The sequence below is a fragment of the Anolis carolinensis genome, chromosome 6, assembly GCF_035594765.1.
Source record: "Anolis carolinensis isolate JA03-04 chromosome 6, rAnoCar3.1.pri, whole genome shotgun sequence".
NCBI lineage: Eukaryota > Metazoa > Chordata > Lepidosauria > Squamata > Dactyloidae > Anolis > Anolis carolinensis.
The window spans coordinates 81,856,633-81,917,580 of NC_085846.1; the positions used below are offsets into that span (position 1 = coordinate 81,856,633).

Consider the following 60,948-nt stretch of genomic DNA (forward strand, 5'->3'; position numbering starts at 1 on the left):
CTGAGCATGTTCAGGCTCAAGACTCCATTTTGTAATCAGTCTGCCGACCACCTCATTGGAGATGGTACTGGATATGTTTGCTTCACACCTCAGTGGAGGTGGATGTGTCTGCATCACACCTCAGTGGAGGTGGGTGCATGTTGCTGTTTGAACTTCAATAGAGAAGTATGACTTATGGAGTTCAGTGAGTACAACTATACCTAAAGACTATGGACTGCTGATTAAGATGTTACCCTGTGTACTCAACACAGAGAGAACTACATCCTATCTATAACTAAACTATAATAAGAAATGTGCCTGTATTGTGAATTAATACAAGATGGTGGTGAGTAAACAAGATGTGTTATTTTTCAAAGAAGACTTTGTTTTTTTAATTTCTGAGTGAATATTTTAAACTAAGAGGATTTAAGGGAGTGTATATCTTTTGGGCAATCACAACTGCAATTTCAACTTCAAAGAAACAACCATCCTCTGCTAACCAAATATATGTTTGTAGTGGCATATCTTTGTCCCAGGCAGTTCTAAGACATGGTTCCTCAGTTTTAACAGCTGAGTTACCTGTGTGCCATTGCATGAATGCTTATGAATATCACTTGTTCAAAGGGTTGATTTCTAACAAGGTCATGCTCTTCTTGACTAGTGGTTTTCAAAAGCTGGTCAAAATGGAGATGCACATTTGCCAAACGGATGTGACATAATTTTTTCCCCTTTTCAATAAGGTTATGATTGCCATTTATTTCCAAAGGGATATGTGCCCAGAGATTGGGTGCAGTTGTTTCCAATAGGAGATAAGTGTCCTCCTCCCCCTATCCCCACTCAGACCCCCAAGTGGGACTAAGATAGGTATTATGGGTTCCCTCACAGCTCCTTACCTCATCCTTCTTGAATTATTCCCTCATCTCATCCCGTTCTTCTCTGGGCCATCTGGCTCCAACCCCGGAATTAGTAGCAATACTGATGGGAGGGAGGAAGACCCGGCAAGACAGCTTGATTGATGGCCTCCCTGCCTCCAATCCGGATTGTGTCTAATGATAATTTATTTCAAAACAATCGCTGCTGTCTTCTTCTTTTCTCCTTTACAGAGGGAAATCAAGAGCAAACTATCCGAAGATGATGGATAAGGCTCAACTAGACCGAAATCTTCCAGAAAGCTACCCAAAATTCGAGCTACCACTTCTAGAATATTTCGCTTTTGTTTTTTTTTTTAATTCTCTGTCTTTTTTCGCAACCGAAACAACAAAGGGTCGGATGGTACTTTAAAGGCTCACAAGTTTTCTTTGGCGCAAGAAATTGTGGCCTCCAGCCCACAGATAGACTTCAGGCTAAGGTTAAAATGGGTTGCCATTATTATTATTATTATTATTATTAGTAGTAGTAGTAGTAGTAGTAGTTGTTGTTGTTGTTGTTGTACTAGTACAGTACTACTATAATGTTTTTTATATATATATATTTATATATATATATATATATATATATATATATATATATATAGTATCATAGTATATTGTGGTATTATAATAGTATCCAGCCTTGAGGAGAGGTGAGTAAGAAATAATAATAACAATAATAATGATATAATATTGTATAGTATATAGTATGATTACAATAATATCGAGCCTCGAAGAGAGGCAGGTAAGAAATTGTTAATGTTATTATTATTAGTAGTAGTAATAGTAGTAGTATAATGTTATATATTATTATATAGTATTATAATAGTATATAATATATAGTGTTATTATTATAATATCCCCGAGGAGAGGCAGGTAATACACTGTTATTATGATTATATATTATATAGTATTATTATTATTATGTCGAGCCTTGAAGAGAGGCAGCTAAGAAATAATAACAATAATAATTATATAATATTATATAGTATTATTAGAATAATATCTATTATCGAGGAGAGACAGTTAAGAAATTATTATTATATAATATATTTATATAATCTATAATCTATTATATAATATATTATATTATATAGTATTATAATAAAATCGAGCCTTGAAGAGAGGCAGGAAAGAAAAAATAATAACTATAACTATATAGCCTCTCTTCAAAGCTCGATATTATTATAATAATACTAAATTATTATTATTATTATTATTATTATTATTATTATTATTTCTTACCTGCCTCTCTTCAAGGCTCGATATTATTATAATACTATATAATATAATATATTATATAATAGATTATAGATTATATAATAATAATAATAATAATAATAATAATAATAATAATAATATAGTATTATAATAATATCGAGTCTAGGAGAGAGGCAGGTAAGAAATTATTATTATTATTATTATTATTATTATTATTATTATTTAGTATTATTATTATATGGGCCTTGAAAAGAAGCAGGTAATCATAATAATAATAATAATAATAATAATAATAATAATAATAATAATATAACATTACATAGTATATATTATTATTGCAATGATATCGAGCCTCGAGGAGAACCAGGTAAGAAATTGTTGTTGCTGTTGTTGATGTTGTTGATGTTGATGTTGTTGTTGTTGATGTTGATGTTGTTGTTGTTGTTGTTATTGCCCTCCACCAAACGTGCCCAAGGAAACGTGGTAGTTCTTAAAGGCGATCAGGAAATTTTCTTATCTATGTTTGCTAATCTAGCATGTATTAACAGATCTCTTTGCCATGTATAATCTATTTTTAATAGTCTTGCTTTTTTACTGTGCAGGCAGAAACCCCGTTTGTTCACTCACTGTATAGCAGAATATCAAATAACCCTACCTCTAACTGCCCTTTGTAACTCTCGAGGATGTCGGTGGCGTTCAAGCTTCTACTAATAATGTTTCCACTCTGGTAAAAGAATTTATGGGAATGTTTGAGGGATTTGTAGAGGACAAAAAAAAAGCAGTACCACGTAAACCCTAAAGGCAAGTGTAGCTCCCCAATATCCTCCAGGAAAAGGGGTAATAGAGTGAAAGCGGGGATGCTGGGCAGGACAACTAAGCAAGTATGTAAACAAACATATCTAGCATCTGTTTCCAGTACAAAGACCACCCTTTTCGAAGAGAAGCGCTGGATGGAGAGGACTACTGTAAGTAGAATGAATATATTTCCTATGAAGGTTCTGTTGTTGTTACTGCAGAGATGAAATCCAATTTGAGTTCGAAGGCAGAACCCTCACAATCAATGGAACTTACATAATTATTTTTCATATCAGTGGGTTTACTCCAGTAGGGACTAAAATGTGGTTCAGCTAAACCTCTCCAGATATGTTTTCTTCTTTTTCTTAATTTCCTTCCGATCCCCTATCATCTCAGGCGTTAATAGGTGCACCTGATATTTAATATTACTCTGTAAACATTGGGTCAAATGGGCTCTAATGCCCCAACTCTCCTTCTACAATAAACCTGTGCGTATTTCCTATGTTACTTCACTCTTTAGGTGCTTTTGTAGTTTTGCATGCAGTTTGACACCACATAAGCTGCCATGGCATTGGCTATGGAATCTGAAATGTGTAATTTGGTGAGCAGCACGATTTGGAACAGAAGGTGAAAAATCTTGTAGAACTACATGATTCCATCACATTGAGCCATGTCAGTCTAAGTGGTGCCAACCTGCATGAATTCTACAGTGTAGCCACGTAATAAATAATAATAATAATAATAATAATAATAATAATAATAATAATAATAAACACCTACAACAACTTTATTTTTATTCCGCCCTATCTCCCCAGAGGACTCAAGGATCTTGTAGCATCTTAGGCCCCTTCCACACAGCTGAATAAAATCCCACATTATCTGCTTTGAACTAGAATACATGGCAGTGTAGACTCACATAACCCAGTTCAAAACAGATATTGTGGGATTTTCTGCCTTGATATCCTGGATTATATGACTGTGTGGAAAAGCCCATAGAAAACTGAGAGGTTGGTCTCCAAATTGCTACAAGATCCCTTTGGTTGGGTTGCTGTGCATTTGCCGGGCTGTATGGCCATGTTCCAGAAGCATTCTCTCCTGACGTTTCGCCCACATCTATGGCAAGCATCCTCAGAGGTTGTGAGGTTTGTTGGAAACTAGGCAAGTGAGGTTTATATATCTGTAGAAGGTCCAGGGTGGGAGAAAGAACTCTTGTCTGTTGGAGGCAAGTGTGAATGTTGCAATTAATGAACCATGAAAATAAATAAAATCTGGCTACCAGTATTAAATAAACTCTAAAATCCGGACAGTAAATAAAGAACAACACTCTGAAAACAGGAGAATTTCAGACATGAAACAATCAGGGCCAACTAACACCTCCCAAAGAAGGATTTCCCCATGGAGGAATCAGCCAGGCTTTGAAGCTGCAAGGCTTTTCAATGCTAATCAGGGTGATACAGCCCGGAAAACGCACAACAGCCCAGTGATTCCGGCCATGAAAGCCTTCGACAACATATCCCTTTGCTTATTTGATGCTAGGGAACATATAAGCTGCCATTTAAACCAATGATCAACTTTACCCTTGATGTCATGGAAATTTGGACCATCCTAAAAGCCCTCCAAGTGCTATGTTGCATATGCTTACTTATTAACAAATTCAGTGGGGCTTATCTCAGCGTGTGTAGGATTATTGTGGATCTTTGTGGTTAAACACATATTAAAAAAGGGTGTATTTGTGTGTGTGAAAGGTCTGTTTCAATGCCTGCTTTAAGTGGGTTGTGGATGAAGTTGCAATAACAAGCCAGCTTGCAGAATGGCTTTGCCTTCTGCAGACATCTACATTCCAAACACATCCAGGACGAAGGAAATCTCATGCAGATCTGTCGAAATATGTTAATTTTAGGGAGACGTCAGCCTGAATATGGAGAGGAGGAGGAAGGGATAGGATACAACTTTTGTTATGCGAAGAGATGTCGTGATACAGAATCATACCTCTGTGTCGGCGGATCTACTCTTCCTCTAGAACTGATTTCAATGGGTCTCCTCGAAGAGCAACGAAATTTTAGGATGGGTATGGCTTTTGGATGAATGCATATCCTTCGAATTGCAGAGATATTTTTTTAAGGGCCCTTGGTGGCTTGTTAGGCAATTTGCGACAACCCAAAAGCCTTATTTTCCCCTCTATTGATAACTGGCACCACCTGCCTAGCCTTAGGGAGAAGAAAGGAAGGTGAAGAAGAGATAGAATAGTGCCTTTTCTTTTTGACAGCTTTTCCCAGAGATCTAAGGCACCTTTCAGGGCCCTTCCACATAGCCATATATCCCAGAATATCAAGACAGAAAATCCCACAGTATCTGCTTTGAACTGGGTTTTCTGTGTCCACACTGCCATATATTCCAGTACAAAGCAGATAATGTGGGCTTTTATTCAGCTGTGTGGAAGGGTCCTCTGACAGTAGAATAAAATCCCACATTATCTGCTTTGAATTGGAATAGAGCATCATCTCTAGGTGATTCTGTATGGACTCCTCTCTCCTAGGGCCCTTCCACACAGCCATATAACCCAGAATATCAAGGCAGGAAATCCCACAGTATCTGTTTTGAACTGGGTTATCTGAATCCACACTGCTCTATATTCCAGTTCAAAGCAGATAGTGTGAGATTTTATTCAGCTGTGTGGAAGGGGCCTGGGTTATTTCGAAATCACTAGCATGGAACAACAAAAAGGAGATAATAAATAGTGCAGATGGGGGTTCAGAGTCAAAGCTGGGATACATCTACACTGTAAAATTAATGCAGTTTTACTCTGCCTAAGCTCAATGATATAGAATGCTGCGATTTTGAGAGAAGTCTGAAGGCCTTGTAAAATTGCAACTCCCAGGATTCCATAGTATTGAATTATGATGCAGTTTGGAAGTGCATTATATGGTCAGTATAGACCCCCATAATCAGTTAGCTGCAGTTAAACTGCATTGTATGGGTTCCTACACTGATTATATAAATTGCATTATATAGGTTCCTACACTGACCATATAAACTGCACTATATGGGTGCCTACTCTGACCAACTTAAAATGCATGGTAGCCCTGCTTTTATTTCAAAGGCTTTGAGCTACCTGAACTATCTTCTTCAGCTGTGGCATTGATCAAAGGGTGCATCTACAGTGTAGAATTAATGCAGTTTGACACCACTTTTAAGTGCCAGGGCTCCATGTTATGGGGGTTGTAGTTTGTTGAGTCACCAGCACTCAAGGTCTTCGGCCTTCTCTGCCAAAGAGTGCTAGTGCCTCACCAAACTACAACTCCCAGGATTCCATAGCACTGAGCCATAACAGTATAAAGTGGTGTCAAAATGCATTAATTCCACACTGTAGGTACACTGCTGGAGAAGGGAGGAGACCCTAATGACAGGGAAGGTCCTTCTAAGGGCCCTTCCAGACAGGCCTTATATTCCAAGATCTGATCCCAGATTTTCTGCTTGAAACGGGATTATATGAGTCCACACTGCCAGATAATCTGGGATAAACAGAAAACCTGGGATCAGATCCTGGGATATAGGGCCTTTCTGGAAGGGCTCTCAGAGACCAGTCAAGGGCCAAGACAGACAGTACCCTCTCATCCTTAACCAATAAGTGAACAATTTATTCCTGACCCCTGCCAGTTGACATTATAGATAGAGTGAGGTGAAGTGACCTCTTAGCCTTCCCTACCTCTCCTCCCAAAAGCCACCTTGAATGCAGTTTGACACCACTTTAACTGCCAAATCTTAAAGCTAGGGAATCCAGGGAGCTGTAGTTTGGTGAGGCACCAGCACTCTTTGACAGGGAAGGCTAACGTCCTTGTAAAACAACAACTCCTGAGTATTCTATAGCATTGAGCTATGACAGTTGAAGTGGTGTCAAATTGCATTAATCCTAATTTGTAGTTGCATCCTGAGCAAATTTAGGATAAAAAGAGAGAAAATGGTTTGTGGATTTCTGTAGCTCCTCTGTGTAGTCTGACACAGTGATTGTTAGAGTGGTCCAGCATTTTTGTGTTTTCAAATAATATGCTGTGTCCAGGTTGGTTCAGTTTGGGCGCTGCGTTTGAAATCCACAAGCATGTAGACAATTTCAACAGAAAGGAGTAAACCATGAACATGAACAAAATCTGGCTACCAGCACTAAAAAAACCTCTAAAATCAGGACAGTAAATAAAGAACACTCTAAAAGCAGGAGTTTCCAGACAAGAAACAATCAGGGCCAGCTAATACATCCCAACAAAGGATTCCCTCAGGCAGGAAGCAGCCAGGCTTTGAATTTGCAAGGCCATTAAATGCTAATCAAGGTGATCAATTGCAATATTAACACTTGCCTCAAACAGACAAGAGTTCTTTCTCCCAACCTGGACTTTCCACAGATATATAAACCCCACTTTCCTAGTTTCCAACAGACCTCACAACCTCTGAGGATGTCTGCCGTAGATGTGGGCGAAACGTCAGGAGAGAATGCTTCTGGAACATGGCCATATAGCCCGGAAACTCACAGCAACCCAAATGTAATGTAGATTATGCAGAATAGTTTTTATTCTGTATAGTTCCCCAAAGGTAAATTCCAAAGGTTTAATATTAAAATACAACTCTGTGTTTTTCTATATTTAAAGGATACATTTTGAAATGACTTTTTTCCTGAAGTTGTAACTCCCCAAGGACTTTTTTTCCTTAATAAAATATCTTTAAAGAAAACAGAATATACTTGCCTTGTTTTTCCTTGTGGTTGTTGTTTGTAATTCTCTGGATAGCCAAACATGTTGAATAATAATGATTGGTTTTGTTCTGAATCATTTAATTTTCTACCTCTAAATCAATAACTAATTTTCTATTTTTCATGCCCCCTTTCCAAACACAGCCAGTGCAAATATCAAAATTATTAAAGGCAGAATAGGAGCCAAAAAGAAAACAAGCTGAAAAATATGCCTCAAAAATGCTTAGGATTTGCATATTCATCCCAAATGATCAGCAAAGCAAAAAGCCATTTGTTAATCGATGCAATTAAACATAATGACATAATCATTGCTTGATATATTAAGACTATTTTATGATAGTGCCAGAAATGAGATACAGCAATGAAGGAAATAATCAGAATATTTATTTTCCAGTTCTCTACAAAGCATTAAAATGAAGTTGATAGTCTAGGCCTGGGCAAACTTCAGTCCTCCAGGTGTTTTGGACTTCAACTTCCACAATTCCTAACAGCCTACCGGCTGTTAGGAATTGTGAAAGTTGAAGTCCAAAACACCTGGAGGACTGAAGTTTGCCCAGGCCTATGATAGACTATGACCCCTTCTGCATCGCCATATAATCCAGATTATCAAAACTGATAATCCACATTATCTACTTAGAACTGGATTATACAAGCCTGCACTGTCATATAATCCAGTTCAAAGCAGATAATCTGTATTTTATATGACAGTGTAGAAGGGAGTTGAGTCCAAAGAGCCTAACAGTCAAAAAGTATACAGGAGCATCTGTTTTGGCACTTGGTTACATTGAATTAATGCAGTTTGACACTACTTTAACTGCCATGGCACAAGGCTATGGAATCCTTGGAGTTGCATTTTTACAAGGTCTTCAGTTTTCTGTGCCAAAGAGTGCTGGCACCTTCTCAAACTACAACTTCCATGGTTCCAAAGCATTGAGCCATGACAGCTAAAGCGATGCCATGCTGCATTAATTCAACAGTGTAGATGTAACCCAAGTGATAGGTTCACCTTAAGACTGCCATAAATTGGAAACAACTGAATGTCTCACAACAACAAGATGAATTAAAACCATGCAAACTGGCAGCAGGACGAAAGAGCCGGTGAAGAAGTAATAGTGGTTCTGGCGCAAAATGCAAATAAATATTTATTACCACTGTCTGGGAGAAATCAAAGTGTGCATCTTCCAACCACTTTTCCATTGTTAATGAGAGGCTGGATTCCATCTGTCAAGGAGGCTATATTACTCAAATTCCTGCAGCAGAAGCAGACCTTAGAGAAGTTATCTTCAGAGACTGGGTGTGAAGCTACAATGCAGAATTAATACAGTTTGACAGCACTTTCACTGACATGGCTTAATGCTATGGAATCCTGGGAGTTGAAGTTTTACAAGATCTTTCGCTTTCTGTGTCAAAGAGTGCTGGCGCCTCACCAAACTACAAATCCCAGGATTCCACAGCAGTGAGTCATGGCAGCTAAAGTGGTGTCAACTGCATTGATTCAGCCCATGCCAAAGCTTCCTGTCTGCTGTCGCCATCCCCAGCTCCTTCAAGGTCAAGCCAGTCACTTCAAGTGACTGGCTTGTAGTTCTTAGAAGGATGCTTAAATTTGTTTGTCTTCAAATGGACTTTTGGTGGCTCTATCACTGTGTTTGATGGCCAAGGGTTGTTCAGAGGAGGGTTTGTCTTGGCTTTCCTCTGAGGCTGAAAGAGTGTGACTTGCCCAAGGCCAACCATCGGGATTCAAGCACCAGTAGAGCCATAGTCCAAGGCTCACACCACTGCTCCAAGGTGGTTCACTTCAATAAGCCAGGACAAGCCAGGGAGTCCCTTTCTGGACTACATTAGACTCAAAGGGAGGACCGTTGGCCAATAAAGGGTTTCTTGCTTCCTCTTCTTGTTTTTACTGGCACCTTATGTATGTTTAATCTGTTTTCGGTATGAACAAATATTAACCAATGCTGAAATTCTGAACTCTCATAAACGAAGCAGAACTTAACGATCAAGGAGAGGGGATATTAGAAGAAATCCATGTCCATTTACCCATCTATCTATTTGGGCAATGTCTGTAGTCTACTGCTAGCAGGGCTGGGAGTGTTTGTTGCCCTCTACAAGGGATTGGACTGCAACTCCCAGCAGCCCTGACCACCTCTTTTCAAGGGACTCACTCTTCCAACACAGGACATAACCCTATATGTTTCTACTTATCCTTACTGAGTTCAAGTGGACTAGAAGAAGAAATCCATGTCCATTTCCCCATCTATCTATTTGGGCAATGTCTGTAGCCTACTGCTAGCAGGGCTGGGAGTGTTTGTTGCCTTCTACATGGGATTGGACTGCAACTACCAGCAGCCCTGATCACCACTTTTCAAGGAACTCACTCTTCCAACACAGGACATAACCCTATATTTTCCTACTTATTCCTACTGAGTTCAATTGGACTATTCTTATGTGTTTATGTGTGTGTAGTACCTTTGTGTCGCTTGTGGACTTATGGTGACTATGAATTTCATAGGATTTTCTTAGGAAAAGAATACCCACAGATGGCTTTACTAGTTCCTTCCTCTGAAATATAGCCCGCAGCAACTAATGGTCTCCCATTCAAGTACTAACCAGGATTCTTCCTGCTTAGTATCCAAGAGCAAGTGAGATCTGGTGCTTTTGGGCATTTAGGTGTTTTTATTGTGCACTTTCAAGTCATTTCTGACTTATGGCAACACTTCGGCAAAACTATCTTGGGGTTCTCTTGGCAAGATTTTGGGGGATCCCTGTAGCCTTCTTCTGAAGCTGAGAGAATGTGACTTGCCCAAGGCCACCCATTAAGTTTTATATCCAAGTGAGGATCTGCGCCGTAGTCTCCAGTATCCAACTCTCAACCTACTACACCATACTGGCTTTACTAGGTAAGTACCATAGCACATTCTGGGAGCATTTCTCTCCAGATTCTTCACTTTCCTCATCGCTCCCTCCATTTTTCCTCCTTTTACACTCCAACTCAGATGTTTACATTCTGTTTTCTCTATACCTACTGCCACACTAAAGTGGTGATTCAGTGCCTATTGAGGTTCTTGTAAGCAAAAGACCTGAATATCAAAATATTTTACGTCTCTGTCTTATTTATTTTATGACAGTCTAGGCCCCCAAAATGTAACCCCAAGAAGCACTTTCTATCCAATAAAATATGATGGTGAACGTAATTTACCAAGATGGAATCTTTAAAAGACATCTCGTTTATTCCATGGTTGGTGGAAACTATAAAAACAACCTCCATAAATTGCCATGCCGTTCCTGTACATGGATATTTTAATTGCAAGTTATACAACGTCTGCATTGTGTCATATTTTAAGAGGGAGCTGTGTCTCCACTGTTGAAAATAAAGGGTAATTTTCATAGTAGGGAAAGGTGTGAAGACAATGGCTATATAAGATGGACAGAATCATCCCAATTATTTTGACCTCTAGCCTGACCTGCAGCCAAAGCTTAAACTCCCTTTAAACTGATGTGCTTATATTTAATCCATTTTAGTTCCAAAGAGGCCAGTGGAAATATCCAATTGTGTATATATGATTTGACATAAACTGGAGCATGCCATTCATTTTAAACTGTTTGTCCAGTGGGATTCTTAGTCAAGGCATGTTTTTGACACCCTAATAATCTCGAAGGAACAGAAATACAGAGGCTATGTCAACAGGGTGAACTAAACTGAGGAAAAAGCCAATTTCCTATGGTCTTCAGAGGATTGATGGCAGGAATGGTAAACGCAGCCTCTTTGAAGATACAGACCTCAAAACTCAATCCAAAGAAATAATTTAAGGACATTTTTTCTTTAAGTTAAGTGAAACAATCCTCGAATACTGAAAGTTGTTAACAAAGACACCTTTCCCATTGAAGTTTTTTGGAGGGAAGCAATAGAAGAGTTTAGGTGTACAAATGCATGAACATTGGAAATTAGTTTAGGAAAAGGACACCAGCCAGTATGTGTGGTTACAACCTCTGAGTCTGCAGGGTATCTAAGGTCAAATCTCTAGTACCAGCAGGATGGGAGACATGAGATAAGTGTCTGGTATGGATGGCACCAGAAGAGAACCTCACCTTTGATTTGGATGGATTCTGCAATGGGTCTTGTTCCGCCTGATCACAGAAGGCTTTTACAGCTAGTGAAAAACATGTCAAAAGATGTCTCCACAGAAGGGACTCATTACATGTAGTAAAAAAGGAAGAAAAATCATTTAAGAGGGGTAGGTCATACAGCAAAATACAACAACAGTCAAAATCCATAAGTCAGCAATACTTTTATAGGACACTAAAAATGCAGAAACGGCATCATGCTCCACTGACTTCTTCATCACATAATGAAAGGTGTTCTCTGCCCATGAAAGGAGACAGCTATCTTCAACCAGGATAAAAACAAACTGGATTTCAAGGGAAGTTTTTTTTTTGTTTTGTTGCTAATGAAGTTGACATTTTATTGCTTGGATTTTACAACTCTTTGTCTCCAGGTGCTCACATGGTCACAAGAGGGAAATGGCTTTTGTCTGCATTGATGTCCCTCCCAGGCAATCTGGGACACTAACAAAAACAACATATAGACAAAATGTAGGCCTCTGATATCATTGTTTTCCCCCTTCTTCTCTATGATTTTAGCATCTTTTCCTCATGAAGAAGTCAGTGGAGCTTCAAAAGCTTAGATGATTTAGTTTTGGTTGGCATCACGGTTTTGTGAATGTTTGTTCTTGCATCTAAATGGATATACAGTAGAGTCTCGCTTATCCAACGTAAACGGGCTGGCAGAACATTGGATAAGCGAATATGTTGGATAATAAGGAGAGATTAAGGAAAATCCTATTAAACATCAAATTAGGTTATGATTTTACAAATTAAGCACCAAAACATCATGTTGTACAACAAATTTGACAGAAAAAGTAGTTCAATACACAGTAATGCTATGTAGTAATTGCTGTATTTATGAATTTAGCACCAAAATATCATGATGTATTGAAAACATTGACTACAAAAATGCATTGGATAATCCAGAACGTTGGATAAGCGAGTGTTGGATAAGTGAGACTCTACTGTATTAATCTAAATCCTGTTCTTAGTTCTGATAGCTGTTCTTGTTTGTTCTTCCAAATCATTTCTTAACTATGCTGACCCTAAAGTAAATCTATCATGGTTTTTTGGACAAGTTTTAAGGGAGTTTACCATTACCTTCTCTTGAGGCTGAGAGAATGTGACTTGCCCAAGGTCATCCAGCAGGTTTCTATGGCTGAGTGTGAATTGGAACCCTGGTCTCCAGAGCTGTTATGACTGACAGTGAGCATTCAGATTCTTAGTCAGATGAGGGAATGGCTCTACTTGCATTGAAAACCCTCAATACCATATTAATGAACAACATGTAGAATATAGGCTTGTGCCTCTAACATCCTCACCATTTTTCTCCTATATGATTTTTAACATTTTTTGCCTAGTGAAGAAACCAGTGAATGAAGCCCTGAAGCCTTGCAGAATGGTTTGGAACTGGTTCAGAAAAACATATCACTACCTTTGGATTTTATTGCATTTTGCTCTATAACCAACATAACCCAGAATATCAAGGCAGAAAATCCCACAATATCTGGTCTGGACTGGCTTATCTGAGTCCACATTGCCATATATCCCAATTCAAAGCAGAAAATGTAGGATTTTATTCAGCGGTGTGGAAGGGACCCTAGTTTCTATCATGTCAGTGTGACAATGAATGCACTTCTGGTTTTAGTTCAAGTTTTAAAGAACTAGCCAGGGTGCTGAAACTATTGGGAGGAGGACTCAGCATTTTGGTTCCTTTCTTTAAAGTTCATAGCATATTCACTGCTCTACTGAAGCAGCAGCCATCAACTGACACTGTCATAATCATATGTTCATCAGCTTATGTTATTTAGAGACACACCACCTCTGAGACTAGAGCTGAAGACTACACATATATTTATCCATCATGACTGTTACATTTTTTCATGCCTTTCTTTCTTCAAACTGAAAGTGGTGTGCATAGCTCTCCTCCTTTACATTTTATGCTCACAATTAGACTGTGAGGAAGCTCAGGTTGAAATAAACTGATTGCATGGAATTCACCCCATAAGTTTCATGTTTCAAGATTCAGAACCATCTAGTCCCATGTGTCATCCTTTTCAACACCAAGTCAGAGTAATGTAAACCCAAGTTCTAGCAGGATCTCAAAACCAAGGTGACTAAGGTAGCAAAATGTCAAAGATTGCTCAAGATAAGTACCATAATTATAAAGTGATGTACTTTAATATCCCTTGCATGCTGACATATACTTCCTAATATCACACATATGCTGATGGATGTGAACGAAAAGTAACTAATCTTTAAAAAGTTCATGCACTGATGGGGAGTAATAATGTGAGGAAAATATTGACCTAACGCTTTACCAATATGGGATGAATCAAATCCCAACCTAGAGCATATTAGAAAAATAAAGAAAACTTTTAAAAATCATATCACAGTGCCTTTGTAAAAAATCAATAATGCAACCACACGTGGAATACCACCTACCGTTCTAGTCACCAGAGCTCCAAAAGGATATTAAAGACCCAGAGAAGCTCTGAAAGTGGAAAGAAACAAATTGAAAGTCTGTATATCTTCTTGGTAGTTAAAGGGTACTGTGTGTATGTGTGTGTGTCTGTATAGTGGGGTAGCTAGAGAGACATTTTGGAGGTGTATAAAATGATACATGTTGTATAAACAGTAGATTTGTATTGCTTTATTATTTCTTTACACTACCTTTCAACTAATGAAGGTTGAAGCAGCTTACAGAGTTCATCTCTTCCCACATTAGTGTGTGCGAAAAAGACCTTGGAGTCGTCGTGGACAACAAGTTAAACATGAGCCAACAATGTGATGCGGCAGCTAAAAAAGCCAATGGGATTCTGGCCTGCATCAATAGGGGTATAGCGTCTAGATCCAGGGAAGTCATGCTCCCCCTCTATTCTGCCTTGGTCAGACCACACCTGCAATACTGTGTCCAATTTTGGGCACCGCAGTTGAAGGGAGATGTTGACAAGCTGGAAGATGTTGACAAGCTGGAAGGTGTTCAAAGGCAGGCGACTAAAATGATCAAGGGTCTGGAGAACAAGCCCTATGAGGAGCTGCTTAAAGAGCTGGGTATTTTTAGCCTGCAGAAGAGAAGGCTGAAAGGAGACATGATAGCCATGTATAAATATGTGAGGGAAAGCCATAGGGAGGAGGGAGCAAGCTTGTTTTCTGCTGCCCTGGGGACTAGGACTTGGAATAATGGCATTAAACTACAGGAAAGGAGATTCCACCTGAGCATCAGGAAGAATTTCCTCACTGTGAGAGCTGTTCGGCAGTGGAACTCTCTCCCCCGGCCCCGTGGTGGAGGCTCCTTCTTTGGAGGCTTTTAAGCAGAGGCTGGATGGCCATCTGTTGGGGGTGCTTTGAATGCAATTTTCCTGCTTTTTGGCAGGGGGTTGGACTGGATGGCCCATGAGGTCTCTTCCAACTCTATGATTCTAAATGAAATACTTCTTAATCTTTTCCTCTCTCTTTTCCTCTCTTTTCCCTTCCTCAAAGTGGAGAATATCAACTCTGCTGAACTGCAATTTTGCTTTACAGAAAACGCTCGTTTGGGTAGTCAGGGCTTAGGCAATGTGTATGTCTTTTCTGGAGCCCCCGATGGCACAGCGGATTAAACCACTGAGCTGCTGAACTTCCTGACTGAAAGGTCAGCGGTTCAAATCCAGGGAGTGGAGTGAGCTCCTGCTGTTAGCCCCAGCTTCTGCCAACCTAGCAGTTTGAAAACATGCAAATGTGAGTAGATCAATAGGTACTGCACTGGTGGGAAGGTAACAGTGCTCCATGCAGTCATGCCAGCCACATGACCTTGGAGGTGTCTATGGACAACACCGGCTTTTCGGCTTAGAAATGGATCTGAGCACCAACTCGCAGAGTTGAACACGACTAGACTTAATCTCAGGGGAAAACCTTTACATTTACCTATGTGTCTTTTGCCTTGACTTTTCATTGCAATCAGTAAAAGGTTTTAGTCAAGTAATTTGCATACTACCTACCAAAACTAGTTAATGAGAGAAACAAGGAACTCCACATTTTAGGTGTAAACTCTGTTTTTTTAAATTGTGTCAGAAGCGATTTGAGAATATACTCTGATGTGAGAGAATCAGCCGTCTACAGAGACGTTGTCCAGGGTATGCGCCAGGATGTGTTACCATCCTGTGGGAGTCTTCTCTCACATCCCCACATGGAAGCTGGGGCTGCAGATGGAAGCTAACCCTTCTTGTGGATTTGAACCACTGACCTTCAGATCTTCAGGTCAGCAGTTTAGCCGGCACAAGGATTACACCTATTGCAGCACTGCGGCTCCTATAAACTCTGGTAAAGGAGACTGAGACTTAATTAAAGCAGTCTTCATATTTTGCAGAAAAGGGACTAACACTCCAGGAACCCACCCGCCCCTAAGCCAACAAGCTTCTATCTGCCTTGTGCCCTCCTGCCAAGTTAAGACTACAATTTCCAGCATTCCTGATAATTAGCCCTGTGGTCTGGAGCTATGGAAAGTTGAATTTCAAAACATCTGGATGGTTCAGATTCAGGTTGGCTGTCTCAGATACTGGAGGAGTTTATGAGCCGTGGCTCCCCAAAGTGAAATCCTAGAATCTGTTTTGAAATCTAAAACATTTGAAGCAGCGACTTCTCAAAAAATGAGTGATTCGCCAATAAATAGCTCCTGTCCACCCACACACGCTTGAGATTATAAAGCAGGGCACTGAGGTGAAGACAATGAATGTGAATTACAAGTAGGCATGAATGACAGAGAGAAGAAGAAATGGAAAGAAAGGATAAGGGGATGTGTAAACCAAGTTATTTTACATAGGCAGTTGACAGTTCTTCTTTATCCATTCAGCTTTAACAAAGTCCAGAGAGCCTTTGAAAACTGGCATATAATTTGCTACTGCAAGAATATCATTATCCTTTGTGTTGGCTTACTTGAATACATAGGATACAATTTCCATTAAGTTTTATTCTTACCTATTAGGGAATCTCTACCAATTGCTGGTATTCAGTTGTTCTTATGCACCTAAGATATTGCCAGAGTCAGGTTGTTGCTATATTTTCTAAGATTTAGCAGCTAGATTAAGAACAAAGTAAATGCAGTGAGAAACCAGAGCTCTGGCTGTGTTAATAAAATGTGCTCAGCAAAGCGTTTATTTTTCCCTCTCTGCCTCATTATTCAGCCCACCAGTTGCCTCTTCTCCAGCTGGAGTCAACATTCTAATAAACTGTGGCACTCAGCCAAGCATTGCTACCAAAATAATGTGGCTTTTCAGAAACTCCAAAGAACACCCCTTCAAAACATGCAATCCTTCTCAGCGGATGGCCTGCAATTTTAAGGATGTTTGCCATGGGGAAAACTTAAATTGGGCTGTAATGAACATTTCAAACCTACAGGGCCAAAAGATATGGGGAAAAAACAACAGGGAGGAATGGAAAAAGGCTTTCTCCCTGCAAAATAAAAATTCCCCACCCACCCATAATCCCTTAGGAAATGAGTTTTCTCCCATGACTTTTTTTTTGTATTTCCCCCCAAGAGAATAGGCTACCCTTCTGTAGACCAGAACCACAGTTTGGAAAAGTTTATACAAATGCAAAAAAACCTAGTGCTCCTTACTGGGTGGATGGGCGTGCCCTTAGTGAGAAACAAACTGCACACTATCTCTGCAACAAGAATGCCTCTTTCACTTGGGCTCCTTCTCCTGCCATATAAAATCCTGATTATCTGCTTTGAACTGGATTATATGGCAGTGTAGACTCATATAATCCAGTTCAAAGCAGATAATTTGGATTATCTGATTTGATAACCTGAATTATATGACAATGTAGAAGAGGCCTCAGCTGCTCACCAGTTATCAGAGTTCAGAAAAGTTACTTTCCTGGAATAGAACTTCCAGCTTCTACCCCCTGCAGTCACCTGTGAAATGTTCTGGCAGGTATAGTCCAAAAATAAGGTTTCCAAGTTTTTCCCCAAAGGTACATTCCTTTATGGAGCCTCTGATGGCTCAGTGTGTTAAAGCACTGAGCTGCTGAACTTGCAGACCAAAAGGTCCCAGGTTCAAACCCGGGGAGCGGAGTGAGTGCCCGCTGTTAGCTCCAGCTTCTGCCAACCTAGCAGTTCGAAAACATGCAAATGTGAGATTAATAGGTACCGCTCTGGCGGGAAGGTAACGATGGTCCATGCAGTCATGCCGGCCACATGACCTTGAAGGTGTCTATGGACAACGCCGGCTCTTCGGCTTAGAAATGGAGATGAGCACCAACCCCGAGAGTCAGACACGACTGGATTTAATGTCAGGGGAAACCTTTACCTTTACCTTACATTCCTTTATATTCTGCGCTATGTTACCAATATCCATAAATGGAAGGAACAGCATCATATCATCACATACAAAATCGTCTTAAAGTTAACCAAAAAGAGTTGTTTACAAACTTTGTAACTTCAGTGTGGAACACATTTGACTTTTCACTTTAATCTATCACTTAATGACATACTATACACCTTCAATTGAATGCTATATTGGAAAAGTTGACAGATTGAATATTAAAACTGGAAATTGATCCTATTCTAGTAATGTTTGTGTAGAAGATGGAGGCATCTTCAGTTGACCGATAACTTGAGGGCACATATTTACTTACTTAGACGATCCCTCATTGTCCGAGTATGATGGTTCTTCAAGTGTAGTGTCTTGGTGGTGGGTATGTAGGTGACTGTGGGGTCCTATTATTGATCCGCATGTTCGTCCACGGTGAGGCCATCTGTTTCCAGGTGGAAGGCAGTCTCAGTTGGCACGACGCACCTTCCTCTTGGCACATTTCTCCCTTTCACCCTCTATGTGTGCCTCTTCGAATTCCACAGCACTGCTGGTTACAGCTGACCTCCAGTTAGAGTGCTAAAGGGCCAGGGCTTCCCAGTTCTCAGTGTCTGTGCCACAGTTTTTGAGGTTAGCTTTAAGCCCATATTTAAATCTCTTTTCCTGTCCACTCTCATTCAGTTTTTCATTCTTGCGTTGGGAGTACAGTAACTGCTTTGGGAGATGGTGATCGGGCATTCGGACAATGTGGCCAGTCCAGCGGAGTTGATGGCATAGGAGCATCACTTCAATGCTGGTGGTCGTTGCTTCTTCCAGGACACTGACATTTGTCTGCCTGCCTTCCCAAGAGATTTGCCAGTTTTTTCGCCGGCAACAATGATGGACATGCACATTATTTGTTGGTAGCAAATAATGCCTGCTGAAATTTCCTTTTCTAATCAACCTTTAAAGGGACAGGAGCTCTCTCCATATTTCAGTCTGGCAACTCAATGGACATTTTCTATGAACTACTTCCATTTATTTGGGAAATTGCCTAGTATCCTGCATATTAATATTACCATGCATGAACACAGAATGCCATTTTTTTATTTTTGGGGTAAGGAATGCATATCCTGCCTTTTCTTTCCAAAAAGGAGTCACACTACATAGAAAGGAGGAAAATAAACACTAAGATAAAAATAGCAGCAATCCGTCATTAGAACACAAACACTTGACTTAAAATAGCAAGAAGAGCACTAATACAAGCTCACACTCACAAAAAGCCAACACTAACTAGAAATAAGCTAAATTAAGCAATGTCAAAGTGCTTGCTTAAAAATGAAAGTTCCCAGTCTCCATAGAAACTAAGGAAGTTAACCATTTGGAGCAAGTCTGCAAAAAATAATAATTAGCTTCTTTGGTTGCACACAAAATACTGCAAAGCATTTCTCAGAAGGCTATTAATGGCAACCAATTTTAGGGAAGTTTCAACTTGACTACTGATCTTCTTTCTGAAAAAAATCTATTAAGTTTATGAGAGTTGCTAAGGTTCCATGGGAGACAACTTGGATAATTCTTGGAAAATTACTGCTGTCTTCAAGTTGGATCCCACATGCCATTTAGAGGTTTAATAAAAATCAGTGAAAATACTATGGAACAAGTAGTGAATTGACTTTAAATATAGAATAATTAGAATAATTATATTGAGACAACAAGCTAATGAAAACAAAAAAATACATGTAACACTTCAATGAAGATCTGTAATCAAGACTAAAATGAGCAAACAATATCAACAAAAGCGAACTAGGTGGGATCAGTACAATACCATGCAGCAGTTCATTTGCACATAAAAGTACATAAAAGAAAAAATCTAATAAAAGCTGAAATGCATTATGATATTATGCACTGTATAGCTTTGTGTTCCAGTTTTCCACAGAAAATTGCTTACAATTAAAGCTGCAGTGAAGGCAAGATGACTCAGTGCTGGTGTTGGGAAGCTGTCATCAGTGGTCTCAGATTTTATTGGTCCACCATCAGTCAGTATTTCATCTGTTTAAACATCAAAGCAAAAGGAATTTATTTATCTATTTGCTTACTTATAATTCTGCCTTTCACCCTTTGGCAAATAAGACTTCAGCCAGCTTGCAAGCTTTAAAAATAGGTTAAAATAAAAACATGGTAAATTACAATGTAGGTTACATTTCAGAGGAAGGAACGAGCAATACCACCTCTGCATGTTCCGTGTTCTATAAACTGTGTGACCCAATTGTTGATTGGGTTTGCTGATGACTAGGACATCTAGGGATTGCAGTTTCCTTCATTTCCTTTTTCCATGGTGAATTGGATGCTTAGGTGGATGCTGTTGATGTGGTCCAGGAACTTGTATAGTTCTTCTTCTTCATGGCTCCAAATGGTGAAGGTGTCATCCACATATCTGAACCATATAGTGGGCTTTTTATTGCTGTTACCAGGGCTTGTTTCTCAAAGTGTTCCACGAAGATATTTGCTATGACCTGGCTGAGAGGGCTCCCCATGGCTACCCCATTTTTCTGTTCATAGAATTCATTGTCCCACTGGAAGTAGCTTGTGGTGAGTAAATCGTGAAACAGGGCTGTGATGTCTTCTGGGAAATTCAGGTTGATTAGTGCAATGGTGTCTGCTACTGGAACCTTGGTAAATAGACACACCACATTGAAGCTGATCAGTATGTCATTGGTGCTGAACTTGAGGTTGCTGATTTTTTTTTCTATTAAGTGGGCTGAGTCCTTGATGTAGTATGTAATAATATTCAAGATTGATCTGATAGGATGGTTTCTCACGGTCTTTTCTAAAATGCTCTCATGTGTTTGAGATACATGTGTGGGAACATGATAATATAGACTCATGGACCGAAGCATGGAGCCCCCAGTGGAGCAATGGGTTAAACCCTTGTGCTGGCAGGACTGCTGACCAAAAGGTTGGTGTTTCAAATCTGGGGAATGGGGTGAGCTCCCATCTGTCGGCTCTAGCTCCCCATGCAGGGTCATGAGAAAAGCCTCCCACAGGATGATAAAACATCATCCCCTGGACAACGTCCTTGCAAACAGCCAATTCTCTCACACCAGAAGCAACTTTTAGTTTCTCAAGTCGCTCCTGACACAAAAAAAATGGACAGAAGTCACTTGGTAAGTTCTACTAAAGCTATAATAAACTTTCAGCTATATACCCATCAATGTGAGGCAAAAGTAGTCTGCAAAAAAAACAGTCTTTTGATATCCCATAAAAGGTGTATACAATGCACTTTATATCAAAGCCCTATTGACTAGTACTGTCATGCTTTCAGCTTTTCTTGACACTTCCATATTACAAAATCCATTATCCAAAGCAAGCGTACAAGAAGGATGGCTTTCCCACTATATATAGGCACACAGTGACAGTTTTAGGTCTTCAATTAGTAGTTGTCTGCTATCAAATCAACTTTGACTTATAGTGATTCAATGAATGGGAATCCTATTATCAAAAGTCTTGCTTAAGTCTTGTAGGCTCACAGTCTCCTTCTACTTTTTCCCACTAGTGAGTCATTAGTTAAGAAGTTTAGAATCTCCTGCAACAAACTGAGGCATAGAGATGTAATAAATGCTGCTTTAACACATTTTGAAGTAAAGTAACACCCATTACCCTCTCAACCAGTATATGGACACAGTATATTATTTGAGAACACGAAATGCTGGACCACTTTAACAACCACCATGTCAGACTCCACAGAGAAGACTTTGAAATCCACAAGCATGTAGACAATTTTAATAGAAAGGAGGAAACCATGAAAATGAACAAAAACCCTCTAAAATCAGGACAGTAAATAAAGAACAACACTCAGAAAACAGGGGAATTCCAGACATGAAACAATCAGGACCAGTTAACACCTCCCAACAAAGGATTCCCCCCAAGCAGGAAGCAGTCAGGCCTTGAAGCTGCAAGCCTGTTCAATGCTAATCAAGGCAATTAATTGCAACATTTGCTCTTGCCTCCAACAGACAAGAGTTCTTTCTCCCACCCTGGACCTTCCACAGACATATAAACCTCTTTTGCCAAGTTTCCAATATACCCCACATCCTCTAAGAATGCATGCCATAGATGCATACCAGGAGAAAATGATTCTGGAGCATGACCATACACCCCTGGAAAACTCAGAGAAACCCAGTGATTCCGGCCATGAAAGCCTTCGACAACACATATTTGGCTATAGTTTTTCAATGACAATCTCAACCAATTCAACAGGGGGGCAGTGATGGCCACAGGTGCATTTGGGGATGGGGTCAAGGGATGGGCGGGGCTTCTTCCCAAGTGACAGAGACAGGGCTGAGCCCCTGAGGCACCTGTTAGAACACGGGGCGGAGCTAGAGGAGTGGGCGTGGCTTCTTCCCAAGAACCCAAGACAGGGCTGAGAATCTATACCTCTCCTGAGGCACTTGTTGGGACACAGAGGGTGGAGCTAGGGAAGGGGGCGGGGCCTCCTTCCAAGAGCCCGAGACAGGACTTTTAGGACTAAAGGGCGGGGCTAGGGGCGGGGCCTCTTCCCAAGAGCCTCTGTATACCTCCCCTGAGGCGCTTGTTAGAACACGGGGGCGGGGTATAGAGGCTCAGCCCCCTCAGGCACTTGGGAAGACACCCGCCCCCTCCTGTGTCCTGGCAGGTGCTGCAGGACGGGGATAGAAGCTCAGCCCTGCCTCAGAGATCGTAACTCCGCCCATCCCAGTCCTGGGCACTCTGGATGATGCAATCAGTATGCAATACAAACCAAGACACAAATTGCATTTAAACACTATCAATAAACAAATCCCACATTAACAATATTAACATTTGTAAGGCTTGCTAAACAGGCTTGTTTTACTTTTCTTGTGGAGTACAGCTGAAGCATTTTCTGCAGAGTCCACTGTAAGTAAGTATTGCATGTTGCTAACAGATTGGTGTAAACCAGTGGTTCTCAACCTGGCGTCCCTAGATGGCCTTCAACTCCCAGAAATCCTAACGGCTGATAAACTGGATGGAATTTCTGAGAGATGTAGGCCAAAAATATTTGGGGACTCCAGGTTGGGAACCACTGATGTAAACGGATCCCCTTTCAGAAACTGTTTGCTGTTGCCATTTTTTTTCTTTGCCCTATCATTCAGCTTAGAGGGACCCCGTTTGCGTTGGGGACTCACACTTTAAGAAGCGGTGAGTGAGCAGATCTAAGCATCCAGGGCGCTGCCCCTCCCTTCCCCTTGCCCGCTCCTCCCTTCCTTCCTTTCCTCCCTCCCTCCCCACCCTTTTCATCTCTGTGATCCCACATCCGCCTCCTCCTCCTCCCTTTACTCACGAAGCCTACTCCAAACTGCTGTCTTCTTGCGCCCCCCACTGCCGGCGAACCGCAGAGATCAAAAGGGCCCACCGAGCCGGGAAGAAGACGTCTCGCTCGCTTTGGCCACCCCGGTCTCGCTTTGCCTTCCTTCTCTGGCTTCCTGAGGGTCTCTCTGAACCCCACCACCTCCTTGCAGCCCTGTCGAAGAAAGAGAAGACCTTCTTCCCCTCTCCTCAAGAAAAAGGCTGCGGGAGCCCAGAAAAGACAGCACCTTTCCAACCTGCCCATCAGAAGAGCCCCGTTTCCCCAGGTGGGGGCGATTGGGGGGGGGATCCCAGGGAAGGGGCTGCTATTTAGGACAAACCCTTGGAACCTTGAAAAAGTTTTCTCGGAAGGAAAGTGATGTGTTTTTTTTTATTACTTAGGTGTTGTTCCAATGCCATTACTCGGAGAAATAAGAGCGAGAGAAAGGCAATATCTATGACTTCTGTACTGTATTCCAAAATATTATCTTTATATGTCAAATATTAGCTCTCTCTCCTAACCTAACCGACTTTAGCAGGAAGGCACAGACTCTATGGAACCCAAGTAGACCTGAAGATCCCCGGAGATTTGCAGAAAATCCGAGGTAGAGCATCTACTATCATCCTTCACTCCGTATCCTCTTTTCTGCCTTCCTTCACTCCGAATTGGTAAAATTGATGTTGTTGATTCCGTTTTCATTTGCTTTATAATGTATGCTTCTTGTGACCTTAAAGGGAATCTTGCTTAAGTACAGAGCATGCTGTAAGATCACATTCTTAGAAGAAAGATCCATTAAACTCAGGGGAATTAATCTTGAATTCAGAGACACAGGGGCCTTCCACACAGCCATATAACCCAGAATATCCACAATATCTGCTTTGAACTGCGTTATCTGAGTCAAAACTGCCATATAATCCAGTTCAATGTGGATTTTATACAGCTACGTGGAAGGGGCCATAGCTATGCTAGTCTGGAATATCAGTATGCGAAGAGATCTTGAAACAGAGGTTGAGGCCTCTTCCACACAGCTGAATAAAATCCCACATCATCTGCTTTGAACTGGAATATATGGCTGTGTGGACTCAACCCAACTCAAAGCGGATATTGTGGGATTTTCTGCCTTGATATTCTGGGTTATATGGCTCTGTGGAAGGGCCCTGAGAGAAGGAATTCGGTAGCATATTATTTCATAGACTATTTCCTCAGTTTTATGAAGAGTTTAGGAACACACATTTATAGGCAGACACTATGCCTGAATGTTTTATGGTTCAATGCCGTGGAATCGTGGAATTTGCAGTTTTACAAAGTCTTCGCCTTCTCTGCCAAAGAGTGCTGGCAGTCTCGGTTTCATACTTCAACTAATATGATTCCATAGGATTGAGACATGGAACTTAAAGTGGGGTCTAACTGCATTAATTCTACAGTGTAGATGAAACCTAACACAATTTGTATATCCTCCAAGAATTTGTGAGGCTAACTTGTCTTTGTGTTATCACAGTATGTAAAAAAAATGGGGGGGGGGGAATCTGTTCTTGGTTTGAAAGTCTTATTTCCTGTTTAACTGTAGATGCTTACTTTAAAAGTACAGTAGAGTCTCACTTATCCAAGCTTCACTTTCCAAGGTTCTGTATTATCCAAGGCAGTCTGCCTTTTAGTAGTCATTGTTTTTGTAGTAAATGTTGCAATGTTTTGGTGCTAAATTCGTAAATACAGTAATTACTACATAACATAACTGCTTTTCTGTCAATTTCTGGTAAAACATGTTTTGGTGCTAATTTTTAAAATCATAATGTAATTTTATGTTTAATAGGCTTTTTTCTTAATCCTTCCTTATTATCCAAGATTATCGCTTATCCAGTGTTCTGCCGGCCCGTTTATCTTGGATAAGTGAGACTCTACTGTAGTAGTTATACTTCAGAAACTTTGTTTCTGTGGCTGCCGCAAACTATGTTGAATTGGTTGAGACTGTTCATAGAAAAATCAAAGTAAACTGTGCTTCAGGGTGTCCCACAAAACAAAGTTTTTGCATTGTGTTGTTAAAGGCGTTCATGGCCGGAATGACTGGATTCCTGTGAGTTTTCCGGGCTGTATGGCCATGTTCCAGAAGCATTCTCCCCTGACGTTTCGCCTGCATCTATAGCAGGCATCCTCAAAGATTGTGAGGTCTAGACAAGAATTCTTTCTCCCACCCTGGATTTTACTCAAATATATAAACCCCTCTTGCCTGGTTTCCAACAGACCTCACAACCTCTGAGGATGCCTGCCATAGATGCGGGTGAAACGTCAGGAGAGAATGCTTCCGTACAGCCTGGAAAACTCATAGCAACTCCAAGTTTTTGCAGTTTAATAAACTTTTCCCATGTTTTTTTTTATCATAGACCCAATTAGGAAATGACATTTATAACCCAGGAACCAAAAATGGTGTTACATAGTGTTGTTCTTTCTAGTCTTGTTCTCCAGCTATATCCTCAAAATAGAAAAGTTGAGCCTTGTGCTTTAACCATCGGCATCCTTTGGGAAGCATGATGGATACTGAACTGAGAAGACAACTCGGATTCACATTGAGTCTTAACCTCCTTTGGACCCTTCGAAGCAAATCTGTCTTTGCATGTATCTTTTTCTCACTGCCTTCCCTTGATAGGAATATTAACCATATAGGGTTCCAATGTAAGAGTGTTGTGAACTTTCGAAAGGAGAAGAAATAAGAGTCAACTGACACAAGTGGGACTTTGAGGAGTTTAACGTCGTCTCGGTCGCCCTTTCAAGCACTGTTTGAACCGCAGCTCACCGATTCAGATGGGACCTTGCTTCCAAAGCAGAAAATGTTTTCACTACTTTTCCCGAATATTGGCTCCTATTGTAACGCCGTGGAAAGGAAAGTGACCTTTCAACCATTTGATTTTTTAAAATGCCTTTTATAATGTGTGTGTGTGTGTGTGTTTGTGAGTGCGTGCGTTTCCTCCTTCAAAGCCTCCTGGCCAATTTTAATCATTCTTTTATTGCTTTATTGTTGGCACTTAGGGTAATTTATTAAAGCAAACAAGCCTGGAAACTAGTGCTCTCGGTTTGGCTTGATGGGGGTGTTTGATGCCAGCCTAGCTCATTCCTACCTCTTTAGGCGGCTTCTGTTTTGAAATCACGACGAAATCGGAACTGAAACCGGAGTAAGGCTTCCCCTAGAAACGCTGGTTAATTAGGAAGTTATTTAAAATGATTCTAAGTTGATTTAAAATGGTTCTAGTTGAGGTTAAAAGAATCCCTCCATCCTAAAATGGAATCAAACTGAGCTTGATGGTGGGGGAAAATATCTGTTCAGTGGTAAAATTCATTGCATCTGATGGGGTTCATACTTAAGAAATCGGCATTCTTAGGTCCAAGTTTTCCTCTAAAGACCCCTTCCACACGGCTGAATAAAATCCCACATTATCTGCTTTGAATTGGAATATATGGCAGTTCAAAGCAGATATTGTGGGATTTTCTGCCTTGATATTCTGGGTTATATGACTGTGTGGAAGGGTCCTAACATATAATAGTGTTGTCTTCCGAGGAAAATTAAGTACGAATCGTATTGGATTGGGACTTTTGTTTTTCGATATATATCTTTCCATCAACAAGGACTCACACAATTGCGGCAGAGCTGAAGCAAGGCATCCATCCATTTCTGATCGCCTCGAGTTGCCTTTCTGGATCGGGATCAATTTGTTTTCCCAGATTGTGGATTCTCCTGAGCCTGTTACGGGTTTGGAACTACAAGAAACCCAAAGTATTTTAAATGCTGTGTTGTATTTCGATGCGTGACCACTGCTGCTCTCCCGGAATATATTTTGCAAGTGTCTTCCCAGAGTATTTGGGGCGAGAACTGTGATGCGTTCAAAGGAACCAGGTATTTAAGGGCCTGGATTCAAATCCTGGAAGAAGACGGGAGTTTCCATTCATGAAACCAGTCTCAAAGAAAAGCTAAAACGGCAAAAGAGGAGCAAGACTTCAAACCTCCCAGAAAGGAAGACTACAGAATGTTACAGAATGAGAAGACCGCCTTTTGGTCACCCTGCTGCAAATCAGGAAATCATCCCTTTACATGGAAAGACTTCCAAGGTACTAAAAAATAAAATAAACAGGGGGCTCAGTCCGTTAAAAGTGTTGGGGAATCCGAGCTGTGAGGCTCAAAATAACTCTCAGTGGGGCAATTCCACCAAAATATAGCAGAGTGGCACAGAGGAAGTGTACTGGGCCCATAACCCCTTGTTGGGGAATCTGAGCTGTTAGGTTCAAAATAACCCTCAGTTGGGGCAATTCCACCAAAATATAGCAGAGTACCAGGAGTAAACTTTTTTAAGGAAGGCAAAGATGTCCCTTCCAGAACACTTTTTTAATTGAATGAAATGTCATCTATGGCAGTAGAAGACTAACGCCCGTTCACACAGCCATATAACCCAGAAAATCTCACAATATCTGCTTTGAACTGGAATATCTGAGTCCACACTGTCAGTTCAAAGCAGATAATGTGGGATTTTATTCAGCTGTGTGGAAGTGGCCTAAGGCTGCATCTACACTAGAGAACGAATACGTTTTGACACCTCTTTAACTGCCAGGGCTCAAAGCTCAAGAAGCCTGAGATTTGTAGTTTGGTGAGGCACCAGTAGGTTTTGTCAGAGAAGGCTAAAGACCTTGCAAAACTCCAACTCCCAGGATCCCATAGCAATGAGCCATGACAGTTCAAGTGGTGCCACACTGCATTCAATCTACTGTGCAGATCCAGCAATAACCGTTGACTAAAAACTGCATTTCATCGATTCTTTATGTGTTGGATACAGTTTAGTGACAGTGAAAAGCCAGTTGAGCCTTGAGTCAGCTTGGGTGTAGAAGTCTGCTAGGAACTGTTGAGGCTTGGGTTTTCTTTTAAAGTAGATTCATATTAAAGATAGCTGCATAAAGCAATATAGTTTATGAAGAGACTGTTAAGGAATATAAGTTTTATATGCAAACTCTCTAAACGTTTGGAAGTTTATCCTTTCACATGAAATGTGCCTGTATCATTAAATACATGACATTATCAGCAAACAAATATTGTTATTTCAGTGGGTAGCTGTGAGTTTTCCGGGCTCTATGGCCATGTTCCAGAAGCATTCTTTCCTGACATTTCGCCTGCATCTATAGCAGGTATCCTCAGAGGTTGTGAGGTTGTTATTTCAAAAGAAGCCTGCTTGAATCTTTACCTGCCTAAAGCATGAAATTAACTCAAGGAACGCTCCTTTTCAAACTCTGCTACCCTTAATGGGTTGCGATCCTAACAGGTCGTAATCTCATTCATGCCTATCAACCTCTTTGCTAAAGATGGGATTTCAGTGCCAAATATTTAATTCAGATCAAACCCTCCCTGGGCGGAGTTTTGACAGTCCTTTGAAGGAAGGGGTCGAGTGTCCAACGGCTACTCGGGGATTTAGGGAAGCAAAAGGAAAAAGCGTGTGATCTTGGATCGGATGTCCCGCTCGGAGTCTGAAGGAACAGGGGGCAAAGCTCGAGGTTCGTGGAGAGGAAAAGAAGAATTCCCTCTACAAAGGGAGAAAAGAGACAACAGCTGCTCCAGCGGCGGCGGGGTGGAGCTGGGGAAAGGCTTTAATCCGCAAGGAGAAAGAAAACTATTGCGGATTGAAGAAGAAGGGAGGAGAAAAACGTCGTAGTTTGGTGAGGCACGAACACTCTTTGGTGCTGTAAAAAACCTACATCTCTTAGGACTCCATAGTTCGTAGCCATGGCTGTTCAAATGGTCTCAAACCGTGTAGAGGCAATGTGTTGTCGAAGACTTTCATGGCCGGAATCACTGGGTTGCTGTGAGTTTATCGGCCTGTATGGCCATTTTCCAGAAGCATTCTCTCCTGATGTTTCGCCCACATCTATGGCAGGCATCCTCAGCGGTTGTGAGGTCCGTTGGAAACCAGGCAAGAGGGGTTTATATTTCTGTTGAGTGTCCAGAATGAGAGAAAGAACTCTTGTCTGTTTGAGGCAAGTGTGAATGTTGCGATTAGCCAGTTTGATTTGTATTAAAAAGCCTTGTAGCTTGAAAGCTTGGATGCTTATTTGAGCACACAGAAATGCTGGACCACTATAAGTCAGACTATACAGAGAAGCGACTGAAATCCACAAGCATGTGAACAATTTCAACAAAAAGGAGGAAACAATGAAAATGAACAAATTTTGGCTACCAGTATTTTTTTTTAAAAAAGAACTCTAAAACCAGGACAGTAAATAAAGAACACTCAGAAGACAGGGGAATTCCAGACAAGAAACAATCAGGGCCAGCTAACACCTCCCAACAAATGATTCCCTCAGGCAGGAAGCCAGGCTTTGAAGCTGTAAGGCTATTTAACTCCTGGAAAGTTGAACCCCTTGAAGAAGAACAGTCAGAAGTGTTCTGCTTTATCTTTGCATTTGCTGAATAAGGCCTTATACACCATCTCCCTGCTTTTGGTATTTTAATTTTATGCTTGAAAGAATGATGTAAGGTTTTGCTATTTTCTTTATGATAGTGACATTGTTAACTGTTTTAGTTAATGTATTATGCATATTTTTATTTTTATTTTTAAAAAATACTGCTTTGTGTCTCAGCCTGCATGCCAGTATTGGGTACCTTTATATTAAAAATGAAACTATATGACACTATTTTTGTTCCTGGGTTATAAATGTCATTTCATAATTGATCCTATCATAAAAGCATGACAAAAGTTTATTAAACTGCCAAAACTTAGTTTTTCTGGGACATCCTGCAGCACATTTTACTCTAGCTTTCAATGACTCTATGTTGAATTGGTTGAGACTCTAAGAGTTTGTGGCAGCCACAAAAATGAAATTTTTGGAGTATCACAACTATTTTCAAAGTTAGCATTGCACAATTAAATAGGAAATAACACTTTCAAACCAGGAACATAACAAGTTTTTCAAATAATAACCAGTTCTCCATCACATAGTTGCAGTCTTAATATGATAAAATCCTGCTTTGGAGGCCTTCAAAGAGATGTATGTTTATCTTGAAGGGCTCAATCTTTTCCATAGGTACATCTGTACTGTAGAATGGACACAGTTTAACAACATCTGCCAGGGCTGAACGCTATGGGATCCTGGGAGATGTAGTTTGATGGGGCATCAACACACTCTGGCAAATAATGTTAAAGACCATGTACAACTACAGTTCCCATGGCTCTACAGAATTGAAGTAATAGCAGTTTAAAAAGTAACAAATACTGAATTCTACAGTGTAGATGCCCCCATAGACCGATTATATCCTCTCCACTGGAAGGAGATGGATGGATGGCAACCTTTCCTACTCCCTTCTTTAAAAAATGTAAGAGGTGGAAGGCAAAGATCTTCTGACCAACCAAAACAGGGCACATAATCTTCTACACACATAATAAAAGTAAAAATGTGTGTGTGTATGTGGCGGGGCGTTCACTTATACTGTCAGCCTTCTGCCTCCACAAACAGCTTTAACCCACAGTGCTAGGGAGTCACCAAAGCCCTCCCTCCAAGGACATTACAGGTTATAGTGAATGTCACTTCCCAGTGCTCCTTTCTCTCTCCATTGGTGTGGAATTTGCATGACCCCACCCACTGCCTCTCCCTAAACCCTTTCCTATTCTTTTCTATGGCACATAGCAACTGAACATATGAGAGAGAGGGGGGGGGGAGGGAGGTTTGGGGAGAATTCACCATGATTTATAGGAGTTGTAAGGACTGGGATGTATAGTTCATCTGCAATCGAAGAGCACTCTGAACGCCACCAACGATGGACCTGGACCAAACTTGGCACACAGACCCAACCTGGCCAACTGTGAATACTGGGAGGGTTTGGGGGTGATTGCCCTGGGAATCTGGGAGTTATAGTTTACCGTTATCCAGAGAACACTGTACCCAGCCAACCACAGATCTGCACCAAACCTGGCACACAGACCCAAAGGCCAGGGGTGATTGACATTGGCACCAGGGAGTTATAGTTCACCTGTATTCAGAGAACACTGAACCCAGCAGATCATGGATCTGTGAGGGGTTTTTTTCCCTAAGAAATAGCGTTACATATGACCAAATGGATATTACCCTTGGGCACCACCGAGTACCCAATCTAGTCAGGAATAAAATCCTCTTAAGTGGCAATGGTGCCTTCCGATCTGTGCTTATGTAGCGGCCGCCTAAGTAAATTTACTTGCGAGTAGGTCCTATTGTTTATATCTGTTGGGACTTGTGAACCAAAGCACTAAAGGCCTCTGGATGTGAATATTCCAATAGAATTGGATTAAAATCTGGCAACCCGACTGTCACTGGGAAGATTAAATACAGAGATGGAGAAGACTAAACAAGTCGATGCTTCTGTTCCTTAGAGATGACTTCCTCCCTTTGTCGCTCACTCTGTGCCTTCTCTTCTCTCTTTTTTGTTAAGTCTCCTCCGCATTCAGGATCAGATGTTTCAAATGGAGTTCGCTTATGGAAGGAAGCCAACCTGTGACAACACAACAAGGTAGGAGCTTGCTGGAACTGAAAGACTTCTGATTTATGATGGCATAATCATGGAGAGTGCATCTACACTCAGAGCCGGCCCTAGGTATTTTTCAAGTGTAGGCAAACAGAATTTTGGCACCCCCCCCAAAAAAACCCAATCACTGAAAAATAAAAGCGTTGGATAAGTGAAAATGTTGGATAATAAGGAGGAATTAAGGAAAAGCCTATTGAACATCAAATTACATTAAGATTTTACAAATTAAGGCTTTGCGGAGCAGAAAAGCGCCGCTTCTTTGCTTCCCAAAGTGGAGACCTACAGGAGTTGCCTCGATGGTGCCCCTAACAAGATGGCGCCACAGGCAACTGCCTAGTTGGCCTGTTGGTTGAACCGCCTCTGTCTACACTGTAGAGCAGGCATGGGCAAACTTCGCCCCTCTGGGTGTTTTGGACTTCCACAATTCCTAACAGCCGGTAGGCTGTTAGGAATTGTGGAAGTTGAAGTCCAAAACACCCGGAGGGCCGAAGTTTGCCCATGCCTGATGTAGAGTCAATGCAGTTTGTTACTGCTTTAAGTACCATGGCTGAATGCTGTAAAGTCATGGGAGTTGTAGTTTTACAAGATCTTTAGTGTTCTCTACCAAAGAGTACTTCCCCCTGGTGCAATGGGTTAAATCCTTGTGCCGGCAGGACTACTGACTTGGGTTGGGTTGCTGACCTGATAGTTGCTGGTTCAAATCTGGGGAGAGCGTGAATGAGCTCCCTCTATGAGCTCCAGCTCCCCATGCAGGGACATGAGAGAATCCTCCCACGAGGATGATAAACGCATCAAACATCCGGTCGTCCCCTGGGCAACGTCCTTGCAGGTGACCAGTTCTCTCACACCAGAAGCCACTTGAAGTTTCTCAAGTAGCTCCTGCTATGATAAAAACAGTTGAAGTGATGTCAAACTGCATTAATTCTACAGTGTAGGCGCACCCTCTGCCTAACGATGCCGCTAGGCCCTTGGATCCCATAAACTCCAGCCCCTCTCAGGGACTACAACCCCCAGAACCCCCTGAATGCATGAGAATTGTGGGAGGTGTTGTCCAAAATAGTCACTTTCTTGAACTCTGAATGTTTGGGAGATCTTGTACAGAAGAACTTCCAAGTAGATATTACTTATTTTTCAAAAGTTCATAAAACAATAATAGTATTTCAGTTTCTCAGACCTTTAGAGCAAGTTTCTTGAGGAGACACTGGATCCCTGGCTACAGACCTTCTTCCCCCCAAAAGAGGCAACTGCAAGATAGCTGTTAAACCAGATATTTTGTTTCCATGGAAGTACATCAAATGGAGGTAGAAGAGAATTCAATTGTAATCATCTTGGTTAGATATGCTTCTGGGTTACTGTGCGTCCACGATTACTGAAGAGAATACAATCCAGAAGAAGGACCATTTGAAGGCACACACTAACAATGCTGCTTTGGACTACATCTCCCATAAAGCCCCAATCCTTTAATATGTTGGTTTGTTCTATGGACCCTGCACTCCAAAGCATTTAGAAGGCACCACACCATGGGCCCCTATTCTCACAATTGTGTTTTAATGCTTGGCAAAGGGTTGGACTGGATGGCCCTCTTTCCTCGTTACACTACACTTTAAAGCAGGGGTCCTCAAACTTTTTAAGTGGAGGGCCGATTCATGGTCCCTCAGATGGTTGAGGGGCCAAATTATCATTTGGAGAAAAAAAAAAACAAATTCCTATGCACATGTCTTATTTGTAGTGCAAAAAAAAAACCCCCAACAACAATCATTTACTTATTTATTTATTTACTACATTTATACCTCACCCGCTCTCACCCCGAAGGGGACTCAGAGCAGCTTACATGTTGTATGTACATACAATATATTATATTATTAGCATAGCACAATATTAGCATTATATATTACTATATTGTACTATACCATTATACCGTAATATTATTAGTAATATTACATTTAATATATAATATATAATTAATATTATTATATTATACAATATTATTATATTGTATTATTATTATTAGCCGCCCTGAGTCCCCTATTAGGTGAGAAGGGCGGGGTAGAAATACTGTAATAAACAAATAAATAAATATTATATTGTATTACATTAAAATATTTATTATCAATATTATATGTATACACAATATTTATTTTTTATTACAATATATTATATTATTACCATATCATTCATTTACAATATTTCATTTACAATATTTCATTTACAATATTGGTAAATGAAAAAACAATACAATATTTAAAAATAATTTTAACCAACATACTGTAAACTTATCAGGATTTCAGTGGGACGTGTGGGCCTGCTTCTGGCCAATGAGATCATCAAGTAGGATTGTTGTTGTTGTGCCTTCAAGTCATTTTAGACTTTGGGCGAACCTAAGTCTAAAACTGAGGGCGGGGGCCAGGTAAATGGCCTTGGAGGGCCGCATCCGGCCCCTGGGCCTTAGTTTGGGGACCCCTGCTTTAAAGAGTAGATAAAAAGTGTGCATATCACTTTAAATCCTATGACTGTCTCCTGCAGAATTCTGGGGTTTGTAATTTAGGAAGGGGCCTTTAACTTTCCCAGCCAGAGAGGTTCTTGGCCTTCCTAAACTACAAAACCCAGAATGCTGCAAGAGGCAACCATAGGATTTGCAGTGGGATATCAACTCTACCCGCTCTTTAAAGCAGGCATCCTTAAACTGTGGCCCTGCCAGCTGATTTGGCCTCCAATTCCCAGAATTCCTGACCATTGAAGAAGCTGTCTAGGACTTCTAGGAGTTGGAGGCCCAAACAGCTGGAAAGCTGCAGTTTGAGCTGCCTGCTTTAAATAAAGTATAGTATGATGAGGTGTAAGATTCTATGTATGTGGGTGCTTGAACACATCATTTTTATGTGGTCCAGAGAGTCGTTTACAGTACAGCCCTTTCTGATTTCAGTAGATTTGACAGAGTCAGAATTCATGCTTCCACACTGGATCAGACTTTGGGAAAGCTACCAAGTGTGGGATTCCGGCTCTGACAGCCCTGCAGCTAGCTAGCACGGAAAACTCAGGAAGCCCGAGTCCAAACAACGGGTGACTTTCCCAAGCTCTGCTTTGGACTGTAGTTGTTGCCTTGAGGGGGAAATGAGTCCCACTGATTTCACTCCGGATGAGGCGTTCCCCAGATCCGGACAGACGGCGGGGTCAGTAACACCGCCCGCCTTGGTGGGCCACCAAGATGTTTTGCAGCCTCGAAAAGTGGGAAAGCTTTCCAAGAAAATCTGGGAGGGACTTCCATGTTGCAGAGGCTGCATGAAGCTCCTTAGCCTGGCAGTTCTTTCTCTGCCCTTTAGTCTTTACTTTCCTCCCAAGTTGCTTCCAAAAACTGTGAAAGAGCTCCATCCAAGCACCCTGAAGGGGTCAAAACACATTTTTGTCAGAGACTCATAAATCTGTGTAAATGCACAATGTAAATGGAGCAGTAAAATGCTTCTTTATACTGCCCCAAAAGGATTATTTTGGTGGAGTGGCATAGAGGAGGGGAAAGAAAAATTACAGTTGGCCCCTACATCTAAAGATTTGATTTTTGTGGATTTTTTTGGATCTACACTGCCATAGAATACACATTATCAAAGCAAGCAAATAATCCAGATTATCTACTTGGAACTAGGTTATATAAATCTGCACTGCCATATAATCCAGTTCAAAACAAATAGTCTGGATTTTGCACCGCAGTGTAGATGGGGCCTGATTAGTCACATATTTGGCTGCATCTTCAGTGTTCTATATTCCAGTTTCTGAATTCAGATTATCTGCTTTGAACTGGATTGTATGAGTTTACAATGTCAGATAATCCAATTCAAATAAGATCATCTGAATTTAGAAACTGAATTATATGGCAGTGTAGATGGGGCCTTAGATTCATACATTTTTCCTAGAAATCTCTAGGTCCTTCAGTAAAACTCTACAGTCAACTTTTTCTGGTCATGTGAGAGGCCCTAAAGATTTCTAGGCTGGATCTACACTGTTCTATATCCCAGAATCTGATCCTAGATTATCTGATTTGAATTGGATTATATAAGGCCCCTTCTACACTGCCATATATAATCCAGATGATTTGTTTTGAACTGGATTGTATGGCAGTGTAGACTCATATAATCCAGTTCAAAGCAGATAATGTGGATTGCCCGCTTTGATAATCTGAATTATATGGCAGTCTAGAAAATGCCTGTATCTACATTGCCAGATAACCTGGGATAAGAAGATAATCTGGGATCAGATCCTGGCATATATGGCAGTGTAGATCCAGCCCAGAGAAAACACAGTTCTATGAATCTCTGTCTCCTCTGGTGTGATAATATGACCAATTTCCAGTGGACATTGACCATAAAGTCATGCTGGAGGACCTAGAAATTCCTAGAGAAGTATTTTCTGTCTCTCAAACAAATAAAAATTTCTGTATTAATGATTTTTTTTTACTTTCACAGGATTCTGTGCCCCTAACTCAGCAAATATGGAGAGCTGTATACACTACATAGAGCTTTTACTATCAAAAAAACAGCATGCACTTGTCAGCTGATTCCACTTGACCTCAAGGGGAGATTATTTCAGAAAAGAAAAGTATTGGAAGTCTTTTTGAAAAATAAAATAAAACATGTATTTTTTATATACCTGGAATGTTAACATCTTCATGTGTGCATCGCACAACTCCAGATGATTTCACAGTTTCTTCTGTCAGTTTCACCAAATCTGTGCTTTCTGGTGGATTCCATCTTTGATATTGATATATCTCTCCATCCATTTAAAATACAGCAGTGAATAAAAATATAATAAAAACACACAACAGGGATCTATTGTTTTACTTCTGGGTGAGAATGGGACCAGTCAAATGCACCCTGAGCCAACTGTTTTGGGGTATTTGGATGACATATTTCTACAGAGTGCCATGGTAATGCAGTACACAAGCTAACAAAATGTTCAAGTAATTAAAAATAAAATAATATGATCTTGCAAAAGTTTTTTTTTTTTTTTGCGGGGGAGCACAATTTAATTGCATATATAAGAGGAAAGGAAGCAAAAAATAAAATTGCCTGGCAAGTGCATGAAACCCTTGCCCAGTCACTCTCTGTGTGTATACATGTGCTTTTGAGTTGCCTGTGACTTATGATGATCCCACAAATTTCATGAGGTTTTCCTAAGCAAGAAACACTCAGAGATGGTTTGCCAATTCCTTCCTCTTAAATATTGTCCACTGCACTTGTTATTAATTGGTGGTCTCCCATCCCAATATTAACCAGGACTGACCTTGTTTAGCTTTCAAAACCAGATGGGATCTGGTTCCTTTAGGGCATTTAGGCTCTTTGCCCAGTAACTGTTGGATCTTAATTCTTCCAGTTCCTTGAACCCCAAACTACTTTAATAAATATTTGAGTGGATGGAGTGCCAGCATAGTGCAGTAGTTTGAATGCTGGTCCAGAACTGTGGGAAGCTAAAGTTCCAATCCCCATGCATCCATGAAAACTGACGATGGGACCATGAACAAGTCATATGTTCTGTCCCTCAGAGGAAGACAATGGGAAGCCTCCTTTGAATAAATCTTGCCAAGAAAGTCTATGACAGGCTCTCCATGAATAGTGGTTGCCATGAAGTCCCATAACAACAGCTACAACCAATTGGATAATCTTTGCTTCAGAAATGACAATGACATTTGGCATTTAGAGAATGTTTCTGGAGAAGACATGGCCCTCTCTGTGTTTCTGAACTGCAATTCTCATTTGCCCCTAGCCAGCACAGCCAATGCGGAGCAATGATGGTGACTGTGGTACAAAAATTTATTTATTTATTTATTTATTTATTTATTTATTTATTTTTCTTTCAAACTTATATGCTGCCTAGGGCTTGGGGCGGCTTAATGGCCACACCTTCCAAATCTCAGTCCTAGGTGACAAAGAATGATCATATACAGTACATTCAGAAATAAGCATTTTAAGTTTTTATATGAAGTATGATTTGCAATGTACGAGGGTTGAATGAAAAGTAATGCCTCCACCTTCGTAACTCCTCAACAGATGGCAGCACTGGTATGCAGCAGGTACTGGCTTGTTCAGTAGACCCTCCTCTACAGTTCTACTTGGTGGGAAGCCTTAGCATTGAATGGTTGTGTTGTTAAAGTGTGAAGTATGGAGCCCTGCACAGACAGTCGATCAAGTTGGTTAAGCAACGTGCAGTCATTGAATTCTTGACAGCAGAAGGTGTCACCCCAAAGGAGAAAAGCGTCACCTTCATTCTCGTAACGCAAGAGGAGTTCCTGGCAAATTTCAAGTCTATGCGCTTTCATTTCAGGTGTCAGCATCCTGGGTAACCATTGTGCACAGATCTTCTGATAGCCAAGCAAAGCAATAATGTAACCCACACATTCTTGTGAAATGCCGATTATGCTTGAAATTTCTCTCTGAGTGATACGACGATTGTCCTAAATCAATCTGTCAACCTTTTGCTTGTGAAAATTGGTGGTTGCTGTCACAAGACGGCCAACTCTTTGTTTGTCATGTAAGTCAGATGTTCCCACCTCAACATCTTTAAACTTACTCGTCCAACGACGCACAGTACTCACATCAACACAATCACCATAAACAGCTTGCATTCTCTGATGAAACTCCTTTGGGGTGACACCTTCTGCTGTCAAGAATTCAATGATTGCACATTGCTTAAATCGCATTGACCGATCATCTGCGCAGGGTTCCATACTTCGCACTTTAACAACACAACCGTTCAATGCTAAGGCTTCCTGCCAAATAGAACTGTAGAGGAGAGTCTACTGATCAAGCCAGTACCTGCCATCTGTTGAGGAGTTACGAAGGTGGAGGCATTACTTTTCATTCAACCCGAGTAATCTGGGTGGTACCATGGCTAGTGGTCATGCTTGACAGCAGGAGTGAAATCTAACTCTATGTCCTTATTAAGGATGTCCCAAATTAATTACTGTCTTAAGGATACATGAGCTGCAATCTATAGGTGGTTTCATGGGAGTGAACCCCATTAAATTTAGTAGAAACTTTTTATGAATAGACATGAATAGAATTGCAATGATACAATGCAATCCCAAGCAAATTTACTCAGAAGCAAGTGTCATTCATTTATTCTTAGAGATATAGAGATATTCTTGCACACAAATGACCTTTATAGTTCTGGTGGGAGGGATCATTTGCCCTCCAGATGTAGTTGGACTATAGCACTCATGAGGCCTAATTAGTATGGTAACTGCTGAGAGATAATGGGAGTTGTAGTCCAACTACTTTTGGAAGAGAACATGGAAACATTTTTAGAGCTATGCTGGATGCATATTCTCAGAACCTGTATCCCCTGAAAGTAATTTTTCCAAACTGTCATCAGGAAAGCAGCAACTGTAGGGTACAGCTTTAGCATGGCAGGTTAACCACCAGCTGCGATAAATCTTGCCAATTCAAAAGGATGGTAGTTCAAAGCCCAGGTTGAGAGTGAGCTTCTGACCTTCGGCCCAGCTCACTGCCCACCTAGCAGATCTAAAACAGCCATGAGTAGATAAATAAGTACCGCTTAAGCAGGAGGTAGTTTAATGGCACCATAAGGAAATATCAGAAAAATACCGGTGATCAAAGAAAAAGGAGGAAGTCTGTGAACAGGGCTCTTCAACATGGAGGATGGAGCGACAGCACCCCTGTGGCCAGAATCAAGCACAACCTTCAGGATGCCGAAGATGGGAAATGCCTACAGACTTCTATCTGTACTGTTGTCTGTCCTGTCTGTGTATAACACTATTGAATGTTTGCCGCATATGTGTTCTGTGATCTGCTCACTACACTTCTAGGACTCAATTGAGTTGGCAGGTCAACCTTACTTCAAGTGATGGAACGCCAATTTACTTGATAGCTCCAGATTATTTTATGGTGTGAATATTAGGATTGCAAACTAGTGCACTAAATTTTTTCTAAGGCTGCACAATAAAGATGAGTGAACGCAGATAGACAAAAACTGAAGAAGCCTGTTTGCCAATAATTTCCCTTTGCTTTGGAGCCTCTTTACCATGACCGTTTCCCTCATATAATGACAGAGTTTCACTAGTACATTCTACCAACAGAATCAAGGCACTTGTTGCTTGAAACATACTAGTCTGATCATGGTGGATTGGGCCTAGACTTCAGTTGCTCCTCTCGCCACACCATCTCAGGCCCCATCTACACTGCCTTATAAAATCCAGATTATCTCTTTTGAACTAGATTATGTGGCAGTGTAGACTCATACAACCCAGTTCAAATCAAATAAGACAGATTATCTGATAACCTCAGTTATCTACTTCCTTCTCCTTTTTGGACTACAGACTTAGGAACCAGAATCTTATTTCTAATCAAAACCAGAGTAGAACATTGTATTAATGGGTTTTATATTTGTGTTTAAACATTAGGAATCACTTGGGTTTATTGAAGTTAGAACTAAACAATGTGATTTAGGACAAAATCTGCCAATCCCAAGCAACCTATTTCTCCCTCACTTTACCTACTGCAAAGTCACTACCTCTCTTATATTTACTTACATGAGCTAAGTTACATAGATGTAGTGTGTCAATAGTATTATGGTCAATATTTTTCAAAGTCTCCTGCTGTTCAGGCATCTATGACCTTGTATATAATGGTGTGGCTTACTATTTTTTCCTGATTCTGTTTACAAGCAGCCTGCCTGTGTCTCCAACCCTGTTTGCATTTTGATAATCAATCAACATCAGTATGGCATATAGCGATTTATTCTGCTTTCCACCAAAGGATTGTTCAATACTTAATTTTGTTGCTCAGGAGCATCTTTGGAAGTGTAGTGAGGGATGTCAACTGACTCTGGAAAAGTAGCCTGTCTTGTCTATTCATCTCTCTCTTGATCAGTTATTATTTTGCTCAATCAAATGATACTTCCAATCATCAACATTCCTTTGCACATGTCTATCTTTCTCTCATTGGGATTTACTAACAACATTTCAACTGCAATTGCTTTGGATCATGTTAAATCCAGTGTATCCAAAGCTGCTACAGCCATATCTCATTACACAAAGTATTTGGACTTTTGTGTGGAAACAAATGACATTTTAAATTGTCCCTGCATGGTAGAATGTGTTGGTTCAGTCTGAGCACTACAAAATCTGTGTGGCCTCACAGATGGATAATTCACTATTGAGCTGGAGCTGGAATCTACTTTCAATTGATTAAGCCCCTTGGCTCACAGAACATTTGTCAGAACCTGATTTGGAGGGATCTTTCATATTCTTTTCAGCTTGACCCATTCAGTATGGTCCACTGACTTGTGATATGGCATTGTCAAAATTGCTTTCATGGCTAGGAGGTTCTCTCCCTTTACGTCAACTGCACCTGTCAAAATCTAAATCCCAACCATTATGTTTGGCAACCACAGTAATGATCACAATTATGTGTAGCAACATTATGTACTACATTAAAATAAAATAAAAATAAAGTTGTCCATAAAATTACAATCTAAACTAAAAGACAAAAGCCATCTGAGTGAAAGACTGATATGGTTTATTTATTGCAGATGTGATCATTCTCATTTATATGTTCTATAACTGTCACAAGGTGCTATCTATCACATGCTTCCAAATGAATGACTAAGAAAGAAAAACATGAAATGCATAATTTATTAGCACAGATATGTTGTTATTAACTACTGTCAAGCTGACTTCAACCTTATGGTGACCATATGAATGAGAGACCTCCCAGTCATTCTATCATCAACTGTCCTTGATTGGGCCCAGCCATCTGGAATGCAGTGTTCCTCTTTGACTATTGACTTCTGCTTTACCAAGCATTATTGTATTTTATGGTGAATTATAATTTTTCATGATATGTCCACATTACAACAGTCTGAGTTTAACTGGCTTCTTGGCTTCTAGGGAACTTTTATGATATGTTCGACATGTGATAGTTTAGTAAGATTATTGGAAAATAACTGCACCCAGTCTCTGGCAACATATCCATTTGGCAAATGTGAATCTCCATGAACATGTGGAGACCTATCTTTTGAAATCCACTAGTCAAGAAAAGCATGATCTTGTTAGAAATCAACCCTTTGAACAAGTGATATTAATAAGCATTCATGTAATGGCACACAGGTAACTCCAGTGTTAAACTGAAGAACCATGTCTTTGAACTGCCAAAGACAAAGACATGCCACTGCAAAAATATATTTGATTAGCAGAGGACGGTTGTGTCTTTGAAGTTGAAATTGCAGTTGCAGTTGCCCAAAAGATATACACTCCCTTGAAAACTCTTAGTTTAAAATATGCACTCAGAGATTTTTTAAAAAAACAACCAAAGTCTTATTTGAAAAATAACATATCTTGTTTACTCACAAACATCTTACATTAATTTACCATACAGGCACATTTCTTATTAAAGTTCAGTTATAGATAGGATGTAGTTCTCTGTGTGTTGAGTACACAGGGTATCATTCTTAGTCAATAGTCCATAGCCTTTAAGTATAGTTGCACTCACTAAAGTCCATAAGTCATACTTCCTTATCGAAGTTCAAACAGCAACATGCATCCACCTCAATTGAGGTGTAAAACAGACTGAATACAAAATGGAGTCCTGAGTCTGAACATGCTCAGTACAATCTCATGTCTATAACTCCTCCCAAACCAAAGAGGTACAGTCAAACTGGCAAATCAACATACACATACAATAAGGTTAGAAAATATATACCTTAACAAATGAACAGTGAAAGGCTTGGGAGATTGCTATTTCCAACAAGGATCCATATATTTGTCATTGTAGCAATCCACAGGAATTGTAGAACTCTTCTTCAGCACTTAATTTCAAATGAGGGGTGGGGGTGATTTACTTCCTATCAACTCTTGCCTCACAATAACACATAATACAATGACCGTGGAATGGTTGTGTTATGGTAGGACCATGGTGGGATTGCTGCAGATATCTGCTTTCCATGCAGATTTTAAAAATACAGTTATCTGCTTTGAATTATTTTATTAAATATATTTCATGTGGGTAGTATCCAGTTTCTACCTGAAAACAATAATTGTTCAGTTGCTCAGATGCTTTATTCAACTATATATGGTGTGATTTTCAAGAGGTAGATTATTATTCAAAATGATTTTAACCTCTGTTAATACAATACCACTCTATTTTCATGCCCAAGTCTTTTAACCTTATCAAAGTTCCATATAAACTGTAATTAGTGGAATTACCACATCCATTCTCTATCAATGGGACTTATTTCTATGCAATATGTACAGGTTTATAGTTACAGTGTAGGTTAAGTACTCTATTTCCTCATCTATAAATGTAACCAATAACAATAAACTTCTTATTGGAAACATTACATTTCAAGACCCTTGCTAGAGAGTGCTAAGACTTTCTGATCTCTAAAGAAGCAGGGCATAGGCGAATGCCATTGTGAGTACATCTGGTGAGGCCCTGTGGGAAAGAAGTGTTCTGTGGTCTTTTTTTCAGATCTTGGTATGTAGTTTCAGGAATCAAGCTGAAAATACACCAAGGCAGCAGACCACAAGATCCTTCATTTCTTCTGCTGTAATAGCGAGAAATAGTAACAAAACACCAGATATTTTCATAATTTGGTGGCAACTCTTCAATTAAGGATGGTGTCTCATTAAAAACTTTCTCCATATGGAAGACAGCACCATTACGGAGCTTTGAGAAGTCAATACAAAAACACATTTCATTTTTCAAGAGATGAAGTAATGATATGAGTCTTGGGGAGCATCTACACTGTAGAATTAATGTAGTTTGACACTACTTTTAGTACCATGGCTCAATGCAATTGAATCATGGGAGTTGGTCTAGTGGGATCACAATGCATGGAGAGGCCACACTACTTCTTGACCAAGTGAAGACCAATAAAAGGCAATAAAACATTGGCAATAACATTTCAAAATAACCCACCTTCCCTTGAGATCTAGGCTCCCCTTATCTTTCTGTGAAACTAACTACCCCTCTCCTAGTCAGAAGATATTGAATTTCTCAAGACGTCTAGGTGCTGTTACATCTTTTGTGGGTTAAAAACTGTGGCATAGACACCAAAAACTGGGAAACTCTGGCCCTTGAGCGCTCTAATAGGAGGTCAGATGTGACCAGCAGTGCTGTGGAATTTGAAGACACACAAATGGAGGGTGAAATGGAGAAATGTGCCAAGGGGAAGGCACATCAAACCAGCTCTGATCAGGAATGCCTTCCACCTGGAAACTGATGTCCTCACTGTGGAAGAACAAGAATAGGGCTCCACAGTTACCTCCGTACCCACTGCCAAGACACAGAACTTGGAGGGTCATCATACTCAGATAATAAGGAATCGCCTAAGTAAGCAAGTTACATCTTTTGTGGATTTTGCATTTTGTTTAACTTTGCTTCCAACATGGTTGTCAGAATATGTTCCTGAATTTGAAGATACCACATTTTGCCACAGCAGAGCAATAATAAAAAACAGGGAACTGTGGACGTAACTTTCTGAGATTTCTACCTCCAGCAAAGGAAAAACTTTTTGTTTTGGACTATAGTTGGCTAAGTGTTACCTATAACACCTAAATGCTTGCAATACAGCGACTTCTTGGGGAATTCAATGCTCCCTTCCTAACAAAGGAGCCTGTGGCCTCACAAAAAGTCAGGGACACCCCAGATCCCAAGCGGAATTGCTTTGCTGATCCCAAAGGAGTTAATTTTACTGTTCTTTGTCTTGGTCCCCACAGGGCCAAAAAGGGGACATGACTCTGCCTGCATGAACTCTCTCAAATGAAAAACAAAAACAATACCTAAGGGTGAATCTACACGGAAGAATTAAAGCAGTTTGGCCCCACTTTAACTTCCATGGCTCAATTATGTGGAATCATGGGAGTTGTAGTTTTAGAAAGCCATTAGTCTGCTCTGCCAAAGAGTGCTAACACCTTACCAAAATGTGACTCAATAGCATTGAGCTATGGCTGTTAGTGGCCTGTGACCCCATCGCTTTTCTTCCTTTCTTCCTTCTTTTGCTTGATGAAGAGCCGGGGGAGCTTCAAAAGCTTGCATCATGTGTTTTATGAAGTTTGACTTGCTAATAAAAAAAAATCTCTTTTGTGGATTTTGGATTTGGTTTGGCTTTACTGCAGTTGCCCATTGCTTCCACACCTTCCCTTGTCTAGTTGTCTCGCTCTGCCAAAAGGGAGGGCTGGCCCTGATTTCTACACAAAACATTCTTGAAGATATATATCCAAAGCTAATATGTTTGTCCTAAATACACACACACATACAGCCCAATCGCATTTTGGGAACATTACTTGTCAGGACTGCAACTCTCAGACACCTCCAAATACCAAGGGCAATTGGTGTTGACATCCAAAAAGTGATGGAAATCTTCACATAACCAAAGCTGTTGCATAAACTTCTAGCCACAGCTTTAGCATGTGTGTTAGAGCAAGGGGGTGGGGATGTGTCTATGGAAAAGGGAGTAAAGCCAGTGCATACCAACACCCCAGCAATTCCTGGCTGCAGAAGTTGCCTCAGGGTCAGTTTTCCAGCTGGTCTAGATTACCGTATAGAAGATATATGCTTTAAGTTGTGCTGGTGTGGAATTGGCAATGGCAGCAAAACTTCTCATCTCCTTAAATGGCATTTTCTTCTCCTCATAACCAGACAGCCAACATAGCATTGGAGACAATAGCAGAACTGGTATGAAGATATGCTGTTTGGTGTGTAGCAAAAGGTCTCTCTTGACAGAAAAAAAAATATCTGCATGCATCTACAGGCATGTTGAGGAAATATAAAGCACCACTCCACCCCCACCCCTTAAAATAACTCCAAATTCCAAAAACCATTAAAGACCCTTTGCAATAGCCCCTGTAACTCCAGTTGTTATAACTTTTATTGCAGGAGTTCATAGAAAACCTTTCCCAAACACCTTACAAAGGCTGACCACATCCTGGCTCAGACCAAGTGTTGTGTGATAAAAAGTCTGTCTGGAACAAACCACAGTAGATTCTTCACAAACAGACTTCTGCTGGAAAGAGTCCCTCTGGTTAGTTCACAGTAAGCAAGCTGCAGGTAGGATATGTTTAGTTAAAAAAGATAATTTAAAGAACTCATTCTGCCAGGCATATTTTTTCTTCCACACTTTGGAGGACTAGAGCTCACAGAATCTATTAGACACCCTGGTGGCCATGTTGGTCCTCCTAAAGTATCATCTCCAAATTCTGATTACAGAAGACAATGTGTGTGTGTGTGTGTGTGTGTGTGTGCGTGCTAGAATCATCCTATGACCCTATCATGCCTTTCAGAGCCTCTGGCAAAAAATTATGGTTATTTCTTGGTGCAGAAGTCATGTAGCTTATAGCTACATTGAAATTGCTATGATTTGGGATGCTTTCTCAGCATTTGCTCTATGCACAATTTCAAAAAGGAAACATTTGGAAAACTAAATGTGCTACACACCTGTTGCATTTTCTTTCATATAAGCCAGAACTTCACATCTGGGGCTTTTAAAACCCCTGTTTCTAAATTCCTACCATCCACATTCCAGAAGCAAATGAAAATCTCTCCCTTTTTTCATTGTGGATATTAAAAGGGACATTACTGATTTAGCAGTTTCCCAGTTTGGAAGAGAATTGTATACTATGAATGCACTGGTAAATTGTAGATAGCAAGAGAACTGTGCAATTAATATTGAAATGGCCTAAGTAGCCTAAAGTCACCAAGTTGCATCAGATCTTAGAAGATAAGCAAGATCATCCTTGGTGAGTACTTGGATGGAAGACAAATGCCAAGTGCTGTAGGCTATATTTCAGAAGAATAAGCAGGCAAAACCACCCTTGAAATTATATAGTTCATGGAGTTGTCACAAATTAACAAATGATTTGATGGCATACATACTGTATTCAGAACCTAAATGTATGTTTCATACTTTGGCTGTTCAGAATTTCATCTTTTAATTATTTTGTATCAAATATGGGAAGACTTCAGATGTATGGGATCTCTTTGTATTCTATATGAACCCTGAAATAATTGTAAGCATTGTCATCATCATCATTATATTTTTTTATACTCCATCTTTTTTTCAAAACAAAAAAGAAGGTGGCTTCCAAATTAAAATGCCAAAATTAAGTTTGGCTTTTTGAATTTATATATATATATATATATATATATATATATATATATATATATATATATTCAAGTCATGGATGGCTGAATCTGTGGATACAGAATCTATGAACATGGAAGGTGGACCCTAGATCATCAGTAGTTTCATGAAATATATCTTTGTGGGAACTTCCATCTTAAGTTGGAGATGGAGGCTCAAGTTCTTAAATGCTTCCTGCACTGATCTATAATTTACTCACAATAGGATTCTTCCTCACATTAAATAAAACTCTCACTATGCTAACAGAGCTATCATTTTATATTCTCAATCATTCTCTGTCATGTAGGATTGCTTGGGAGGGGGGATTATACATGATTGTGTGCTCCCCACCCAAAATCATTTGATTCTTACATCTACAGTCTGAAATTGGCATTTCAATAACATGCAACAATATTTGTGTTGGGCTTTTTCTGGGGCATGTGTGCTGAGGAAACCCAGGTTTTGTGACATGAGGCAGGAAATTAAGCTCTTCTGTCTACTTCCTCTATGTGTGTCACAGCTTTATGACCGTGGTAAGATCTTCATGATTCCACTGAAAAGACCTTCTCTTTAGTCCTACCCAACCTTCTGTTGCAATCTGTGTGTAAGTGATGGCTGTAAATACTTTAGCTCGATTTCTAAAATGCTAGACTGAAGAAAAAGGCACATTTACCTGTGTTTGTTCTGTAGCACAGACATTTACTATTCTTATTTTCTAAGAAATGGAAGGAATCTCTTTCTGGCAGTTTCCAGCAGTAAAACCCAAAGTCTTTTGGTGCCTTGGCTCTTCCTGAGGCCTGGGTTCCTGTCACACTACATTATTATAATGTTATGATTCCACTTTAAGAGGTTGTGTCTACTCTGTAGAATTAATGCAATTTGATGCCATGTTAATTGCTATGAAATCAGTGAAGTTTGATTAGGCAACAGTATTCTTTGGCAGTGAATGCTAAAAGTCTTGAAAAAACTACAACTCCCATTGTTCCATAGTTTTGGTGGTGCTTTAATTCTACAGTGTAGTTGTACTCCTAGAATTCTCTGCCAAATAGTTGCATTTGCTCCTTATTGTAGAATTCATATGTATGTCATAACCTTTTATTCTTCAGTTGCTGCCACTGGGTGTTTTGTTAGAATGCTGTATATGGTTAGTTTAATTGCTTGTTAAGGACGGAGCCTTGGGCTTTCAAGCCAGACTCCACCCAGCACTGAGTCATTAAATAAACTGCTGAATTCAATCTACTATCAGACTCCACTCACAAGCCTTAAAAGATTTATAAAAACCTCCTTCGAGAGTGACTCAGGCATTACAGGATTATACAAAGTAAGACTGACTGGCTACTGTAGAAACCAAGCATCATACTATAAAGGCCTTTGGTCTGACCTCCAAATGGCCCTTCTTAGGTTTTCAATATTATCTCTTTTTCAGCCTCATCACATTGTTTCCAAAAAAAAAATCCACACATGCATGGACCCTTGTAGATGATAACAGTAGATCCCCCAAGCACCCCAAATCCCTTGGACACTCTTGAGAAGCAGGGGAATGTTGGTAAATTCATGTGTCTCAATATCCCAAAAGTTACCACCTATAAAAGACATTATAACAAGTGGTCTTTTCAGGTTCTGTGTTTCTTGTTGACTGGATAAAACCTCACCTCTGAGCAGATAAAACATAACTTTTCCTACCCAATGGTCAGTCAAACCTCAGCTAGCATACTTTGGCACAAAAGGAAGCAATATTTCCTGAGTAAGCAAAGCAAGAGTGTTTTCTCTCTCTCCATAAACTACATCTACACTGTAGAATTAACACAGTCTAATACCATTTTACCATGGGCCAATGTTGTGGAATCTTGGAAGTTATAGTTTGGTGGCAGACAAGGCTAAGGAATTTGAGTTTCATTAAGAAAATGGCTTTTAAGATATTGCTGTACCATTTTAATCATATCTATAAAATTGCTTATATATATATATTAGGCATCTACACTGAATGCTGTCTGAGATCACTTTAGCTGCTATGGAATAATGGATGTGTATGTTGCTGAGGCACAGTGTGTTAAAGCGCTGAGCTGCTGAACTTGCGGACCAAAAGGTCCCAGGTTCAAATCCCAGGAGCGGAATGAGCACCCGCTGTTAGCCCCAGCTCCTGCCAACCTAGCAGTTTGAAAACATGCAAATGTGAGTAGATCAATAGGTACCGCTCCGGCGGGTAGGCAACAGCGCTCCATGCAGTCATGCCAGCCACATGACCTTGGAGGTGTCTATGGACAACACCGGCTCTTTGGCTTAGAAATGGAGATGAGCACTGTGAAGAAGTGTATAATTGTATTTTGTTTATAGATGATATGTGTATTTGATTTTGTTTAAACAGCCAGGTTTGGCTAAGTTAAAATGGTAAGTATTTGGGTTGACAATATGTATGGGGGAAGGTAGCCATCTTAGAGTGCTAGAGCAGGTTACCATAGCAACAGGGGCGGAGCCAACTGCCGCCTGGAAAGGAGAAGGGGGAATATTTTAAAACCCAGCAGTTGGTGATTCTCTAGTCACAGAGAAGGATCTGATTCTTGTGTGGAGAATCAGGCTGGCTTAAATAGAGAGATTTGAGTCAGATTTAGGATAGACCAGACTAGGCAAGTTAGGTGATTTGTCTAGGGTCAGTTGTAGAGTCTGTGGATTAGGGAACATTAATCCCAGGGGATCCAGGAGGATCAGGGTTTACTGTAATCCAGAGAAAGAAGTATTTTGAAAGTTTAACCACCTTATAACTGTTTGTAACCATTAAGCGAAGTGCCTTTAATAAGTTATCTGAAACCATCAAGCTCTGTACCTGAAATAAACTTGTTTTGATTTTATTCTAATTAAGCCTCTGTCATACTCTCATATTAAATTAAGCAACATCAACCTCTGAAGTGGAACAAATAGAAAAAGCTTAAAGGAACCAGTACCATTTGCCTGACGTCTCCATTGGTGGCAGCGAAGAAGATAATCAAACAAATCATTAATTAACACCATCTCTCACAAAACATCTTTATTCATTGGTGGTATCTGTGTGTGCGTGTGTGGGATCAAAAAGGGTTCCATCTCTGACACACATTCCTGTCAGGCACCTCACCTCTGTACAATATTGGTGGCAAAGCTGAGGGGATTCAAAGGGGATTCCATCTCCTGCCACCTCAGGTCCTCTACATTAATTGGTGGCAGCGGTGGGATTCAAAGGGGATTCCATCCTCTGCCACCTCAGCTCCTTACATAAATTGGCGGCAAGCGGCGGGATACGTATAACATCCTTAATTTGGTGCCTGAGATCGCTCATTAAAAATTTTCTGAGGTAAAAGTTATAAAGAATGGCCACCAGAAAGCAGAAAAGAGGAGCAGGAGAGGTAGAGGTGTACCAAGAGGAAGAGAGTTCAGATTCGGAACAACAGACCACCATGTCAGAAGCAATGATGAAATATCAATTAGAGATGAGGAAATTAGAATTACAGGCACAGATGGAGAATAAGAAACTGGAGGCAGAAGCACAGGAAAAGGAGAGAGAAAGACAGGCACAGATGGAGAATAAAAAATTGGAAGCAGAGGAGAAATGGAGACAGGCAGAGATAGAGTTGAAAAGGATGGAGATTGAATGGGAAAAACAGAAGCTGACACTGTCTCAGCCTTCTGTGGAGGCACAACCAGGGACTCCCATCATTAATCCTGTTGATTCAGCCTTAAAGAGGTTTCCTAAATACAACAAGGAGGATGATGTGGAGCAGTTTTAAATTTCGTTTGAATGGTGTTGTAAAGATCTGGAAATAGCTGAGGAAAATTGGATGATTTACCTCAGGCCACAGATTTGTGGAAAGCTATTAGAGATCTATAGCGAAATGGTGGAAGAAGAACGCAGAAATTACACTATATTTAAACAGCTGGTACAACAAAGGTTACAGCTGACTCCTGAATTTTACAGAACAAAATTCAGAACTCTGAGGAGAGAGAAAAATGAAAGTTTCCTACAACTGGCTGCCAAACAGGCACAATATTTTGAGAGTTGGTTGAGAAATTCTGAGGTAAAAGACTTCCAGCAGCTGAAAGACTTAATAAAATTAGAGCAGCTATATCAGCAGGTTCCATCAGATTATCGATGGCTGGTACAAGATAGAAAGCCTCAGACTGCTAATCAAGCAGCTGGGATGGTGGACCAACTAATTACATTGAAGGAAGGGTTTAAAAGGGAAGGAGGAGGATTTAAGGAAAGACAGTTTAAACAGCCATCTTTTTCCCTCACGCGTGCACAGCAAGGGAGAGGAGCTTCCATAGAAAACACCACCTGGAGGATGGCTAGTGTAATGAACCCTGCCAAAATGGAGGGCAATATTCGATGCTTTCACTGTGGGAAGGCAGGACATTATAAATCACAATGTGGTCTTTTGAAGAAAGAAAAACCCTCTTTCTATGTTAAAAAAGTCCCAACCAAAGAGGCAACTAAAGAACCAGCTAAGGTTCAAAAAGATTTACCTCAGGAAATTCAAAAGGAGAGGCAATGTCTGTTTGTTTTGTTAGATCGAACATCAGATGAATATTTGGAAAACATCAACATTGATGGAAACCAAATACAAGGATGGAGGGACACAGGTTCAGAAGTCTGTATCATCAGACCTGAATTAGTACCATCAAAATGCCAACACCCTACTTATCAAGTTAATTTAAAAGGTTTGGGTCCCGTGATCCCAAGCGAAGTGGTTTCTTTACCTGTTCAATATGGCAAGTGGGAAGGAGTATGGGACTTTGCTATTAGTTCTGATATTCCATATAAATGCCTAATTGGAAATGACCTTGCCAGAGAAGTCAAAAAGATACCAAGGACTCTTGATGAGGGTGAATGCAAAGAGGGGAAATCTGTTAAAGAGGTTGTCTGTTTACCTATACAACAGAACTTAGAAGAAAATCCTGAGGCAAGTTCTGTAATGGCTGATTTGGTGAACAAAACTGAAGGGGAAGGAGAAATCCTGAGGGAACAAAAGTCTGATGACACATTGCAGCTTTTGTTTGAGCAAGCCCAAAACACTGAGGGAGATTTAACTTTAGAAAAGCCCACCAGGTTCATTAGTAAAAATGGAGTTTTGTACAGGGAAGTTTTGAATCAAAAAGCCCCAGAGATGTCCGCTTCCTATACGCAGATTGTGGTACCTCAGAAGTATAGAGAACAGTTGATGGAGGTAGCCCATGACAGCCCACAAGGGGGACATTTAGGAATTAGACGGACCACTCAAAGAATCACTAAAAATTTCTTTTGGCCTGGCATGTACCAGCAAATTAAAAGGTTTTGTCAATCCTGTGACACATGCCAGAGAATTAGCTCAGGAAGGGATAAACTTAAGGCTCCATTAGTCCCAATGCCATTAATTGGGGAACCTTTTTCTAGAGTGGGCATAGATATCATCGGTCCTCTTCCCAAACCCAGTAGGAGAGGATGTAGATATATTTTGACTATGATTGACTACGCAGCTCGTTATCCTGAGGCAGTAGCCCTAACAAACATCGAGACAACAACAATAGCCAATGCACTGCTTTCAATATGGGGAAGAACAGGTTACCCTAAAGAACTAGTATCAGATTTGGGAACCCAGTTCACTTCTAGACTAATGGAAAGATTACTGGAGCTGTGTGGAATAAGGCATTTGACATCATCAGCCTATCATCCACAAACCAATGGCCTTGTTGAAAACCTAAATAAGACCTTGGTTCGCATGATTAAGTCCTACAGTCAGCAACACCCACATGACTGGGACATCAAGCTCCAGCAATTGTTGTTTGCCTATAGGGAAGTTCCCCAGGACAGCACTGGCTATAGCCCTTTTGAGTTGTTGTACGGGAGGCGAGTGCGAGGACTGCTTGATTTAATCCGGGAATTCTGGGAAGCAAGCCAAAGACCGGAACCTGTTTCAGTGACTAATTACATCAAAGATCTACAGTCAACAATGGAAATGGCCAGGAACACCGCCCAAGAACATCTAGCGACAGCCCAGCAGAGACAGAAAGCTCACTACGATTCAACGGCCAGATGCAAGAGCTTCGAGATAGGGGATGAGGTCCTGTATCTTACACCGACCAAGACCAACAAGCTCCAAGTAGATTGGACTGGACCGTGGAAAGTCATCAAGAGACACAGTGGCATGAACTATTCTATATATGATGAACAGTCTAATATAGAAAAGCTGGTGCATGTAAATATGATGAAGCCATATGTAAATAGATCTGTAAATGTATGTATGATAATTTCGGGGGAGGAAACAGGTACTTTTCCCTTTTGGGAAGGGAATAGGAAAGCCTATAGAAGCAGCGAGCAAGTAAAGGTTGACGAGGGATTGTCCCAGAGTCAACAGAAACAAGTTAAGAAATTATTAAATAAGTATGACCATTTATACCCCTTTGAAATAAAACATGTAAAAGGTAAAAACAACATTGTAGCGGATTCACTTTCCAGGACGTATTAGAGGTTGCAACAATAAAGGTTTGTGTTTATATATGTTGCATGATAATGTGTTGATATTATATGTTAAGAGTGTATTAATATGTATAGTTGTATATTTTTAATTGCAATCCACATTATTATTTTTGACCATTCTAGGTTATAGAAAAGTCAAAAATAATCTTTATGGGTTGGGAGGTGTGTGAAGAAGTGTATAATTGTATTTTGTTTATAGATGATATGTGTATTTGATTTTGTTTAAACAGCCAGGTTTGGCTAAGTTAAAATGGTAAGTATTTGGGTTGACAATATGTATGGGGGAAGGTAGCCATCTTAGAGTGCTAGAACAGGTTACCATAGCAACAGGGGCGGAGCCAACCGCCGCCTGGAAAGGAGAAGGGGGAATATTTTAAAACCCAGCAGTTGGTGATTCTCTAGTCACAGAGAAGGATCTGATTCTTGTGTGGAGAATCAGGCTGGCTTAAATAGAGAGATTTGAGTCAGATTTAGGATAGACCAGACTAGGCAAGTTAGGTGATTTGTCTAGGGTCAGTTGTAGAGTCTGTGGATTAGGGAACATTAATCCCAGGGGATCCAGGAGGATCAGGGTTTAGTGTAATCCAGAGAAAGAAGTATTTTGAAAGTTTAACCACCTTATAACTGTTTGTAACCATTAAGCGAAGTGCCTTTAATAAGTTATCTGAAACCATCAAGCTCTGTACCTGAAATAAACTTGTTTTGATTTTATTCTAATTAAGCCTCTGTCATACTCTCATATTAAATTAAGCAACATCAACCTCTGAAGTGGAACAAATAGAAAAAGCTTAAAGGAACCAGTACCATCTGCCTGACGTCTCCATTGGTGGCAGCGAAGAAGATAATCAAACAAATCATTAATTAACACCATCTCTCACAAAACATCTTTATTCATTGGTGGTATCTGTGTGTGCGTGTGTGGGATCAAAAAGGGTTCCATCTCTGACACACATTCCTGTCAGGCACCTCACCTCTGTACAATATTGGTGGCAAAGCTGAGGGGATTCAAAGGGGATTCCATCCCCTGCCACCTCAGGTCCTCTACATTAATTGGTGGCAGCGGTGGGATTCAAAGGGGATTCCATCCTCTGCCACCTCAGCTCCTTACAAGCACCAACCCCCAGAGTCGGTCAGGACTGGACTTAATGTCAGGAGAAACCTTTACCTTTTTAGGTTGCTGTGAGTTTTCCGGGCTGTATAGCCATGTTCCAGAAGCATTATCTCCTGACCTTTTGTCCACATCTATGGCAGGCATCCTCAGAGGTTTTGTGGGAAAACTATGCAAGTGTTGTGTGTTTTCTGGGCTGTATAGTCATGTTCCAGAAGCTCATACTACACAGAAGCTCATACTACACATCTATGGCAGACATCCTCAGAGACTGTGAGGTATATGCAGGTAGGATTTATATATCTGTGAAAGTCCAAGTTGGGAGAAAGAATTCTTGTCTGCTTGAGGCAAGTGTGACTAGTGCAATTGGCCAGCTTGATTAACATTGAATTGTCTTGTAGCTTCAAAGTCTGGCTTCTTCCTGCCTGGGGGAATTCTTTGTTGGGATGTGTTAGCTGGCCCTGATGGATTCATATCTAGAATTCTTCTGTTTTCTGAGTGGTGTTATTTATTTAGTGTTCTGATTTTAGAGTTTTTTTAAAATACTGATAGCCAGATTTTGTTTATTTTCATGGTTTCCTCCTTTCTGTTGAAATTTTCCACATGCTTGTGGACATGTAGTTTGCTAAGACACCAGCACTCTTTGGTGGAGAAGGCTAAAGACCTTGTAAAATTACAACTCTCAGAATTATATAGCATTGAGCCATGACAATTAAAGTTCTGTCCAACTGCATTAATTCTACTGCATCTGTACCTATAGTCAGAATACTTGCACAAGAAACCTCCGAGCTAAATTCTAGCCAAAGGCCTTTTGAGGGGCATTACAGATAAAGGGGCATTACAGATAAAGAGTTGTAGAAATGGTACATTTAACAAACAAAGAGTAAAAAAAATCCAGTCTGTTCTACAGGGAAGTGGGGAAAGGACGCCATCCAAGTGACGTTTTATTGCTTTCTGTAACTGATTTTGGGAAGGCCCTTTCTGCGGTCCAGACCGGCTGGACTGTCTGAGCTTCCCTTCAAAGGAGACCTACCAAAGCGGAGCGCACAGTTTCTCCTGCGATGAAGTTAAACATTAAGGAAAAGGAAGAAGGAAGAAAGGGGAAAGCGGGGGGAGCTCCGATCTGTGAGGTCAGATCTGTTTTGGCTGCCTGTCGCTGGTTTAAATTACCTCTGCTGTGAAGGCAGGTTTACCAGCTTGGTCGCACTGAGCGCCGCCCGCGAGCAGCGAAAAACGAGTTTCAACTGGAGCGCCTAAAAGCTTTTTCTTTGCATTACCCGACTTTATTACTTGGAAACTAAATATTTGTTCAAAGAACCTCAGGAGGTGTTCGAGTACGTAGGCAATTCCTTTCCTCTCCTCCTCCTCCCTCAAGGAGTGAGGGAGAGCTTAGATATTTCTTTCTCAAGGGACAGCTAGAGGAGCCACCCATAGTCTTTGAAATCCTTTGATAAACAGAGGGTTCTTCGCCTCTGTGTTCTTTCTTCTAGGGTGGGTTTTTCTTTAATTGCTGCATGATCATTTTACAAAGTGTTTTTCAATCCTTTTTAAAACTGTACTCATTCATCCTTGGAACCACCTGCTGTAGGAGGAAAGTCGACATTATCTCTATTTTGCAGATGTCAGATCCAGATTAGCAGCCCAATGCCAACCTTACTCCAAGTTGCTTGAAATTTTTGGAAATAATTGCACCCAGTCTTTGGGCACATATCCCTTTGGAAATAAATAGCAATCATAACCTTATTGAAAAGTAAAATGATGTCATATCCATTTGGCATATCTGAATCTCCATGAACATGTGGAGACCACCTTTTGAAAACCACTAGTCAAGAAAAGCATGACCTTGTTAGAAGTCAACCCTTTGAACAAATGATATTCACAAGCATTCATGTAATGGCACACAGGTAACTCAGCTGTTAAACCAGTGGTTCTCAACCTGGAGTCCCCAGATGTTTTTGGCCTACAACTCCCAGAAATCCCAGCTAGTTTACCAACTGTTAGGCTTTCTGGGAGTTGAAGGCCAAAAACATCTGGGGACCCCAGGTTGAGAATCACTGTGTTAAACTGAAGAACCATGTCTTTGAATTGCCAAGGACAAAACATGCCACTACAAAAATACATTTGGTTAGCAGGGGATGGTTGTTTCTTTGAAGTTGAAAGTGTAGTTGCCCAAAAGATATACACTCTCTTGAAAACTCTTAGTTTAAAATATGCAGTCAGAGATTAAAAAACAAAGTCTTATCTAAAAAATAACATATCTTGTTTACTCACAAATATCTTGTATTAATTCACCATACAGGCACATTTCTTATTAAAGTTCAGTTGTACGAGTAGTTCTCTCTGTTGAGTACACAGGGTATCATTCTTAAACAGTAGTCAATTGTCTTTAGGTATAGTTGTACTCACTGACGTTCATAAGTCATACTTCTGTACTGAAGTCCTAACAGTAACATGCATCCACCTCCACTGAGGAGTTAAACAGATACTGAATACAAAATGAAGTCCTGAGTCTGAACATGCTCAGTATAATCTCATATGTATAACCCCTCCCACACCAAAGAGGTACAATCAAACTGGCAAATCAACATACACTTAGAATACTGGTTAGCAAATATATACATTAACAAATAAATAGTGATAGGCTTGGGAGATTGCTATTTGCAACAGAAACTAACTATTTCCCCCAAATTTTGGTAGGTTTGGGTTTGAGATGGCAGCTGCTGCAAGGTGTAGTATGAACCTCTGGAGTTAATGAGCTTATCAACCCTCACCTCTTGTCTCCTAAATATAATATTTTACCCACCTAGTATGGTCACATTTTGGACATACATTATGTCTTTGGCAGAGATGCATTGTGATTCATCCTGTTATTCATCTTGTCTACAGTAGAATAATCGATGATGATGACCACAGCCACCTACTTTATCATGTATCAATGAAGAACAACAGCATATTAAACCATATTACAAAGTATCAATTAAATTTACAATAACTTACTGGTAAACAATTTAAAATTGAGAATTTAAAATTTAAAACAAGATGGGATTAAATGTGGGATTCACCTGGTTGTTCATAATTTGCTTCATAATTGATTCAATAGAATTGGGAGCCAGCATGGTGAAGCAGATTGAGTGCCTGGGCTGGATCTTCACTGCTATATAATGCAGTTTCAGAATGCAGTTGAGCTACATTGTACTGGATAATACGGCAGTGTAGACTCATATAATGCGGTTCAATGAAGTTAAATTGAATTCTGAAAGTGCATTATTTGGCAGTGTGGATCCAGCCTAGGAGATGAAGGTTTGAATATACTTCAGCCATAGAGGCTCACTGAGAGTGAATCTACATTGTAGACTTAAGGCAGTTTGATACTACTTTAACTGCCTTGGCTTAATGCTATGGAATTCTGGGAGTTGCAGTTTGGTTAGATACCAGAACTCTGGCAGAGCAGTCTAAGATCCTTTTAGAACTACAACTTGCATAATTCTAAAGCACTGAGATACGTCAGTTAAACTGCAGTCAAACTGCATGAATTCAACCATGTAGATGCACCCTAAATCTTGCCAAGAATTGAGTCAGATTTATTTTTTGAAGGGACATGACAAACAACAAATTAGCATTAACCAGTTGATAGCCCATAGCCTACTCTTGGCAGATTTAGGGGTGGTGGTTCTATAGCCCCTATGTATCTGTTTGTTTGAAATATATTATGGGTGTAAACCACTTCTCTGGTTTTTCATGGGTGAGTCTTGCCAAAACATTGTTTCTTTTGATGTTTGAAATACCTTCTGAACATTTCTACTTGAAAATAAATTGACTGAATACAAAGTCAGATATAAACCCAATTACCAGTCCCAAACAGAATTTTTAAATATTAAACCAACACTTGAGTAAAGCTAACTAATGTAATAGGCCAGCTCTGGTTGAGACTGGTTTGGTCTTTAAAGTCTACAATTAAATTGGTTGTGCTTTTGCTTAAATCCCAGTAATCTCAAGGGATCTGCTCAAGAAAAGCTCAAATATAGATCCCAGTCTTTGGCAGAAATAACATAAAGCCAGTTAAACACAGCAAGGATGCAAACAAAACCCCCTAGGAGGCTGTTCTCTAGAGTAGGGTTAGGAATTATGCCAGGCCTTAGATGTTTTTTAACTGTGTCTCCTAACATCATTTGGCAAAGATGGTAGGGGCTGTTGAAAGTTTCACACACATGAAGTCTAATACAATCCCTACCTCTAGATCCCACTATGAGGCCCAACTCTCAGTTGTAGTGAGGGATACCAACTTTATTTTTCCTGGTAGAAAACCCCCAGGCACACAGGACTTATCTAACACACCCTTATTTATTTTCTGCACCTTTCATCTGTACAAAGATCCAGTCTGATTCTAAACGCCTTATGTACTACACTTTTAATTATCCTGAAATGTCTAAAAGCAGTAGAATCTTGGCAGCTACATTTTCAGGACAGGTTGCATCCAAGTTTAATCATACCCTCAAGCAGACGAGTGGAAATCAGTATTATTTAAATTAGCCCAGATTTCATCCCTGAAAAAGTGGGAGCCAGCATGGTGAAGTGCTTTGGATATTAGACCAGGATTCCTTGCTTGGCTAAGAAAACTTATTGGGTGACCCTAGCCAAGTCACATCCCACAGCCTTCTAGGAAGTCAACGCCAAATACCCTCTGCACAAATGTTGCCAAGGAAGTGTGACAGGGTTGCTGTAAGTAGGAAATGACTCAAGGCACATGGCAACAACAATCCACAGAGTCTCACTGAAAGCACTAGAGTTTATTCAACCAAGGCTAGTTGATCTACCATTGTAATTTCAATGGATCTGCTTGGAAGAGAGACCCCCCAAGGAATGCCAGGTGCTGTAGGCCATATTTTAAAGGAAGCAACTGGCAAAACCAGTTCTGAGTAGCCCTTGTCTAAGAAAATCCTATGAAATTCATGGGGGCACCATAAGTGGACAGGTGTGTTGAAAGCATACAAACATACTTAGTCTAACAATGACTACATCTGGAATTAACTTATAACCCACTCATTTTGGTTGGGTAAATCTTGGCAAGAATAGAGGAGAGGCAGGGTTGGGCAGAAATTTAAACTTGGATAGAATTTTAACTTCCATGGCGCATCTCTAAAGACTTTACAAGAAAAAGATGTCTCTCATTACAGTATGAAGCTGAGGAAAGTTGCAAACGTCTATGGGACTTTGTACCAGCAATAGAAAAATATATTTTTGGGGGAAATGAAATATATTTATGACAAATAGACATAATGGATTTGTTTAAGGATGAGAAAGGACATCAGAGTACTCTTTCTTTTAAATACAGTATCTCAATAGAGACACACACAGCTGTGATCCCAAGTGGGTGTTTTTTTTCTATGAGGCAATACTGACTTCTATATCAGATAATTTGAATTCGCTTTGGTAAGCTTACTGCATTTGTGCAAAAAGTGCATCTACACTGTAAAATCAATGCAGTTTGACACCACTTTAACTTTATTTATTTATTTCCAATATTTCTACCTCGCCCTTCTCTCCGAGGGGACTCAGGGCGGCTTACACAACTGGTAGGATCACTACCAGCAAACTCAACTTCCATGACTCAGCGCTATGGAATCATGGGAATTGTAGTGCCATACGTTTTTGTTTTTTTTAAGCTTTCCTTGCCTTTGAGATGAAGTTTGCTGGTGACTACAACTCCCAGGATTTCATAGCATTGAGCTATAGCAATTAAAGCGTGTCAAACTGCATTTTCTATACAGTAGACATGGCTAGGACTGAAAAGCAGTTAGCATCTCTGTGCTTGGCTAAATAAAGAGTTATTTGGGGACAAGATCAAAGTGAAGTAATTTCTGTGTCTTAAGGGAAGGGTTGTCAGAATGACTCTAGGACCCTCCACCATGACCCCATGTTCTTCCTTCCTTCTTTCCTTCCTTGCTTTCCTCCTCCCTCCCTCCCCTTTCTCCTTCTCTAATTCTTTTCCTCCAGGTTTGTAAGAGAAGGGGAGAGACCACTATCTTTAAACAGCAAATTGTAAGTAATAAGTAAGTCCAGAAAACATTTCCCTTTTGAAAGCACGCTGGATTTATCAACTAACAGTTCATTAAATAAATCCTGAAGAAAATACAACTATTCTTGGAATATATGTTATACCTGGAAGACTTGTTTCAAATTTTATTTCCTCGAGACCTATTAACCCTATTTTGACTGCTTCAGCCTTTTTGGGAGGCAAGGGTATTGGGAATACCTTTCCCAGAAACCTGCAAAACTGGTGCACATTTAATGTCATCCATCTTGCCTCCTTCTCTGTTTTGTAAAATCTGCAGGATAAACACTTTGTTTTGTAATTTT

The 60,948-nt window shown here is 40.3% G+C and overlaps 2 protein-coding genes across 2 annotated transcripts in view; one reads left to right on the top strand and one right to left on the bottom strand.

Moving 5' to 3' along the window:
* Positions 1-64, bottom strand: part of evx1 (even-skipped homeobox 1) — a 17,137-nt gene extending 17,073 nt beyond the window's left edge. The window contains exon 1 of the mRNA XM_008117044.3: positions 1-64. This exon is cut by the window's left edge and continues 1,837 nt beyond it. The gene's annotated coding sequence lies outside the window, so the exon portion shown is untranslated.
* An 18,393-nt stretch (positions 65-18,457) lies between these two features.
* Positions 18,458-36,686, top strand: LOC107983252 (uncharacterized). Its single transcript, XM_062957853.1, has 5 exons — positions 18,458-18,470; positions 23,216-23,644; positions 23,894-24,026; positions 31,787-31,864; positions 36,331-36,686. Exons 1-5 carry the CDS (start codon positions 18,458-18,460, stop codon positions 36,344-36,346), a joined length of 669 nt encoding a protein of 222 aa, XP_062813923.1. The 3' UTR covers positions 36,347-36,686.
* The last annotated feature ends 24,262 nt before the right edge of the window (positions 36,687-60,948 follow it).

Bases quoted from the DNA above. Each gene is read 5' to 3' on its own strand.
- LOC107983252 (XM_062957853.1), top strand. The intron at 23,645-23,893 runs GTGGGGGCGATT...AACCGACTTTAG, and splicing joins GAAGAGCCCCGTTTCCCCAG to CAGGAAGGCACAGACTCTAT. The intron at 24,027-31,786 runs GTAAAATTGATG...TTTTTTGTTAAG, and splicing joins CCTTCCTTCACTCCGAATTG to TCTCCTCCGCATTCAGGATC.